Source organism: Cygnus olor, chromosome 10, assembly GCF_009769625.2.
Source record: "Cygnus olor isolate bCygOlo1 chromosome 10, bCygOlo1.pri.v2, whole genome shotgun sequence".
Lineage (NCBI taxonomy): Eukaryota > Metazoa > Chordata > Aves > Anseriformes > Anatidae > Cygnus > Cygnus olor.
Genome location: NC_049178.1, coordinates 20,506,756 through 20,567,703, shown reverse-complemented (window position 1 = coordinate 20,567,703; position 60,948 = coordinate 20,506,756). Strand labels below are relative to the sequence as shown.

General features: G+C 46.6%; 2 protein-coding genes across 8 annotated transcripts; one reads left to right on the top strand and one right to left on the bottom strand.

Annotated features, from left to right (window-relative positions):
* The first annotated feature begins 854 nt into the window (after positions 1–854).
* SUMF1 (sulfatase modifying factor 1) lies at positions 855–26,498 on the top strand. Of its 6 annotated transcripts, XM_040568648.1 has the most exons (10): positions 855–1,128; positions 2,786–2,959; positions 4,718–4,792; positions 14,784–14,866; positions 16,633–16,755; positions 17,451–17,565; positions 18,497–18,610; positions 22,905–22,950; positions 23,200–23,259; positions 25,712–26,498. In XM_040568648.1, exons 1-10 carry the CDS (start codon positions 886–888, stop codon positions 25,759–25,761), a joined length of 1,083 nt encoding a protein of 360 aa, XP_040424582.1. In that variant the 5' UTR covers positions 855–885; the 3' UTR covers positions 25,762–26,498. The 6 variants fall into 6 exon arrangements, with proteins under 6 accessions (XP_040424582.1, XP_040424585.1, XP_040424586.1 ...); XM_040568647.1 differs by lacking the exon at positions 22,905–22,950 and having other exon boundaries at positions 860–1,128; XM_040568653.1 differs by lacking the exons at positions 855–1,128; positions 22,905–22,950 and adding an exon at positions 2,027–2,092.
* Positions 26,499–29,812: 3,314 nt separating this feature from the next.
* On the bottom strand, positions 29,813–31,978 carry LOC121075421 (histone-lysine N-methyltransferase SETMAR). 2 transcript variants are annotated; one of them, XM_040568654.1, is made up of 2 exons: positions 31,898–31,978; positions 29,813–31,079 (listed from the first exon to the last, which is right to left on the bottom strand). In XM_040568654.1, exons 1-2 carry the CDS (start codon positions 31,970–31,972, stop codon positions 30,270–30,272), a joined length of 885 nt encoding a protein of 294 aa, XP_040424588.1. In that variant the 5' UTR covers positions 31,973–31,978; the 3' UTR covers positions 29,813–30,269. The 2 variants fall into 2 exon arrangements, 1 of the variants encoding a protein (XP_040424588.1); XR_005822957.1 differs by having other exon boundaries at positions 30,944–31,295; positions 31,898–31,974.
* Positions 31,979–60,948: the final 28,970 nt, after the last annotated feature.

The following is a 60,948-nucleotide window of genomic DNA, read 5'->3' as shown; positions in this document are numbered from 1 at the left end:
CTTAGCAGCACAGACGTGGTCGATAAATGACACCAAAGAAGGTTCTCAGGAGCCCTCAGGGTGACAAGCTGGAACTTGGATGCTGTTCAGAAGCGACCTGTCATTTTAATTGTTTCGTCTAGTCTCCTAAGACAACACAGGAACGTAAACCTTCCTGATGAAAGTACAGAAATGATGCAAAAAAGAATTCTAGGGAAGCAAGCAATGGGAACGAGTAGGCACGATACGCCAGCAGCCTGTCCCAGCGGGCTGGAAACGAGCTGGTTTTCCTGAGTGCCGTAACGGCACAGCCAGAACCTCATGGCTCTGATGGGGGCAGGTTATTATCAAGTTTGTGTCCGTTTGTTTTTTTGATTTTCTAAGGACATCACGGGGCAAAAGGGACTGCTGACAGCTACTGGGAACGCGCGCCTGCGAAGATGCCCGGCGCTGTGATTCCAGTACGTGCTACAGTGTCATACAGCCCATGTTGGGTAGTGTTGCTTTCCAGTGCTAGTGTAAAAGAAAACAAGACAGAAGTCTCCTTCACCCTGCCCGTACTTCTTTTAGCTGCCGTGTCCTAATCCGTACGGTTAAATGCAGGGATCTGGTGTCCCACGGCGCGAGTGAAAGTTTCTTCCAGCGTGGCGGGGACCCAGCGGGTCCATTCTGCGCAGACCTGAGCAGAAACCTCCCCACAACGAAAAGATTTACGTGGCGGAGCGCCAGAGTCTCCAAGAACCGCGGTGACCCCAGGAAGAAGCAAGGAGAAGCCGGGCGCCCCCACGCCCCGAGGCGGCCCCTGGCAGCCCCCAGGCGGGGCGGGGGGGGAGCACCGGGAGCCAGGCGCGGCCCCTTTAAGGCGCCGCCCCCACGTGACCGCGGCAGCACGTGACGCCGCCCAACATGGCTGCGCCCTGCGGCCCCGGGGCGCTGCCCCGCCTGCTGCCCCTCTTCCTGGCCCTGGCCCTGGCCCTGCTGCTGGCGGCGGGGACGGACCCGGACCCGGACCCGGATTCGAATCCGGATTCGGATCCGGCTCCCGGCGGGGCCTGCGGCTGCGGGGCCGGCCGCGGCGGCGGGCGGGAGGCGGCGGCGCGGCGCTACGCGGCGGCAGCGGGCGGCGGCGGCAGCGGCAGGAGCGGGCCGGTGAGCGGCGGGGGAGCGGGGAGCGGGGCCGGGGGCAGCCGGGGGCAGCCGGGGGCAGCCGGAGAGCCGGCCGCAGCTCGCCTGCACCGCGCTCACGGCGGCACCCGGCTGCGGTCAGCTGGAAGCGAGGGGAATCGGCCCCGGCCCCGGCCCCGGCCTCGGCAGCAGCCGGGTGCAGCGGTCCCGCCGCCTCCTCGGAGCCGCAAGGCCGATGTTAGCGGGGCTGCCCCGCATCGCTGCGGGCCCTGCTGCCGGAGCGGGCCTCTGAGCACACGGAGCTGCGCGCACGAGCCAAGTGCTGCTGCTGCTGAGCTGCAGGTGCTCGTCAGGAAGCCTCGGGACATTCCCAGCAGAATCCGCCCGGCCGGCTGTCGGGGTTCCTGCCTGGCAATGTCAGGATGTTTCAGGGTTTGGAAATGAACGCTAGGCTGCACAGCGAGAGTCAATGTTTCGTACGGTTTCAGACAGCGCTTCCCCAGTGAGTTTTCAGGCTTGCTTTGAGGACTGCTTCCAGGAGTTGTTTTAGCTACAGCGGATTGGAAAGAGGTTCTTCTTTTTGAGGGTCTTTTTTAGCCTTCTTTTTTTTTTTTGTCAGAACTGAAATGACGCTTGTGGAGTAGCGTTAGGACCATGCTACACTGGGAACTTTCCTTGTGGAGTAGTTCTGTTACGAGACCTGCATTTCTGACATACCAAACGTCAGGATCTCACACCACGTGCTGCCGTCCCTCAGAACGAGCAGTGCTCGCTTTGTTTTCCGTCACTGCCTCACCTGCTTGAATCCCTTGTAAGAGCAGCGTGTGGCACAGACGGGCACGCGCCCTGCCAGCGTGTGCTGGGGCATTGTGTGCGCTGGGTTTTTCTCCTAAGGGGTGCCTCTGTCAGTGCTGACAGGATTTCCTGGTGCTCACCCATGCACAGGCCTCTGATCTGCTGCCAACAGAGGGAGGTGGCTGAGTTCAGCGTGGGTTTGGGACTGAGGGTACTTTGGGAATACTGATAATGAAGCAGAGGGAGTTTTCTTCCCTACTGCATTCGTTGGCTGGTGAGGAGTCGGGTGGCTTCTCAGCGAGGTAGCTCTTGGGTGCTGTTAGCCCCTGAAACGTCACCTGCCATCTGGGAAGGTTTTAAGGAGCCTGAGCTGTCGTTTGTCCTTCCAGCACGGGCTCCTGAGCAGGGATCGTGGCAGCCCGTGGTTTTTTGAGAGAACAGCTGTTGGGTGAGGAATGGTTCGCTCAGTCTGCGCTCTTCAGCGGGGTCTCAGGAAGCGCACAGTGAGATATGACAAGACCTACGGGGCCTTCGTCTTCCCAGGAAGAACCCCCTAAGGCAGAGGGGAAACATGTTTTGGTTCCCTGGAAGTTGGCTGAAGCCTTAAAGGGAATACATCTTACTGAAACAGTTAAAGTGTAAGGTCATTTTAAGTTTAAGAAAGTTTTTGCTCTCGATTTAAGTTGTGCTTTGTGTTATTTTCTGGGCGGGTGGGGATCACGATGTCAATGTTGTTACCTTGCTGTGCTGTTTTCATCCGTTGGTTAATTGCTGCTGCAAGCCAAGAGCACCCTCAGAGATGAGGGAGCGGGGCAGTAAGACCGATAAGAGACTCGTCGGTCTTCAATTTTCGTAACCTGTTTGGTGTTGACTGCTTCCTCTGCAGATGGTGGCTATTCCGGGAGGAGAGTTCACGATGGGCACCGATGAGCCGGAGATCCGGCAGGATGGAGAGTGGCCTGCCAGGAGAGTGCGCGTTAACGGCTTCTACATGGACCAGCACGAGGTCAGCAACAAGGAGTTCGAGAGGTTCGTGAATGCTACCGGGTACCTCACGGAGGTAAGGCGGAGGGGTTTAGTCTTCTGTCATCTTTGTTGATGATGGCAAAATCCCCACTAAAACTTACCCTTTTTGTAGGCCCTCACAGTGTGGTATTTGATTGGAATTTGCATGCTAGAATGGTTTGGACGTAAGTAGTGGAGAGACCAAATTGTCTTGCCTTGTTGCCCAGGAGTCTGGAAGGGCATTAGGATAGATACTTTCTGTCACTTTTAGCAAGTGTCTTGATCTGTGAACTAAAAATCTTCCCTGCAGTGTGACTGAGGCAGCGTGGGTGAAGTTAACAGGAGGCTGAAGATGTCCACGCGGATTTATTTATTTCCTTGACCTTTGGGTCCTAGGACATCTTTGTATCAGTACAACAATGCCGTTAGGTTTTTTCCCTTGATTTAGAAGAGCAGGAGCGAAGGGATTTGAAAAATTTTGTGATAGTTGAGGATTCTGTAGTCTAGTTCAGAGCAGCTACTTGATGATAAGCTGAGCAATAGAAAGCCCTGCTGCCTAAAGAAGATGCAAGTATAACAACAGTGTTCTGCGAGTTTCTGGGAACAATGGACTAAGAAAGAATGTGCTAAGACTCTGTGAAGAAAGAAGCCACCTGTGCCTGAGGCTCTGATCTTTCCTGACAGTTAACTGTTCCTGTGCAGCTTTCAGAAAACCCTGACGAGCCTTTAGGCAAATAGAGGCATTGGAAACGATCAGGTCTCAAAGGAGACACTTTATGAATTCACTTGATAAACTGGTTCTCATTTGGAAGACAGGATCGTTCTGGATGGATGAAGGGCTTTTTTATCTATGGCAAGTTCTGTATTTTAAGTTCTTAGCTTAGTTATGGAAAAGGCTGCTTAACGATTTTGAGTTTGAACAGGACGGTGTTGCGTGCAGCTCCTGGAAGGAGCACGTGTGCAGAGGTATTTGAATGGAGCGCAGCCTCAGCTGGAAGTGCTTCATCTCGGCTGGTGTCGCTGCGTGCTCCTCTTGCCCTTTCTCCTTTCACCCCGTCACACGCTGCGTTTGAGAAAAATAAACTGAGTTAGGAAAAATCAGCACTGATTTTGCAGCTTTTCTTTTTGTAATGCACAGAAGCTGTTTTTTTTGTGCATTTAAATAATGTCCACGTTACCTGCATACTGAGAGTAGACAGCTAACCTACTTCTTGGTTTTCTTTAATAGAAGTCTAGACCGAGCTACAATGGCAAATGAAATGTGGAAGTAAACAGCTGAAGAAAAAAAATCCTCAGATGTGCAGATATCTTGTTGAACCAGAAGTATTTTCTTTTTTAAATCTTGTTAAGGGTGTGGGGAGCAAAGCTCTTGATGGTGGCTCTCTGTCAGACTGAAAGCTTAGGTCCTTCAGGTGATAAACCTGTTTGGCTCTTTTACGTTGGGCAAGAGGAAGAAGACTTATTTTTTTTTTTCTCTTAAATTTATAAAAATCAAATGTGTAAAGATTAGTCAGATGCTAAAACTTCTTGCAATTTGATGAATGGGATCCTTCTTTTCAAAATGTGCTTGCTTCTTGAACAGTTTGCAGGTATTTGCAGAAGCTCTGTGAGCTGTCATCTGTCCAGTGGCTGTTAAGAACGATGACATCCTGAGATAAATGCCCTCTCTGCGATTCCAAATCAGCTTCTTTAAAAGCAAACTCAAAATTACTGTTAGGATTTCCTTATTCTTGGTAGAATAAAGCTGTGAATGTGACTGGCATTTTAAGGATGTTCCTTTGATAATGCGATCAATTTTTTGTTCTTTCTCTAGGCAGAGAAATTTGGCGATTCCTTTGTGTTTGAGGGAATGCTGAGTGAAGAAGTGAAGTCTGAAATCCATCAGGCAGTGAGTAACGTGGCAGGGTAAAACTTGCTTGGAAGTCACTGGGTAGACGTGTTAGCGATAATGGCCGTAATATCTAAATTGCATGATCTTTTCCAAAGCCATTGACAAAAATGCGGAGGAGCGTTTGGCCTAAAGTACTCGATTTCCTCAGGTATGGGGGATCAGCAGCCTGGTCTCTGGTGTTCCTCTTATCTCTAGATATGCAAAGAGAGAGGTGGGACAGTTTGAGAATAAATTATTTCTTCGTTAGGTTTTACTTATGCACACTGTTTGATCCAAGGTACGAGTTGAAGAGTTTGGGGGGTGTTAGTATTATTCAGACAAACAACTGGGAATGCCTGGGTTTTGGTAGTTCGTCATTTTCACCAAAATGACAGAATTTTCCTTGCAAGTGCATGGTGCAGTAACTTTGAGTAATGAATGTTCATAGTTCTCTATAAATGATGTTCTTTTTGTGGAGGGGGGGAAACTTTAGAGTTTAATTTTACGTTAGGTAAGAGGGACAGTCTGATACGATTTCTTGAAACCTCCATGTGAGTATGTGCAGTAGATGACTGGCAAAAATGTGGGGTTTGGTTTCCTACTGCAAGGAAAGAAAGGTTACGAGAACAGTTTGTATCTTCTAATTCAAAATAAGCATTTGCGTGTTGCGAGGTCTAAGAAGACTAAAATGGACTTGCCAAATACTGGCATAACTGATGTTGAAGGAAGTATAAATGTAGCTGGGATCATCCCATCTTCACCGCAGAAAATCCAGCTGTCAGTATTAGAGGCATTCTTTCTTCTGCCTTAGTTCTGTGAGGCAGAAATCTCTGAAGTAGGCTATTTCTTATTTGAACGGAGTTCTAGCATAAGTTCAGTCTTGGCTACTTGTATAAACAAATACAGTGCTGGGAGCCACTTTCCTGGGTGTGTCAGCCAACACTTTAAAATTTGGCTGTAATGCTCACAGAAGAAGCATTATGCCAGAAGGCTGGAATGGAGCCCAAATTGGTCTCTTTGGCTGCTTTTATTTACAAACCTTTTCTGTATTTGTTAAATGTGAACTTAGAGTGACTGTCCTTTTGCTCTGTTTTTCCATATTTCTTATTAGGTCATTTTGGGAGGTACTGGCATAAAGAGCGTCTTTGGGATAGACCTGGAGAAAGACCGTACTGATGGTTTGGTTAGGTGCTCTGAGAACACTGCCTGCCTTCTAGTTTGGCACTTTGTGCTGTCCCTGGGGTCAAACTTACGTTCTGTAACGTTGTAATATTGTGAGAAGGTGAAGAAGTAAGTCCGGCACCTCTGTTACAGGGAGAAGGGGTCGGAGGGCAGGTAGCTGTGGAGCTGGCGGCAGACCTCTGATGTCTGAACACCCGGCTTAGCACTTTGTACGGGCTCCTGCCTGTCACAGCTGTGTCGTCTTGTTCTAGGATGTGTTTTCTGTGAGAGATTATAATTTGAGAGTACTGTGCAGACCTTAGCTCTGAGGTGCACTGTTAGAATGTGATGCAGTCGGCTTCTCAAACACCCAAATTCTGTGGAGGCAGAATTGGTAGCTTTCTGTAGGTTGTGCTTTCAAGAAACAAGTTGCTACAGACAACTTGCAAGAAACTTCTTACTGATAAAATGCGGAAGCTTTCCAACTATAGTGGGGGGTTTTTAAGGGTTCTGTGAAAGCAAATCCTTCCTGGGGTCTGCAAGTTTAAAAAAACAAACAAACAAACAAACAAAAAAAAACAGCCAAACGCCAAACTGGTAATTTCTAGCTTGTTAGATTACCTGAAATGTTTAAATCTTACTAGCCCCTGCTGCAGGAAAAATGGTGGAAGAAATCTAACACTATTCAAATATTTACAAAAAAAAAAAGTGAACGTATTTTAAAACTTGGCTGCTGCAGCGTAGCTGTTAAAATGTAATTAGTGAAAGTATAAATAGCGTGAAGTTGGTCTGCATCAACAGATCGTGATGATCAGTAACAGAGAAGAGTAAGGCTCGTTTGTCAGTGTGTACCTTAGTCAACTGATACGTTAGCTTGTGGTATGTACCTTCCTGAATCGTAGCTATCTCCAGGAGAAATAAGATACAAATATTTGTGTGTTACTGGTACTGAAACATACCCGCACCGAGCTGATGGGGGAAATGACTGTGCTGTTTGTGCTCATAACCTAGATGTGGTTGGAGGCTTTTCTCCAGTGGAAGCACAGTGGGGCTAAGTGCAGATGGACACGGGAAGAGCAATAGGAATGCGTTTTGCAAATCTTATTTCATACACAGCGAAGAACTGAGAAAAGATGGAAGTGAAGGTACTGACCCAACTGGTGTACAGCAGCTCCTATAAAGAGTGAGGCACGTGTGGTGGTGGGGGGGTGTCCGGGAGTTTTGTTCTCTCTGGCAGCTTTGGCTTCTCCAACTCTTAAGCTGGACAAATTTGTCACAGGCCCTGAAAGGAAGCAGACAGCTAAACTAGAACAGAGGTGGGGCTGGTGAAAGCTAGTGCAGGAGCAAACAGCTTAGCACATAGAATAATTGTTGGAGCTCTGGGTGTGTGTTTCCCGGAGGTGAGGTGGTCTCCCAGATATCTGCTGCTGCCGGAATGTAGGTGGGACCTAATCCTCCTCTGGAAGGAAGCAGTAAAAAGGGGTGTAGCAGCCAAAAACGGAATTGTTCTAGATTTCTGGAGACTTGAGTTTTCATTTTGGCCTCTGCGTTTGCTGTGTTAACGTGGCAGAGAATGGGAATTTAGCACTGTAGCGGATGAAGGGGATGCTGGTGGAACTGGCGAGGACTTCTTCAAACTTTTAAAAAAAAAAAAAAAAAAAAGACTTCCTAGGGGTTTGGGGGAAGGTTCTTCAGAACTGAAGCTTCTTGTGTGGGCCTACTGGTTTTGATAGCTTAACATTAAAATCTGTTCTTAGACTTGCAGGTTAAAAGCAGCTGTTAATTACTTGTGGCCTTTCTAGGATGCTTGGCTCTCATGTCATAGATATAACAGGCTAGAATTGCTGATGCGTTGGCAGTCAGAGGGTTTTTTTCCTTTCCTTCTTTTTGGGAGGGGGTTGGGAAGATGGGTGGAAAACACCCTCAGCACTTAGAGGTTTTGCTGTTCTTATTTTGTGATGAGACTCTTTGCCTGACCGCTTATTTCCCTGACTGAGTCGAGGAGGAAGCAGAGAGGGGAAATGCATGGCCGATGCTATTATTCCACTTGTATGCCATTTTAACATATCCTAGAGCAGAAAGCATGCAGGCTGTGTCTGTGAAATGAGGAGGCACTGAGGTGTACTTGCCAATGAGGGGTTTAAGAGCTCTTACAAATAACTGCAAGAGTTTTTGCTTGCTGTGCGGCCACCATGAAAAAGGCAAACAGAACAGCACTTACAGAGGCTGGTGTTTAGCATAAGTCAAATTTGCTCACTGGAGAGTTGTGGGAACGTTTTTATCCTTGGCTTGTGGAAGACAGCAAAATTAATTTTTGCTTCTAGGCCAGACAGACTTTGCAATGAAGAGACCGGGAGCATGCAAACTTGCAGCCATAATTTATTTTTGGGAGGTATTCAATTTTAATCCCGGAATGCAGTGAAGTCAGTTGACTGGCAGACTTGAGCAAGCGCTATTAAACTGGAGTTCGGGTCAGTCCAGAGCTACTGGGTGCTGGGTTCATCCTCGTTTGTACGGAAACCTCTTCAGTAGTCCTGAGCTGTACAAATGTACTTACTTAGAGCAATTCCTCTAGCTTGTAGCTCAAAGGTCCTGAGTCCCATTCTGAAAATGGTGAAAGCGTTGTGCATTTCACATCGGTCGTCTCACTAATTTGGAATGCTCCTGCTTGCAGGATAGGGGTCTTAGCATTTGCAACAGTTGCTGTGAAAAATGTACCTTCTGTCAGCATGTAACAACTAGCTGATCTGTGGCTTGGGGGAGAGCAGGTGGGTTATTGGGTAGGTTATTGGTACTTTCTGGTACTGTTAAAATGTCGGCATATATTCTGCATAAGCAGAAGCTGACAAACACTTTGGTACCTTAAGAGCAAATTTTGCCTCTACCAGGCTTGGCTCTTGTTCTTTCAGAGGCCTTTCAGAGGAAACAAAATAAAGGAGGAGGAGGTGGGTGAGCCTGTTTCTTGCGGACCCCAGTGCTTCAAAAAATCTCCACGTGGAGCTGTGAAAGTAGGGCTGTTGAAATGTTGATCTCTGTTTTCTTATGCCATTCACTTCTGGGACTAAGAGATGTGCAACAGGCAGCTCTCACTGGAAATTGCCGCTAATATTGGTCTGTATTTATTGGTGTAAACTACCCCTGTAAAGTGGGGCATTGCCTGTGCCTCAGGCTGCAGGTGTGTCCGTGCATGCCTCGTTCTTAAAGCTCATATTCATTTGGTTATTGGAAAAAATGACTAGCTTGAGTGCAGATTTAGATGTTGGCTGAAAAATAAACTTCCAAAGATGGAACTGACCAGGAATATCAGTTCCTTAAAAGAAGCTCCTCTGGATTCCAAAACTTGCACTTAATGAATCTTGCTGGATTTTAGTATCAAATAGTTCTGGCTATTTTTCTTGGAGGACTCACACAGCTGTGAAGTATAACCCTGTTTGAAGGAGATTCAATGACCTTTCCTCATGTGAAGGAAAGTGTCTCTTCATAAAAGTAAAGGGCTCATTTTGAATTAAATATGAAATCCTTTCTCCAACCCAAACTCTATTTATTCTAATTCTATAAAGCTGCCACATTTCATTTTTGCAGTACTGCAATCTCAAACTACTCACAAGTATTGGGACTTAAGGCAAGCAATATCTATAATATTAATAGTGATGTTAAACCAAAATATTATCTAATATTGAACAAAAACCCTTACTGCGTTCATTTCTGAGCTAATGAGGGGGGCCAGAAGTCAGAAAATAAGAGCGAAAACAGATTCTTCTGTAATTCTTCTGTAATTAGAGCTTTTGGGAGCAGGAACTTTTAACTGATGTGCTAAGTAGTACGAGACCTGCACCACTACAGGAGGTGGTAAGATCCAGCGTTAGTTACCGGGGGGTTACCTCAGCTCTCTGCTTCGCTGCTGTTTCAGCGTTCTTAATTACTGGTTTGGTGGAGAACTTGGCAATCACGTTGCAGTTCAGTTTACGTACGTAATTACGGAACGTTTGCTCTGTTGCAGAGTATTTTCGAGCACAAATACGAATTACAGCTGCGTGTGCGGATTGCAGTCCCCTCTGCAGCTGCCGTGGCGACCCTGATAACCAGCTCCAAGGGACCCCTTCTTCGCGCCGAGCCCCGGAGCCTGCTCGCGCTCCCACTATTTACATTGCGACGTCTCCCTGCCTCGGTTCCAGCTGTTCCAACTTAAACACAGGCCAGTTGCCATGGGGATGAGGAGCGCCACAGAAGTAGGTCACGCTCGTGCCCTTTGCAGCGCGCTGGTGGCAGGGAAAAGCAGCGCTGCGGGCGGAGGTGCGCAGGCGGCCTGCCGCTGCTGCAGGGCTTCTCCTTGCGCCTGGGAAAGGGCTGTGGCACCGAGGGGAGCTGCTGCACGGCTCCGGCTCGCTCAGAGCCGTCCCTTCTCGAGTGGCGTGTTCTCAATTTGACCACAAAGCTGAGTGGGCAGGGGGCTGTGCTTCGTGCCCCCCGCTGATTCCCCGCTGACCGTGGGCTTGAAGTAGGTGAGAGCAAGCAGCCAGCATGCCGCGGGGTCCGCGTCAGCCCCAGGAGTGGGGCTGTGCTAACTCAGCACCCCGAATATCTGCTGCTTGCTGGGTCTGGGATCGCTGAATCCTCGTCCCCGTGCTGGACTGAGCTGCTGTGCCCGCAGGCAGCTCTGCCGGCAGCTGTCAGTGCACGGCACAGCGCTCCTGGGCTGCCAGGGAAGGAGGCGCCACAATGCAGGAGGTGGCAGGAAGGTCTCTGCTCTGCTCTCAGCCGTGGAAGGCGCTTTTGGGAGACACGAGGAAGATACGCTAATACTATACAGAAGAATAAACATAAAGTTGCTTATGACCAGGACCCAGCCTAATACTATATCTGTGGTTTCTGAAGGGAAAATGCCAGTGGCTCATCTGCTGTGCAATATTTATTTTTATTTCTTAAACTCCTTGCCCTGCTGAAAATGTTAGATGTTCTATTTTTTCCTTCAGTAGTTCATGAATCAGCTGTTCAAGGTTTAGAATATGGCTTAGAGGAGGAAAAGTTGACAGAGATGTCTGTGTATCTGCCTTACGTGGATAAGATAAAACCTCATCCAAAAACGATATTCTTTACTAAAGAACTACTTTTATCTGACAGCAATGAGGGTGTCCATTGGGTGTATTTCCCAGAGATAATGCTTCAGAACTTACCTGCCTCCAGCCTATGCACACGTTGCTTTTGCAGCCAAGAGGATGTTTTGCAAATTAAAGACGTACAGTGATTAACACAGCCAGACTTAACTGCTCTCTGTTAATTCACCTTCTGAAACTGATGTGTGTCTTTTTATCAAGCCACCCTTTAATACGTGATTATTAAAGTGTTTTACAGACTTTTCTTCAATCAGAAAGTCACATTCAGTTGATTCCTGAATTGCTGACGTTGTCGCTGTGCAGTAACCGTTGGTTGTTCGGGTACACGTCTTGGCCTGGTGTATGCTGCTTAGGACTGTGAATGCAGGCCTTATCACGTGAAACTAATATTGTAATGCTGCAGCATATCAGAAAGGTTTGGTGCTGCATATCTGGACAAGAGCGTGAATTTCTCATGATCGTTTGGGCCTGGCTTCATGTTGAAAGCTGCAGCGTCACTATTTCAAGTGAGTGACTGAGTGTGAGCAGTGGAATTAGACCCCGAATTAGCTCCTCAGTTGAGTTTTTTTTTCTGTATTTATTTTTATTTTTTTTTATTTTAAGGGCATTTCCCTACTGCTTTTGCAGTGCCAGTAGCACAGTGTAATGCTGATGATGGAACTGACCTTCCTGATGTTTCCCTATTCTTTTTTTTTTTTTTCTGTGTGTGTTTAGGAAGGATTTTTCTTCAAGATAATTGCAAAGTAGTCTAAAAGTCTTAAAATCAGCAGTTAATGGAGCAATTAAAGTTAGGATATCCCAGCCTACCTTGATAAGAAAATTGAATACTTAAAACTTCTCGAATTTTATGCAAGCTGCTGGTGGGAGTAAAGGCTTCAGCTGTGCAAATTGCTTCATTTGAGCGGAAAACTCGTGGGTTGGAGTTAACTGTTGAGGTACCTTCACGGTGTGTAATCCTAGAGGCTCTCGCTTCTTCAGTGCTACGGGTCTGTGACAAGCAGAACAGGGAGTTCTTCAAGTTTAGTCCTGAAGCAGAGAGCTGGATAATCCCAAGTTTTCGGCTGGATCAGACCAAACCAAGCAGTGAGCTGCTCTGCCTCTGAAGCGTGGTTTGCTCCTGGAACTGCCTTTCCGTCTGTGTTGAGGCAGTTGTGTAACGTTTGCAGAGCTGCTCTGTTTAACCAATTCTCTCACAAGTGATAGGCTATGCAGTAAAGAGCTAGAAAAGGATCTCTGCTCCATTTTTTTCTAATTTAGCGTCTCTTCAGGATCTATTCAGCAGCATATGCTGCTGTTTGCACAAAGTGGCTCTGCTGCCAGTCTCCAGAACCTGTGTTTAGGAGTGAGGCGTGAGAACGCTCAGCGCTAGGGAAGTAACTAAGCTCATTAATGGCAAGGGAGGGCTTTGCTGTACTAAATGTGATGTTGTAATATCTGTGTCTAATTAGCTTTCCTGCTAATTAGATTTAGAGCAATTAAAAGCTTTAAAGACTTCTGAGAAGTTTTTGAAAGGACTGTACATCTCAGGTATGTGACTTCCTCTTTGGGAAGGAGCATCCTGGCACGCACTCAGCGCTGTTGGTGGCTGACTTAAATTAGTTCCCAATTAATTATTGCAGTCTGTATGTAGTCTGTCACTGCTGTCGGTGTCCTAGTACTACGTGTGTAACTTCTCTAAAGATCTGGGTGTTCTGCAAAGACTGGCAGCCATTTGGCGTTCAGTTCATCGGAGCCAGAAACAGAAGATCTGCACGCGTAGTGCTCTCAAGCGGAGAGACTATATTTTCCTCGGTTTAAAATAAACCATTTTGATTGAAAGCATCTGCTTTTTCTTTGCATAATGAAAATGTTTTCCATAATTAGTCTTCTAAAGTGTAAGTCTTTGCAGTCTCTTGCAGAGATTTTTCCCCTAAACTAGAAGTGTAATTTGAAAAAAACAAAACAAAACAAAAAAAAAAACAAAACACCCCAAAACACAAAACTTGTGTTTAGTAACTATCAGGATAAAATTTTACTGCTGATATTTCATATTCAACATGAACATCTACCAAATAGTGCTGTGGCTCTCTTATTTTCCTTTAAGAGATGTCAGATTCTGGCTTCAGATTTCTGTCGTGTCTTGAGTGTAGATTAAACCTCAGAATATACAGGGAATTGGTTAAATCAGCCTAGTTCTAAGCCTATTAACTGCAGCATCTGTTTAGCAGCTTGGCCATTCTGAGGCTTTAGGATAGTGCTATGAGAGGATCTCAGCTGAGTGGAAATCCCATCTTTGGGTTAGAATGCTCAGTAACAAAGCTGTAGTTTCTAGTGAGAGCAAATACTTTAGTCCAGGATTGCCATTGATTGACAACAACCAGCCTTCAGGTAAGGTACCCAGGCATCTGCTGGGGGCAAATCATCCTGTGACGATAGGAGGAGGGGGAAAAGCTGCTGTGGGAGCTATTTTTAGTGTAGACTGGATTGCATGCTTGAAAAATAAGGTGCTGTGTGTATGTGTGTTAGTAGCACTTCTATTTCCTAGGCACTTCATATTTTTTTTCTGTTGAAACATTGAAGTGAGAGATCTGAGGTTTGGACGAGACTTTTCCTTAACTAATGTATGTCGGAGATGACTCCTGGTTCTCTGACACAAATAATTATGTTCAATGCTCTTCACTGTTGAAGAACGAAGCCTCCTCCTAGAATTCAAGAGTTAAATGTGCTGTGCAATGACCTTCTCAGCTTGGAAGTAAGCACAGTAGAAGAAATTCTCAACAAATACTTCCTTGGCTTTGCAAAACCAAATTTGAGACTTCTGGTTAGTGAAGCCCTCTATTTGCGTTGCTACACGATAATCTGTTTGCAAGGAGATCTTCAGCAAACAACTTTTTTTTTTTTTTACAAACTAAAAAAAAGTTTCACTTCTGTGTCACCTCTGTCTCCACCTTCTGGAAGCTGATAGCCAAGAATTCAGACTCAGCTTACTGAGTTAAAATAGCTGGAAAGCAAATGTGTCGCAAGACGCGTGTTCTGACCCTAGTTAAAGGATGTCATCAGAATTGTTTTAGTTATTCCAAAACACTGACTCCAGGGAGCAAATAATTGAGATGAAAACCCTCTCAAGGCCAAAGCTGTCTTCTATAATCTCTGCAGTATGTGCCAGACCAAAAGCAGCCAGGATGTTAAGTGGTTTAAATGCACGGTGCACGTAATGTTGTGAAAGGCCCAAGTACAACTGCAATGCTCTAGATGAACTCTTTCATCCACCACCACCTGAGATGTACTTGACGTAGGCTTTCAGATGTGAAGAATTACACTTGAATTTCTGAGAGGACAGTGTGGTCCACCACAGGTAGTGGGCTGAAGACCTTGCCTTCCAACGGAACAAGCCTTGGCTTGAGTCAGACCTGCAGGTGAGAAAATCTGGAAAGGAAGGAGAGGCAGCCAGAGGGCTGTACTTCAGGACAGTATGCTCAGCATTTGGTCTCCTTCTCCCTTGTTTTTGGGTGGTGTTTTCTTTGTGTTTTTCCATACCTTCGGCTATTTCCTGGCCAGTGTCACTGTAACATGGATCAAGTGATCAGCCTGGTTCATCAGGGATGATTCGGGATGTAGTGGGTCAGTTAGCTACAGGCAGAGCCTGGAGCTGTGAGTTAAAGCTTTGTGGCCAGCTGCCACGTCGTGTCGGTTTCAGAATAACCTGTAGCTGGGTATTCACATGGTCTTCCCTGGCCATTCTTGTCCCTTTTCAGGTTGCAGCTGCTCCCTGGTGGCTGCCTGTGAAGGGGGCCAACTGGAAGCACCCCGAGGGGCCTGACTCCAATATCTTCAGCAGGTAAGTTGTAAATGGCTGTTCAATTATAACATAAATATATAAATAATGCTTGTTGTAAATAAACCTGTACACATGCACCAAGAACCAAGATGCAACAAAGGGTTTTGATTAGTTACCTGCTTGCTGCTGCTCCTGTGGCGTAATTTTCAGTTCCTCCAGTGCGTTGTGTGCAGCGTTCAGTGGCTGTAGGGCTAATGTCCCAGCAGTATTTCAAGCATATCTGTAATTACTTTCCACCCCAGGGTAAAAGAGACCATACTGAAACGTGCTTCAGTGTGTGTGTTCCACTGCTGGTACATAAATGTTAGTAAGTTTGGAACATTCAGTGCAAATCTGGTTGTGGAGGTGAAGAGCAACTGCTAGCTGCGTGCGCACTTGAGCAGTGTGTGTAGCGTCTTCCATCTGGGATTCAGAGGCCTGTCTCTCTGGCAGCAGATGACTAAAGAGTTCTGTGTTTTTAATGTATTCTGACTTTCTGGGCTGATTATCATGGAAAATCAGTTGTTACTTTATCTGGAAGCTAAATGCTTTGGGAAAAATGTGCTCTGAGCAGCCTACAGTGAGTGCCGTGCCTTGCTAGTGTTAACTCAGAGACCTGCTGATCGGTATCTTTATACAATCGCTTCTGGTTAAGAAATAGAATGAATTCTATGCCTAGAAAATGAAAAGGCTCCAATTTTTCTCAGGTAGTTTAGGTAGACGCTGCAGAAGTAGCTCTGGGCTGCACATGTTAAGAGCCATTGCTGCAGTTGTGCACGTTACTGTGTGCTTGGATGTGACTGTCCTCGTTTGGGACCTCGTATGTATATTGCACGTCTTTCACTAGGCAGGTGACAATGAAGTTGACGCTAACTGCTTCCCTAGTTAAAGTTTCTAACCTGCTGCTGGAAATAGCCAGCCTCCCTAGCCTAGATCTAGTAGATACTGGCATGTTTCAGAGTCCCTTAAGGACAGGGTCGTGTTAGTCTAACATCATCTGCTGCCTGCACAGCTTGGTAACAAGTCCGTTGTCGTTTCTCCAAGGGCAATGAAAGACTTATCTGAGGCAAAAATAGAGATAGTATCAGGAGGCATTGTTAGGGGAGGTTGAGAAATTTAGGTCACAGTCAGCACATGAGATCTGGAAACCTGCCATGCAAATCTGGTGTTGTACAAACTTGGCCTGGTACAGCTGCTAGCGAGCTCGTCGTGTGGAAGCACTACAACGGCCGAGCAGGCCTAGACTGGCTCGTTAAATGAGGCAGAAAAAACAAGTTAATAGAAAGCCCTCTGAGGCTGTCTTCTGGGTCAGTACCCTCAGCTCTTGAAGTGACTTGGTGTGTTGGGGGCTTGGATGGGGAGGGTCCTCGTGACAAGGAGGACGAGGCGTTTGTTTAGGCTTTGTGGAAAGGGAAGCCAGGGTTCGAATGCAGTCCTAGGACCAAACCAAAGGAAAGAACAAAAAGGAAAAGAACAAAGGAAAGAAACAAAAGGAGCCTTTGTGTAAGCTGTGGGCTGCCTAAAACACCAAAAGAAAAAAGCTTTGTTTAACTTGTGCAGTTTGCTGTTTCGTGGGTTGGGAGCTGCAAAAGATGGTGTTGGTAGGAGTAAGGACGCTCATCTCACCTATCGTAACTTGTCCAGTCCTGACTGGAGTAGCGAGGCTGTGAGCTCCCTCACGGTGCTTTGTGGCCAGCTCTTCAGAATTTCATCGAGTGCCTGTGGTGTGTGGCTGTGAGGCTGCCCGGTTCTGCTGACGATCTTGTCCCGTTTGTTTTGTTTCCCAGAATGGATCATCCGGTTCTTCACGTTTCCTGGAATGATGCTGTGGCGTTTTGCACATGGGCAGGGAAGCGATTACCAACCGAGGCTGAATGGGAATACAGCTGTCGAGGGGGCCTTGAGAATAGGTAAATGCCACTGATCTGTCTCTGATAGTATGTAAAACTGATATTTACTAGATTGGGAAAAGCCTTGAGGTTTTTTTATTGCCCTGCATGTCTCTTGTACAGGATGCGTTTCTGTGGAAAATATAACACAGGCTTATTGTGAACACATTCCTTTAGGTAAATTGGTTTCCGTAAATACCTGAGGGGTATTTTGTCATCCAAGGTCTGTAACAGAGAAAGAATGCAAAGATCCCGAGCAGAGGAGATGTGACAATGCCAGGACACAGGACTGCTGGCATCGCACGCAAGAGATGGAAGATAAAAAAGGGGCTTAGTGCCAAGGCTGAAAGAGTTGCCAAAGAGCTGGAGAAGTAAATAAGTGTGTTGCTTCACAGCAGCTTTAGGGGCAGTGGATAGCCCTGTTAGGTGTCTGTGGGCTTAGAGAGAAGAGGAAGACAAGGTGAACAAGTTTGTGTATTCTCCTTCCTGTGTCCTGGACTGCATGCTGCACAGGGCAGCGCTAGCAAGTGCTGCCTTCCCTTCCTCTGTGTACACGTTGTCCTTGCAGAACCTCGTTAACTTTTAATTCTGGTAGATGCTGGTACACACTGAACTGGAATACAAACAGTTTCCCCAGAGTAAGGGTGGCTAAGGTGTTTTATTTTTATTGAAGAAAAAAAAATAAGTTTGACAACTGTTTTTCTGTCTTTTAACAGGCTTTTCCCTTGGGGCAACAAGCTTCAGCCAAAAGGCCAACACTATGCTAATATCTGGCAGGGAGTGTTCCCAAGCAACAACACTGCAGAAGATGGGTACAAAGGAACTGCACCAGTAAGTGTGTCTCAGCGTGAATTATCATACGGAAACAAACTTCTTCCTAAAATTGAGGCCTGTGTTCAACACAGTGAACAGCAGACGTTTTCCATTACTGTACTCTTTCACCTTTAGATTTTCAAGTTCCAATATATTTCACTGCAGGCTTGAGTATTACCAAGGGACGCTTTTTAAAAGTTTAATTGAAAAGTAAAGATTACCTTCATTTTAACTTCTAGTTCCTCTTAAACTGACCTCTTTTCCCTATCTCCAGTAACTTTTGAGTAAGATGCTGAAATAGTTTCTGCCTCCACATTTGGCATAGCAAATTTCTTAGCTCTCATTTTTGGTTAGGTGTTCCCAAGCCTACAAAATTGTACAATAGTTTAAAAGAAATGAAACTTCCCTTTTTGGAAAGGCTGAGTCTGTCCGATATGGCAAACAATGGAGTGGAATTTTAAAGACAAGCTTGTGCATAAATTATGTGGCAGTCAAAATAAGTCTAGAGAGTTTAATCAGTGGAGAAATCTGTACGTGTGAGCTGACAGCTGCTCTTGCTTTTCTTAGGTGGGAAAGGGAATTGGAATCTGGAAGTTAGAGGCATGAGCACACAGTTTATAATACAAATGCTATGTGCAGGTCTGTGATCAAACAGTGCCCCTCTTTAGAGGATCAAAACCAATGAGAAGACGCCATGTGCCATCACAGAAACACGGTGCTGAGAACACAGAGGATGATACCAGTGCATTCTTTCATTCAGTTTTATTTAAATGGAGTATGTAAAAGTATTATAGTTCTGTACTACTAGCTTGTTTGTCTTTGAGATACGAAGGCAGGTGTTCCTGGCAGAGATGAACGTGCCTTCAGCAGACAGGTCTTCAGGTTTAAAAACCTTATTTAACATGGCGTGGTTTAAGGAACTTGCATTTGTGCTACATATCTTCTGCAGGTCACTGCATTTCCTCCCAATGGATATGGCTTGTACAACATCGTAGGAAACGCCTGGGAATGGACATCTGACTGGTGGGCTGTTCATCATTCAGCAGAGGAAGCTCATAACCCCGTAAGTATTTTATTGGCATCACGTGAGGTTTAGAACTCCCTCTTAGTACTCTGGTCTGGTTGCTGTTTAGAGTCATACTGTGCTTTGCTCCTCTCTGTGTGGGATGGGCTGTGTTCTGGTGAATCAGCAAGTATCACGCCACAAGTCATCAGCACTGCACTAGTAGTGTAGTAGTGCCATTTCATTTATTTTCTTGGACAAACCTCCACAATTGGTTAGCAGTTGAATCTTTCCAAGCTGACCAATAATTTGCCAATACAGTGGAATTACGTTTTAAAAAAATAAATAAAATGCGAGAGGGTTGTTTTGTTGCTACAAGCTGCGCTATTTATTTCGTTCTCCAGGTGGAGAACAAACCATTCTGAATTATTTTAATGCCTTCTACTAGCTCATTTAAAACTCGGCATGTAATAAAGCTGACGCTTATGGGTAGAAGTAGCTTACTGGGCTTTGATGGGGTTAATCTTTTGTTTTCTTTGTGGCAGCCGGAGAAAGAGGCCCAGCAGGGTAAGCTTTGTTTGTGGGGTTTCTCATGCGCTATCTCTCAGTAGATTCAAGCTCTAATGTTACATCCCCTTCTCTCTCACTTATCTAGGATGACTAAATCCGAGAAGTGAACTGCTCCATTCTCACAGAGCTTGTTTTGTTCAGACACAGTTATCTGTAATGAGAAAACGAGTTAAACCTCTCTGGGCAGGAGCTATCTGTTGCTGCAGGATTTGAGTATCCCCATGCTGTGGTCTCGTGTGATACGCTGGCTTTGTCTGGTATGCTGGACGTGATCACAGCCCTGTCTGAGAAGTCAGCAAATGGAAGCAGCTTGAGGAGCCTGTTAAACTTTTTCTGCTGGTCAGTACGTAGCAGAGGCTGACATCCTGCTCTTCCAGAAGGATGTTGCCAGCATGAGAAAATGGGCCCATCTTGGGGTCTAAATTGCCCTAGATCTGTACAAGCAGTTTCATCACCCTGGTGGAGAATCTGGAGACCTGATGTGTACCGATCACGTTTTCTATTCCTAGTATTGAAGCAAGTTTGGCAGTAGATAATTCCAGAACAAATAGAAAGTTGTGTTATGTTTAATCCCATACGGTGCATGATGAACATTATGCAGTGGCTGTGGCCAATTTCAAGTTATTGTATCCCAATAAGATCCTTCAGGTCTTTCTGGTGGCTTAAGCTATGTATCAGATGATTATATTTACACATCTCTTCCCAAATAACTGAAATGTTGGGAATGTAGTTTTTTTTGTTGTTTTTGCTCGATTTAAAAGAAATAGGATGGGCCATTCTTTACTTCTTGTTGGCAGGCAGTCATAGTAGTTCAACAATAGTTTAAAAAAAAAAGGCAGCAACACTCCTTTCCTTTGGAACCTTGGCTGTGTGGGATTGCCAGGTGCTATTTCTCGGTGTGTACAAATAAGTCAGATGATGCCATTTGAAAATTTCATGATCATTCAAATTTTCTGCCCATTTCTGTAATAATTCAGTAATAATGAAAAGCTGTATTGGATGAATTCTCTTGAATGTATAAATACACACCCGTCTCTTTCAAACACCAGCTCTTGCCTTGCATACGTTCTGTGTTGAATTAAGGTGCTGGTGACAAACGAGTTATTTCACTTCAGAATTTTGCTATGTTATGCAAACTCACAGTCTCTTACGTTTAGGTTTTTAAATTCAGCACAAACATTTGCCAAATGCTTCAGAAAGGATTTAGCAAGGAGGTGTCAATAAGGATGCTGTTAGTTTTTTTTCAATTGGGAAGCCAAGTGTCAGGATGTAAGGTCTGAGGCCAGGCCCTCCAAAGTGAATTCCAAAGAGTTCTTCTGATTAAATGGATAAAGAAACTGAATCTCATAATGTGAAAAGCTGTCCCAAAATAGCCAGGCTGCAGTATCTTCTGAGACATTAAAAATGATTAGCACCATATCTATCAGAGCCAATCTCTTAAGTCTCTCCAGAGTACAAGTCAATGTAACCTATATATAGGATACGTTCCTTCTGCCTAAAAGACTAGGAGTTCTTCTAGAGGGTCAGTTTGGTGAAAGGTTTTCTTATTTTTTTTAACACATTTAGTGTAACATCTGAAACCTTCCATCTTCTAGAACTGGAGAGATTTTGGCTATATTGTGGGTTGGTAACAAGGAATGTAACAAGGAATTTTACGCATGCTTTTTTCCTGTAATTCATTGGCTTGCATTCACAAATAATTACCAAGAGCAAAAAATAAACTGAGACATCTGAAAGTGTTTTGTAAATTGTTTGCTGTCTTCTCAAAGTATTAGATTTATATTGTTCTATAACAGTGGTTTAAAAAAACAACAACAGAACTTCTTTGCCAGGTATAGGGCCATATAGGACCTTTACTGTGTGCTCCAGCAGTTGTAGCTGTGTAGCTGGACAATGAACCTTCTTCTCACCCTAAATTAGCACACCCCTCTTCGTTCAGAGGAGCTGTTTCGGAGCTAACAGCAAAGATCGCTGCTCTGTGTTTGCATTGCAGTTTTTAATGGGAAATCCTGCTCAACAGCTCCATTGTTTTCTGGTTTGTCTTGTTCTCATGTGGCTTTTTTTAGGTCAGTTTTCTGATGCCTGGCTGTACCCTGGCTTCCCTTAAAATGAGATTAACAGGTTGTTTGAGTTGATTGTGCTTGTTCTTCGTGGCTTATCGTACAGCGGGGCTCAGTGCATCTGCAGGCAAGGTTTGGAAGTCAGTTCCCAGAGACCTTGGAAAAGGAGTGAGCCTGCCCTGCGGGGGAGCACCCAGGCGTGGAAATCAGAGGACACAGTACGTGGGTGTGTTTTTCCTCGCGTGTTTGTAGGATATTCAGTGCAGTAGGCCAAACTTTTTTTTTTCCTACCAGTTCTCATAAAAGCTTTTGCACTAAATGTGAGACTGCTGAAGGTGCAGAATGGGAAGGCTCTTAGAGCAGTCACATTCAGTGGGTGCAGCTGAGAGCTTCTGTAGCACCAGCATCAGCTTTCAGGGCTTTCTGGGAGTCCCCGTGGATCTTACTCAGTGTTATGAATGCTTGTCCAGGGTTGGTGTGTTTGGAACTTCCATGCTGGTAACGCAGGAGCAGGAAGGGGGACTGCTGTATGCCTCCACAGGGGTAGGACTGCAGTGACCAGGGGTAACCAAACTGGACAGCTGGCGTCCTCAGGGCGCTGCTTTTCTCTGTGCAATCCCCTCCCAAAGGACCTCTTTCCTAGAGGGGAACTAGTCCTGCATTCAGGAGGTGTTAGAGGTGAAAATTTCCTTCGGTGAGTGTAGTTTTATATTGGTCAAGGCCTTTTTCTTGAGGCATGTACAGAATAAAAATACATGTAAATGTTGAGAGGCTTCTTAGTGGCTGTACTACCTTTTAGGCTTTGCTTGCCACTTACCTGATAAAACACCGTTTATTTTCTTGATCTTGTTTGTCATGTTATAGGACGCTTTGGCTCCTTCCTAAAAGTAGTTTCTCAATGCACAGGGACTGTAGGCAGCATGTAAGAACGCTTGGTATCAATACTGGAAACCAAGTATCGCAGCAGTCTGATGTGAAGGACGATTGCAGTAGTAACTATTTCACAGCTAAAAGGACTGCAGTGGGAGAATTGCTCACCTGTGTAATAAGTGTGTCAAATCACAGAATCATCTAGCTAGCAGAAGAGTGTTATCAAGGAAGCCCAGCTTTCTCCTTGAACTAGTGGGCCATTATTTGGAGTTGGAATTGAAAAAGAATTGTGAAATAACCTTGTTAAAGCAATTCTAGGGCCAATTTCATAGGCAGTTTAAATAAATCACGTACATTACTCTGCAAACGTACCTGCAATTACAAAATTGTTGCTCGTAAGTGCAGTGCTTTCTGCAGACCTTTTTAGCTGTCACAGTCCCACATAACAACAAATTTAGTACCCAGTGACTGGGAGATGTTACAGAATGCCTCGCAGCGCAGTCTCTGACTTGTGTTGTGAGTCTGCACTGGGGACTGGGAAGAGAATAAACACCAAGCATTGGATATTGCAGCCCCTCGTCTCTAACTGGCCACAGATCAGCATAGCTGTGCTTAGAAAAACGGAGCTGCTCTGTGCTCTTAGAGGCTCACGGGTCCGCACGGCGATGAACGCAGGGCCTTGGATGTGTTTGTGTAGCCCCCTGCGGAGGTGGCACGGAGCAGTGGAGCTGACAAGTCAGCTTTCACTGAGCGTGCAGGCTGGTGTGTGAAGGTACGTAATCTGTCTGAGGCTACAAAATCAGAACTGTTTTCAGAGATGATTACTCTCATGATTGCCACTGTGCTTTTTACAGCCTATTACCAGGTGCTTTACAGAAACAGGCAACGCGCTCGTGGCAGGTAGGTTGCAACTGGAATGTGAAATTTTGCAGTAGCAGAGAGGGAGAACATCTACTCACCTGTCTGCAAAGCCTTCACCATCTAATCATTTCAAGCTGCCTTGTTCAGACACGGCTGAAGTTTGTTGTTCACTCTGAATATTCACGGGTGCTCCTTGTCCCTCTCCCTGTTCCTACAGCTTTGTACCCTTACCCTGTAACTGGCGATTGGTCTCCGAGTGGCTGCTAACCGGTGTTGTCTCCCCCACAGAAAGGGCCCGCCTCAGGGACCGACAAAGTGAAGAAGGGCGGATCCTACATGTGCCACAAGGTAAGGCGAGAAGGCCTGCACCAGAATCCATCCGTTCAGCCATTGGCTTGTTAGCAGTTTCTGCTTTCCAGCCATTTCCACTTATTTCTGATGTTATGAGACTAAACTGAACGTATCCAGGGCATCCAGTATGTGACAGCAGTTAGAGACAGGCCTCGCCAGCAAGCTGCAAGCGTTCTGCACAAAGCTATATAGGTGTTTGTTTTAGTGTGCTCACTAGATATTGCTAGTTTCCTTCTGGAAGGAGACAGATGTCTCTGTGGCAAGGAGGAAGTAAGCATAGATACTGTTGCCCAGGAAAGCTGAAGCTTATTCAGCTCTGACTTGCAGAGTTTTTGGTTGCATGGGAAACTGAAAGCAACTTGACCAAGATACTGCTTGTTCAGTAGATCCCAGTTCTAGATAAATGTTCCTTTGTATTATATGGAGCTAAATATAGAGCTCAGTGTAAAAGGCAACTGACCTTTTATCATCTGAAATTCAAAAACTTCAGTACTTTTTATCATGTCACCAGGCTTGGCAGGACAGCCTGGAAAACAGCACAAATATTGTTTGATGCAAATTTTAACTCAAACTGAAGCTTACAAAGCGGGGTCTGAACGCACGCCTGGTGTCTGGGAGAACAGCTAAGGTAGCGTGGCGAGTACCAGTACTTCTCACGTGGTTCTGAGTGTGCTGTAGGGGCTGCTCCATCCACTCTTAGGCTGTTCCTCCCTAGAAAATACTTTTTGATCGTGGAGGACCCCTAACTTATTTCCAGAATTTCCTTTGGAAAATAATATACATCCTTCTCCATAAATAATAAATTTGGAGAAGGATGCCTGGGAGTTAAATGTTTCAGCTTCCATGATAGCAGACTTGAAATCCTTTCTGGAGAGCCTGGGTACCACCACATGGAACAGCCTTTCATGTGTTTCTGGTTTAACTTCTACTGGAAAATACGGGATATGTTTTGCAAAGCTACTTTCATGAACATAAATCACGTTTCAAACTCCGTTCACACTGTACTGGAGAAAATGCTCACTGTACATCTCCTTTCTCATTAAAGCTGTTCTGTTCTTATTTTTTTTTCCCTTGCAAAGCCTGCTGCTGGCAAACAATCCTCATAATTAGATTAAATCTTCCTACAGTGAGGTCCCATTTTCTACACTGACTTCCTTCTTAGGTGAAATCAATGTCAGATGTTAATTAGCAGTTTTGATTAAATTAACACTCGAATAGACTCATCTTCAGTGCTGAATAATGCGACCCAGTTTAAAGGCTTGTGAAGATTCTAGTCTGTCCTAGAGTTTTTTGTAGGTGATGAAACTAGGCTGTATACCAAGGCAAAAAAAAAATCACCAAGTACTATTAGTGTAAGGGCTCTTCATTAGCTGCCTAAAAATCTGTTTAGACTCATGGCTGTCCTACCCCTTGGAGCTGACGAAGTTTGTACCTTCTTACACATACATGTAGCACATACTTTTATTTTCAAAATAGTTCAGCTTCTGCATCCTAATAGCGTGCTGTTGAAGTTTAGGGGCAGACCTCTGCCGCGTGCGACAGCAGCAACATGCCCCCTTCTTGGTTAGGGCAGCTGCTGCTCTCCGGCTTTGTGTCGGTAGCAGGGCGAGCGAGGAACTGGTGTTGGAATGTCTCCTTAGATGGAGATACTTGTGGGGAGAAACATCAGTGACCTGCTGCCTCTGCAGGGACAGCGCGGTTCTCAGTGACGGTCGCCTGGCCACGAGCTGTCACTGCCCTCGTGACTGTGCAAGGACAATTGCTGGAGTAGCTACACCCGAATTCCTGAAGGGATTTTTATTTAAAGGGGTGGGGGAAACACGCACTACCCTCTGTTCTCCCCTAGCCCCCCAGAGTGGGGGGGGCGTCTGCTTTTTAACTCAACTGTTCCTGAAATGTGGTTCAGAGCCTGACCATATGCAGCTGAACCAGCCGGAAAGGAACAGCGGCATTTTTGTTGGAGGCCAGGAGCTTGCAGCTGGAGGAGAGGAACAAAAAGCCTCAGCCAGATATGGTGCAGTAACAGCAAAGCACTGGGCTGGCTGGCTGTAAGCTAACAGCGTTTCTCAAAGTGACTCGTACAGGCTTGGAGCTCTACGAGTGCAGTGGTCCTTATCGGAATTGTTTCAGGTGCCGTTTTTGATCTGACTGGTCCCTCGCAGGAGCACCAAGTTCTGCCAGCAGAATGAAAGCTCTGAGATTGTTCACCTACACACATCAGGGCGAGGACCAGTCCTGTCAGACAGCGTCGTTCCCTTGGCACGCACAGAGATGAAGTGGCAGTGGTTCCTCCCTTCGGTTTTGGAGGCAGCTGCGGCGTGATTGCAGCCCGTTCTGGGAGAGGGCTGTTCATAGCTTTTAGCAGGAATATCTGGAAAGCAATTGCGTCATTCTATCAGTGGCTTCATTATTAACACTTAAAATTTCCGTTTCCCCTTTTTCTCTCCAGTCCTACTGCTACCGGTACCGTTGTGCAGCCCGCAGTCAGAACACGCCTGACAGCTCCGCTTCAAATCTGGGCTTCCGCTGCGCAGCAGACGCCTTGCCAGACCTGCAGTGACAAAGGGGCTCTCACACTGGGACTGAGCGGCTGCGCTGCACCCAAGGACGAAAAGACGCATGGAGTGTCACCTGCTGCTGAGGCGGAAGGGAGAAACTCTTCACGTTCCTGTGGGGCAGGGAATCCAGCACTAGCCGCCATCGCTGGAAGCTTCCTGTATTTATCTTTGGGGAACCTGGCCTGGATTTCTATCCTGACCGACCCTTTTATTGCTGTTGGTTTCAGTGGGAGTGTCCTGGAGCTACGCTGGCACAAAACTGACCCAAACCATGCTGATTGTATTTTAAAAGGTTAAGTTTAGTAGATCCTTTGGAAAAGATCTTTAAGAGAGAGTTTTATGTATGGTTTGAATTTCCACACTCAAATCCCATAAACAAGGACTTTTATAGATTTGAGAGCTTTAAAAGAAATTTGAAGCAGTTCCTGCCTCTGTGACCTTGCTGGAGGCACGGTCACCGGTTTGAGGAGAGGTGAAGACTGACGAAAGACAACTGTCCACAGGGGCAGTCAGCGCAGCTCTCACATTGCATCCTGGTTGCGCTGAAAATGAGATCCAGGAACGTGCTTTTTCTGGTGTGGTGTTTGCTCTTCTTTAGAAAGTGCCTTCTGCAAGTGAGGGGTGGTAATCCTCACGGTGATGATTAGAGATGTATATGGTTGAATAAAACATAAAGCATCTCTTCAGGTTTACCTCTTACTGATGGAAAAACACTGGCAACTTCCTTGGAATTTCTCTTGGACAGTGTAGGCTTATTTGGGGGACTTGCAAATTGCAAAAATGACATTAGAAACTGGGGCTAAAAAATGACTCTACCTGAAAACCAGATCATTAAAGTGAAAATAGGGTAAATGTAACTGAGCCCTAAGGCCTAAAAAGGTAAATTCAGAAACTGTTCTCTCTATTCAAAACAAACAAAAACTTCATTTAATAGAATAATTGCAGCAGGGAGAAGAGGAAGGGGGTGTTCTGACAGCTACCTCGTTTGGGGATCTGAATGTATTTCAGACCTTTTGCAAAGTGTTTTGCACTCTCTCTCACTCTGACCACGGCAGCCGGAGGCACTGCTATGCCAGGGCAGGGCTTGTGCTAACCGGAGCCTCGCTTGGCCCCGCAGTAAGCCCGTCCCAGAGGGGCTGTCCTGTCAGACCTGCCGCGATGTCAGGCGGGTGGCCGACCTCTGCCAGGCCTCTGAGCTGCCTGTGTGTAGAAGGGATCGACCTTGGCCGTCTTGTCAGATGCCTCGAGAGGCAACAGTGAAAATGTGGAGGTGTAACACAATTTTTGCATTAACGCCACCCCTTCCCAGCACTGTTTTCTTGTAGTAAACTCAGTGGGGGTCACTACGCATCCATGGCTTGCCAGGTCCTTCTCCACTTCTGTGTTTCACGTGGAAAGACGAGTACTGGAGAGCATCCGGGGCGCCTTCCAGGAGCATCAGCCTCTGGAGGGGATGGACACTACACGTCACTCTGGCAGCAGAAAGAAAGGATTCGGGAACACGCCACCAAGTTGAAAGCTATGTTAAATATTTTCTATTCTAAAGGCTATTTTACTACTACTAAATGTTTAATTAACGTCGCTGTATTAAAAATGTATTTCCCTGTTGCTCTTAATAGATTCTACTTTTCTAAAAGGCGTATTTCTGCTATAAGAAGGAATGAACACTATTAAAGATGTTGCCTAGAATCGGTGGCGTTTTTTATTCTGGAAAAAAATGCCTTGAGGGGAAAGAAAGAAAAAAACAAAAACCAACCATGTAATTCTGTATATTGGAAAGATCTTATCGCTATTTAAAACCAGCTTCATTGTGCCACAACGCTGGGAATGTGCCAAGGCTCGGAGATAAGTGGAGGGAAGCCTTCCTGCTCTTCCACTGAGATTGTCAAAAGTGTCCCATGTGTGCTCTTTTTTGGATTATGGTTCCTGTATTTTATTACAAGGTCATTCATTAAGCACCCTTAAATTAATCCGATCAGATTTCAGTGGAAAGGTAAATCTCCAAGTTTGACTAAGTGCTGTTAATATTTTTGTTTTACTTTTGAGACTGTTGGTCTCAGGTTCAAACACTTCTGTAAGGGAGGAGTATCCCATTTCTTTTCTTTGAATGCTATTATTCTAGTGCAACGAGTGGAAATTAATTAGCATGAACCACAAAAAGACAGCAGTGCTTTGAATACTGTTTCTAACCAAAAATCATCCCTGGCTATTTGTGAATCTTGAGTGTGTATATATATATATATATATATATATATATGTTGTTTATTTTCATATGATACTGATGCTTAGCAAAAATTGGAATTAAGCTTAAATTTGTGCTAATTGCCATGTAAGTGAGTCTCTTTCAGAGTGGAGAACCTGGCTGTTCCTTTCAAAGCATCTTCTAGTGGCTTTGTTTCGCAGGGACTTTGGTGCCCACTCAGGGCAGCGGTAGCGCCGAGGCTCTGCAAGGCGATACACGTCGTATGCAACTCGAGGCCCTTGCCAATTGCCCCGGTAGTTCACAGCTCAATGGCAACGCATCATTTCATGTTCTTGCTGGGCCTTTAATGCAACCGGCCGATTTTAACAGTGCCACAGCCTCTTTTTGCCCTGTGCCGTGGACATCTGCTCTCATCAGGTAATTGCTATTCGGTTCACTTGCTAGAAATAGCGCCAGCGTGCTGGGACGGAGAGGGTAGGAGTGCACAAAGGACCCTTGGCTCTGGTTTCTGATGTAAGGCTGGAGGTGCAAGGACTAGATAGCACTACTTTTTATTTTTGAATCCATACTTCCTTAACTACTGACCATCGTGCCAAGTACGTATTCATAACAGGAAACTAGCAAACAGTCGGGTCACCTTGAAAACCCATCTAATCTTGAGGAATAGGAGTACAGGAGGTTAAAAAAAAAATCCTGAAACTTTCTCCACAGGGAAAAAAGAAGTAGATTGGATCATCTACTCCCAGACCTCCAGTCAGGAAGGCTGAAAACGTCTGGGTGGCTGCCACAATGCTCCTGTGGAGAAGAAAATGAGATAAGCCTCTAAATGAGACGAGGTCTTGCATTCTGGTACGCGGTGAAGCACGCATTGTGGGTTAGGGAAAGTGTTGAATTTCTGTAGAAACAGGCTGCCTGAATCAGGCAAGGAGTAAAGTTAATGGCCGTGCTGTGTACGCAGGGCTTTACAAGCAGCTGAACTCCTTTGGAAGCATTCTGTACAGACAGAAGAGCCACTTAATGGTTCGCTTTAAGAAAATCACTTGCTAGTCTTCAGCTTAAACAAACCGTAGCCAGATGTAAATCTCAACTGCAGTTCTTCAGAATGGAAGCAAGAAGGTATTCATTAAAATAAAAATTTAAAGTTGATTGGCTCCGCAGATACGCCAGCTAGCTTGTGTGTGTGTGTGTGTGTTACATCCACAGTTACAAATACAGCTAAAGAGCAAACTGTACAGGGCAAACAAGCCGAGGGCTTGTGCTGCTGAGGGAGCACCGTGGCATCACCGTACAAAGCGGCATTGCCGTTTCTGTCCTCTATACCAACGTCGGAGGAACTTTAACATGAGGCTTTTCGAAATTTGTTGTTTTCAGACGTACTTTACCGTTTCCTACTTTAATCCATTTCAGAAGCCAGACTGGCAGCCTCGCGCTGTTTAGAATGCAGTCTGAATTTGCTTTTTGAGTGCAAAATTATAGTGCTGGAAAGTAACGTGGAAGTGATGCTTGCTATTATAGCAGAAATCATATTAGATGAGCCTTGCGAAAGATGTGGTTTAAAAAGATGGGATGATTGTACTCTAAGAGCCCGTGGTACTGCGCAGTTTACCCAGCTGCTAAGTGGTAATGAAACTGAACTATCCCCTTAAAAGCAAATTTTGGCAAGCAGTTAGATGTGACTGGAAAAGGGAGGAAGGAGCAGTTAAGTTAATCATTCCGGGGAAGTTTTTAACATCAGTAAGAATTATTTATGCTTTGTGGAACGACAAAAAAATACAGCAACTCATGTTAAATATTTATTTTAATGAAATTTAAGAAACCCAATGCCCTTTTTGCAAACATCAACATTCCTTTGTCTCACTTGCTTCTCTGTGTAATTTTCAGGGATGTTTGTCACTGTTATCACATATCCTTTCTCTGTTCCAGTGTTGAAGTACATTCTTTTTGAAAGCTTTAGTACAGATCAAGACAAGTGCTTTCACACACAGTAAGCTGTCAGAAACGAACAACAAAAAAGCACCAGTCCCGGCTCAGTAATTGATTTTGGAACATCTTGAAGCTCCAGTGCTTCCTCCTACCATCCACCTTGAAAACGGTCTCCGGGATATTGCATGCAGACAGTCTCAAAATCTTAATTTTTAAGCTTTTACTCCACACGTACTTCCTTGATATTGCTGGTGGAATCCACCATCAGAGTTTGGTTTAACTGCAATTTTCACTGCCGGAGACGATGATATCATTGTGTATGCTTAGGGACCAAAAAGCGATGAAGTGCTCTCTGAACATTCGTCTGGTGTGGAAAACAGGGAGCCATCCCAAGGTAGGAAGGAAGCACATGCGCGGGAACCACAGTAGCATGGCTTTCTCAGTCTGTTATCTTCTTCTGAAGTTTTCTGTTCTCTGTCGGTTAGCGGTGAATTACAGAATCTCCCAGAATAATCGTAAGAAAGTTCCTCTCCAGCAGCAATATCTGTGGCTGCAAAAAGTGCCAGTTTAGGCACCATTGAGTCAACTCGAACTGGCACCATAAATAAATTTGGTTCACAAGAATGATTCAGGAATCTGCCTACGTTACCAATGTATGTGGGGTCAACAAACGTCTCCATTACCTGACCGCTATGGAGGTGTTCCCGCACTGCTATGATATAGTTTGAATCCTGGGGTTTCTGGGCCTGAATTCTTCTACGTGCCTCACTGAAGCCTAAAACTTCACCAGCATATTCACAAACAAACCTTCCTTTAGCTATGAATTCCAACGTGCGGAGACCCCACCCCTTCTTAGCAGTCTTGAATACTTCAAGCCTGAATTGCAAACCCCTCTGAACAACCCTGTTCTGACAGGATTCACCACACTGGCACATGGCGTTGCATTCGAAGATCGGCCTGGCGTACTCCTCGTTGTCTGCAGGTCTGAGGCACAGGCTGTCGTAATTTTCACCTTGGCGAAGGCAGGAGCACACGTGAGCCGCACAGGAGCTGGTGAGACAGGAACATCCCGGGAAGGTGATCTCGGTGGGGTCGACGTCGCCGTCTGCTCCAGGCACGTTGTCTGGGCTATACTGCGAAGAGAACAAGAATCAAATTCTTGTCACGTCCGATGCTTCTTTCCGCAGAGACCATCAGGTTATTTCAGAAGGCAGCATGGGGCCACAACTGGGCTCGGAACGTGGGGAACTGAAATCACAACCACTTTGTTTTCCTGTAAACTTCTTCTAACTACAAGGGTCCCTTTTCTAAAAGTTTTTAGAGAATGCAAGTCAGATTCTCCACATGTACTGAAAAAAAAAACCAAAACAAGTCTATCTTGGTGACTGGTATTTCTCAAAATAATGTACTAGCCAGGAAAAAAAAAAAAATCAAACATTTGTAGCAGGTGACATTTCAGCTAATTTGACCTAGTTTACTAGACAAAATTTTTACTTATACCAAAATACGTTTAAACTAAATTTTTGCCCTGCAAAGCACTCAATAAACTCCTTATAACATTACAGTTATTTGAAAAGTCCTTTGGCTTCGCAGGACGCCAAATGCCCATTTTTGTTAAAATTACGGCACTTTCACTGTCCCTTTTCAAAACGCTGCATGGAAACTTTCTCCGTTAAACCCGTGACAAGGCGGGCACGGCACGGCACGGCACACCGCTTCGTGCCCAGAGCCAAGCCGAGCTGCCGGCTCTCCTGTCAGGGTGAGGGGTGCCCGGGGTGCGCCACCCGCCGGGCCGGGCCGGACCGGGTCCCCCGGCAAGTGAGCGGCCACAGCACCGCGAGGCGGCGCACGGAGGCCGGCGGACAGCTCGCTGCGCCTGTAAATCCCCACAGCAGCACCCGGCTGGGCGGCCCCGCACCGCCCGCAGCGGGCCGCCCCCGCTGCCCCTCACCTGAAATGGCGGCGGGGCCGCCCCCACAGCCACCGCCACCGCCACCGCCTCGCGCCCGCCGCTCGCGTCCGCCATGGCACCGCCCCGCCCCCGCCCCGCCCGGATTGGTCCCCCCTGGCCGCGGCAGCCCCGTGATTGGTCGGCGGGCCGGGCGGGCGGGCGGAGGCGCCGCGCGGGCGCTGTGGGCGCTTGAGGCTGTGCGCGGGGCGCCATCTTGTGGAGCAGCCGCCGTGGCGAGGCCCCGGGACGGGTGTGGAGTCCTGGGAGTTCAAACGTTAACCTCACTGCCCCGGGTTGTCAGTCATGTGTATAAATCCTTGCGTGTTCTGAAGGCACTAGAGGTGTTTTTTTTAATGTGCCCTGCCTCATGTACACCTCCCATTAAACACGTTTTTGAAATGAATTCCCCCGGTCCGTAACCCTGCCTGTCTCCTCATGCGGTGCGAGGCTGTGCCCAGCCCTCAGGAGGCTCAGGAGCTGTGGTGGCCAGGGGCTGGATGCACAAGATGTGGGTCCTGTTGCTAAAGGCCCTGATCAGCCCCTCAGCCGCTTCCTTGGTGCGTCGTTCAGCAAAGGGCGTTAATGGGCGAAGGGAGAGGGGCTGCGGAGAGCCACGCGCTCATGGGCTGGGGCACTGTGCTGCGTGTGGGAGATCTGCCAAAGCAGTTGTGGCAAAATGCCACTGTGGTGTGACTCTGAGCAGGAGCAGCACAGTCACGGCTCGCCTTGCTCCATCTATCTCAGTGAGGTCTGGGCAGGGAAGAAGGGTCAGGCTTTCAGATGCTTTGGATGGTGGCCGTTCTGCTCATGTTTGTTTCTTGGGTCAGCTTTTTGGGGCGAAAGGTTGAGGAAGCTCTCAGATAATCTTTCCATGCCCCTTTTCCTTTCACGGGAAGCATGTTTTTACCTTTTGAACAAATCAATTATCACAACTGCAAATAACTGTTTGGAGTGAGGACGCAGAAATGGTTCGCAGTTGCAAAACCGCAGAGCGCGCTCTGTGCTCCTCCAGCAGTGTGCTTCTTGTCTCTCCCTTCTGGCGGTGATTACCGGTGTGACATTCCTGTTCCCCCTTTTTGCAGCATCCTGGAAGCAGAAGGAGGCTTCACCTGTCCTGTGCCCTTCCTCCTGCCTGGGAAGAGGTGCTGAGCAACACCAGCAGAGGTACAGCTAAGACTGGGGAGTGAAGCCTTTGCTTATGGGTTGGACGGTTAGTGGGGATAGCAGAACAGGTAGAAAATGAAGAGATTTGTTTAGGATTTTGCTCAGTCTGTAAGAGGAGGGAAGGTATGAAAGAAGAACTTGGGAATGTCAGTGCCTCCTGGTGTCTGGACAGCGTAAATTTGGAGAGGTTTTGGTCAGTTTAAACCGTGGAGCAATGTGTACTGGTATGAATGTTCAGGAAACGTACCTGTAGCACCAGCGCTTCATAACTGAATGGAATGAAAACGGTGGAAGGCTTCAGATACGCACAGCTGGTCACTCTCAGTTTGTCAACTGAAGCCAGCCTAGAACTGCTTCCTGTGGGTGCCTCTGAGCCCTGCCTACCTGAGACTGGAGCTTTCATCCTGCAAGCTCTTCTCGTTGTGAGGAAGGCAATAGATCAGTTTTATGAGATAGACACTGAAATGTTGAGTGATTGCAGATATTAAAACACACTTTATTTTTCTAGTTTAGAGCTTTGTGTTATTACCAAATTGACCTTTAGATCAAGACACGCATAATTTGGCGGCTAATCTTTATTGCCAGATGGAATTCCTTTCCATTTTGAAATGACAGAAGTAATGAGTCATTACTCCGTAGTAAAAGAAACAGATTGCTTACATGTTGTGGAGATGCCATTTTAGAAATCATGAGAAGGTCATGGGAAAACAGTGTTTTTCTTCATGTCCCTCTTCCACCCTAAGCTTCTATCATCTTGAGCTATGAATGGGTTGAACTCTTGAGATGTTCAGGTTGGGTGAAAAATTGGTGAAAGCTCATTTTAATTTGTTACATAAAATTGTTGTTGAAAGAAAGCATAAAATGGAGATGAAAGTGAACTGTATGTGAACTTTACAATGCTGCACTACAGCACCTCATGCAGCTGGGAATTTCTCTTGCAACACGTTCTGCTGTCCCGAGGATGACACCATACGTATCATTTTTCATTGATACGTTGCATGCATTTAGCTGTTGTTTTTTCTCCCTATATAAATAATTGCTTTCTGCCTATTAATCATTTTTATGACTTCTCTGAGCCTTCTCAGATTTCTTAATATCCCAGTGATAATGAGAGGTTGGAAGGTTAACTGTGCATGGAACAGTGCGTTCATCTGAGAGCTGTCTTCGTCTCACTTCATCACGGAATTTTTGTGGTGGATGCTGTATCTTGTAACGAGGTGGTAGAGCTCAGGGGTACATATGAACCCATGACTCGTCAGACTGCAAATAAGGGAGCTTTGTTCAGCAAACTAGGCATGAACCTAGTGTAGAAGAAAGTAGTTATAAAGCTGCTTGTCTTCCTAATATCAGTGTGGTGAAAGCTGAGAAATCTCAAGTGATTAATGGCTGGTACAGTAATTTTATATATTCTTAGAACTGTCAGGGGGAATATTGATTAGAAGGGAGCTCGGGTGGTCTGGTCTAATTCTTTCATCAAGTGGGAGTGTTGCCAGTGCTCAGCCCGGTCAGCTGTGGCTTCTTGAGCTGACTTTTGGAAAACCCTGGAGGGCTGAGATTCCGCAGCCTCCGTGGGTCCCAGTGGGTGGTGTACCAGCCTCCCAGTGAGAGGTTTTTTCCAAATGTCACAGCCAGACTTCCCTAGCTACAGTTTGTTGCCTTTATGCCTTCCCATCTCTCGCTACTAAGAGTTTCACTGTCATCTTCGTCCATACTCCTCAGAGAGCAGTTGTAGCGCTCCTTTAGGTAGCCCCCATGGTGTCCAACTTGCTGGAATAAACAAGCTTGTCTCCCTCAGGCGTTCCCTACTGGTTATGTGCTTATATGGCCATATCCTCATCGTCGTGGTAATGCTGTGCTGGATCATCCCTGGTTTTTCCACATCTTTCGAACCGGAGGGCCCCAGACTGGCCACAGTTGGTGTTGCTACATCCGCATGCCAAGTGGAGAGCATTAATAACTCTGTTGGATCTGTGTTCCTCCTTGTGGAGCCTAGTGTGAGGTTTGCCTCATTTGTAGAGAGAGTATGCTGTTGGCTTATGTGCAGCTGGCATCCGTTGTAACCCCAGAGGTGGTTGTCAGTGGTGGTTTCCTGATCCCAGTCTGTACTGGTGTATGGGGATATTCTGCCCACAAATATCTTTCACTGGTCTTGCATTTGTCTGGACCGTTGGAGTATTTCCTGTCTCAAGCTTGCCTAAAGTCACACCAGCAAGTCAGTAGTCCATACAAGAGGCTCCTTGAATTCTGAGCACCATAGAATAAGTATTTTTTGCTGCCTGCACCAGAAAGGCATGAGCAGAAGAAGCTCTTCTGAAAGAGACTATTTGAAGACTCCCTTTGGCTTCCTACTTTCCTCCAGAACTGACATCTGGAAGAACAAGGTGTTCCTTTTAAGTACATTATTTTATATTGCACATGGTTTCTGTCTGCCTTTGTTCTGAATAGGCTATTCAGGTGGTTCTTGGATATTTAAATTTGATGTTTTACTTTAAAAGGATGCTTATCTCCTGTATAATTTATGGGAGATGTTTCCTGCAGGAGCCCTAAAATACCTCATAAATCACGTCATTGGGCTCTGCCAGTCGCAAGGAACGTCAGCCTGTCATTCCCATTCCCAGGCTGAGAGCTTGTTAGCTGCTATGTCCATGCTCTAGTCAGGTTGGGTTTTCTTCCTTCTCTAGCTAACTTTTTTTTTTTTTTTTTTACTCCCTTGCTGACATGCTCTTCTCTGCGTGCTGCTCTTCTTCTCAGGTCAGGTTTACGTTTTCCTTTGATTTGACCTTTGTTTCTGGATAATCATCTCCATCAGCTTTGTGGGCAGGTACTCTCTATCCTTCTGCCAGTCCGCTGTGTGTCTATTAGAATATTGATTTGCAGAGAGTGGAGTATAAAAAATCAATATCCCATTAAGTGGAGTAGAGTGACAATGTTCTATGGCCAGTGGAGTTCAGAGACGAGTGTCTAGACACTGAAGTTGTGAGTGTTTTGTTCACCGTATGGTCTTGGCTAGGCAAGTAGGATAAAACACATCCTGCTAGGAGTCGTTAAGATGTGTTCACAGAAGATTCACTGCAAACAACCAAATTTTAAAAAGTGCTGCTGATGTGAAAAGGTACTTTGATTTATGATGATATACTTGCAATTTACTGTTATTTAGCCACTGTAAACCTCCGAACAATACAATATAAATGTTCTGCAGGGAGTTTGGCTAGGATATGTAGACATCAGTAATCTGATACTGCATAGCAGTGCCTGTTCTTAAGTGCTCAGAGAATGGTGGGAGGAGGAGGTGTAAAGGTGATGCATTTTGTCAGTATGAGGTGCGTACCACGGACAGGTGATGAACGCACCTCTGCTGCTGCCCGCGTGCTCTCTGCACGCTAGTCTTCCATTTGAAGATGGGGAATCAAAACACGCATAATATTTTTCTATTTCCCACTTTTGAATCATTCTCCGTAAGACCAGTCCAGGGTTACTTTAAGATCTGCTTCTTGTACCGTGCTGTCATTTTCTTTAACGTAGATAAATAACATAAACGTGTTAATACTGCCTACTAATTGCTTAGCAAGGAAGCCGGTTTTTACCCATTTACAGTGCAATTTATTAATGTTTTATAGCTTGTAAAGTACATTAAAGTACTTTATGGGCCGAGCGCTTGAAATAATGAGAGCCCGCAGTCTTGGAGTGCCGTGGCGGTGTGCAGGGGAGCTGGCTGGCACGCCGCCTGCTCTTCGCCCGGCCGAGCTCATTAGCCGAGTCACACCTGGCTTCGAGCAGGGCTTGTGAGGGTCGCTCCCCAGCACGGGGCTCCTGCAGCTGCAGCCCTACCTGGCTGGCTGCTAATGAGCTGGTGAGGCTTCTCTAAGGACAGGGATGCTGGAAAGAAGTGTCTGGTAATCACATTTGTAAATCCAGAGAGGGAGAAGTTGAGGATCAGCTTGTTTATGCACGCCTTCGCCGTGCAGAGAAGACTGACCTTGGAAAACGCTGTGTTTAAATAACATAGTTTATCAAAATATCTCCGAGTGCTGTGCAGAGATAGAGGGACTTTGTTTTCGTTCTTTTACAGATAAGAAAACCGGTGCAGAAGCACATGAAATGAGCTGAGCAGTGGCTGAGCTATTGTTCTTGGTTATCACAGGGCTTGCCGTTTCATCTCGCCTCATAAGCGGCTGTTGCAGCATCACCTAGGTAATATGGACCATAACTCTCTTTGCCAGCACACACTCTCTTTCTCTCTCACAAAATCTTGACTTTAATATAAGTAAAAACATGTTTTATGACTTAATTGTGTCATGTCCTTAGATATAAGCAGAACACTTTTAAAACAATGGGAACAGTTCAGACCTCACCATGCAAATTGCTTCCTGACTAGTTATAACGTACAGCTCTCAGTTAGCCTCTGGATGTACTCCAGTTACATTTGTGTGTGAGGTGTGAAGGGATTGGAGCCAGTGTTTCCAAAAGACGCAGTAGTGCTATAGTGCTCTTAGCAAACTTCTCTGCACAGTTTAGTTCGTAGCTTTGTGTCGTCACGGGTTGCTGCTTGGTGTGCCTAGAGCAGTGGTGATAGATGTGCTCGTGGTTGTAAAGGCGCTGTGCCTGGTGTGAGGGGAGGGCTTTCTGCTGCTCAGAAACGCGCTGACGGCTTTGTGTAGCGGGGATTTCAGGGGTATTTCAAGTTTGTTCTGGGGATACACGTTTTCTTACCCCTTACTTCCCATTTGTATATAGAAAGCAATGCTGACTAAAATGTAGAATTTGGTCTTGGCAAATGCTGTAGTGACCCTCCAAGCTGTAAAAGAGGAGCACACAGAGGCGGTCATACTGAATGCGAAAGGGACTCGGTGCGTTCTGAGGCCGTAGTGTAAACCAGGTTTCATCGTGCCAGTTAGTATTTCCCAGGAGTGGTTGGAGTGAAAGTCAGCTAAAAACGCACGTAAGCTGAGGCTGATGAGAACTCCTGTGCTGTGAATAGAATAAAAGACTGAGTAAGAAGCGATCATTTTTATCTTCATGATGGATTGTGGAACAAATCCTTCCAGTTTTTGTCACATGTGGCATCTTAGTCTGCAGTGTTTCCTTTGTTACATGACTCGACAGTAAGAAAAACATGGTTTTTTTAAGTGATATTTCGCTGATATTTTACAAGGCCTCAAACTGTTGCTTCTATGCTATTTGTGCTTTCAAAAAGATGGTATTTTGTGGTAGTTTATTTGCATCATCAAGAAAGATGTGCTGCAAAAGAATAAAAATGTCTCTTATCTTATCTTCCTGCTCCAGAACTGTACTTGGGTATAAATGAAATCCATAATTTCCCCTTGTTGGTATGACAACAGAAAACGTAAAGGTGAAGTTAAAGTAAGAATATAGATGAATGTTAGCTGTATCTGCTGTAGCAGTTAAATCACTGAAATTTATGATTAAAGAGTAATAATTCAGTATGGCATGCAGTCAAAGAACACTTTTAAGAGGGAAGGACCTGTGTAAAGAAAGAATTATGTGAGTTTAATGTAGTATTTCACTGTGATAGTAAATCAATTCCCCTTGTCAAGGTATACGAACGAATTTATGAGTACGTACATGTCTAGGGCAATTAGTAAGCAATCTTGTGTAGGACTAAGACATCTAGTTTTGCATGGTAACCTTTATAAACAATTTTCTCAAAGACATAATGCCTAAAACTTTATAAATGTTCCTTCTATAGGAAAAAATGGAGAAGAAAAAGAGGGGAAGAAATAATTCCTTATTAAAAAGAAAACACAAAAGCACAGCAGCTTCTTTACGTAGCATTCCCCATGCTTAGAATTTAAATACGTTTCAACATTATTAACTTTGATGTGATCTCTCAACTTTTATCGTATTGATCCCCTCAACACTGTTTCTGTGTGTCTCGTGAAATGAAAATTTTCAACTACCTCATTTCTGAACGTTTCTGAACGCTTTGCCTTGGCGTGCAGCCCAAAAACGGGGAGTAGGGAGAAGCGGTCCGGCTGAGCGCCTCTAAGGGAGCAAGCTGCACGTCCGTTCCTCAGAGCCGGGACGTGGAGGTGTGCAGTGAGTCCTGCCCTCGCACGACGCCTGCAGGCTGCACAGCAGCAGTCAAGGGAGTGAAAAAGGCAGTTGTGACTGAGCTGCACCCGAGCGAGTAAAATAAGTCATGTACCGTACAGAGCTTTAACGATAATCTGCTTAGTCAACGTTTCTCTCTTGGTGGCTCCCTTTATAATATTGCTTTCCTTGTAATTTTTTTGTGTATTATAGGAAATGTAAGGCTGTAAGACTGAGGAACGGAATCTAAATAGTCTGTACCGTAACTTAGTCCTTCCTGAAACAGGTGACTGGGTTGACAGGGGGTTCAAAAATGAGACGAGTGGTGAGGGTCCAGCAAGAGAAAGAAGCGTATTCTTTCTGTGAAAATTCTCTGGGATATACACAGAGAAATGAATTGCTTTTTCTCTGAGGACCTGAAAGCGCCACCGTCACTGAATTTTTGAACGTCGCTACCTCTCCTCTGCTCTTCAGCGAGTCACTTGCCCTCTCCTCCGTCGGAGCAGCAGCTGCTGGTACGGGAGGGAAGAGGAGGAATTGATAAGGTCAGCACTGTTGGGCTGAGCCACCCGCAGCGCTCGGTGAAAAGGACATTTTTGGAATATGTTTCCAGATCATCTCCGGCCTGCTGTCATCCTTGTTTATTGTAACACTGACTTCGAAGTCCTTATCCACGCCGGGCGAGCTGACCAGGGCAGGGCTGTGCGCAGTGCTGGCCGGTTGCAGGCGCTGGGCGTGGGGCTGGGACCCTCCTGGGGTGCTTGGGGTGTCGGAGGGGCCCAGCACAGCGCCTCTCGCTCCTCTCTGCCAGGGGCTGGCTCCTCGGGGATGTGGCGGAGCTTTCCCGCTGCTCAGCGTAGAGAGAGGGCACCTGCCTTCTTGTCTCAGGGAAGTGCTCAGCTTAGCGCTGCTGCGTGGTCACAGAGTTCTTGTCCTCAGTCTTCAATACGAGCTTGAGCCTCTTCCCTGGAGAGAGCTTTACCAAGCGTAAGGAAGTGTCTGAAGAAATCTGTCAGGTTAGGTTAAAAGCACAAACAGCTCTTTGCATCCAGCCAGGCTGCAGCATCCTGTGCATTAACTGTTCCCCCCAGGTGTTCTCCAGCTCTGTTAAGGATCTCACAGCAGGCGTTTCCAGACATACGAATCAAATCTCCAACTATAACTGTGAGGATCCCACTGTTACACTGAGGAGTCTCCGTGTAGGAAGCTTTGTTTTCAGGAATCTTTCGGTGAGTGTCGTTAATCTTGCCTTTTGCGCTGCCCTTGGTGAAGCACACCCTTGGCGTACAGCCCACAGCACAAACTGCTGAGTAGGCAGAGGTGAAGGAGCGAACACGGTTCAAGTCTGAAACGCAGCTGAACCGCTATGGGAACAGTCTGCTCTGATTTTAGGTTAGCGTTCCTTGGGTGCAAAGGGAAAGTGACGTACTTAAGCTGCCTCGTGAGTGGCACAGGAGTCAGCATCGTCCTCAGGAGTATCATTTGAACTGGTGGCATTCTACAGTCTAGTAGCTGACAGCTTTGGGGTATTGCATTTAGAAACAGGATTTCCCTAATAAGACACTGCTTTCAGTTACGGCTTGTTTTCTCATCTTTCCTCCCAGCTTCCCAAAGTGCTTCTTGATTTTCGGTTATTTCTCTCTAGTTATGTGGCTGAAAATGCATTACAGTCACTTACCACAGAAGTCAAATAATGAGGAAAAGGTTGAAGACCTGCACTTACGAAAGCTGCAGGTAAGCTGCCTGCCTTCTCAGAAAAGGCAAACCGTGGACTCATTTGAACATGTTGGATCTAAAAGCTGTAATTTGTTTTCATGTCCACGTATTTTTTTTCTAACGAAGGAAATAAATCAGCTGCAACTAGCATTCCTCATGTCGTAGCCAGTAAGAACGGACAGTTGTGATAGAGATCACAATGTTTCTAAAACCGATTTAGGGAATCTGCACTAGCTGTCTTTGTCACTGTATTTTTTAATGTAGTCCTCCTTTTTGCTACCTTGTACTGTTTCATTTTTTGTCTGAGCTCAGTTTTGTAAACTCACGTTAGGAGAAGGGGAAGTGAAGACTGACTGTCCCGTCCAGCCTTTATGTAGATCACTGAGCACAGTAAGGTCTTCAGTTCCCCTGCTTGGTACCAGAGCAAGGCAGATTAGCAAGATAATTATTTATAGGAGCGTTCTTACTGATTCTGGCAGGCCTAATAAGATGGCGAAGTTGTGAAGGGAGAGTTAAAGTTCTTGGCCTGGCAGTTGTGCGGTGTTGCTGTTGTGGACTAGTCACCCTGATGACAGTATGTGAAATATGGAAAAAGTGAAAAGCAATCCCCCTTCCAGAGACTCGCTGGTGACCTTTAAATTAAGGCTGGGAGTCTCATCATAAACTGCAGCTGCAGAATACATGACTTACTTCCCTTTCCTTCTGCTCTGAAAGGTTGTTTTCAGAGAAATTACCACTTATTACAGAAAGGTCAGGTTCGTATAACCACATCTCAAGTTAAGTAGACAGTGACCTTGTTTATCTCAGCGCAGTGTTCGCGATGTCATAATTCTGTGCTTTTTTAAAGCCCACGCTGTTCTTATTCATTTAGAGCCTGTTGCAGATTGACACGTCGTATGGGCTAGACTCGGCTGGTGCAAATTGTTTCTGTTCACTCAAAAGGAACAATGGTAGGTTACGCTTAGAGCAAGGTTTGGTGCTTTGTAACGTTGTTCTTGAATTGGTCTTTGTCTGGTCTCCCTTGAAAATGATGCCTGGAGACTGTTTTCCCAGGGTTACGCTGCGGGTGCTGGTGGACCTGCCGAGGCTTTCGGTGTCGCCTGCTGCAGGGTGACTGAGGCCTGCGTTGGGCGTTTTAGTTGATAACTTGCACGTACTTTTGGAAATGAGGGGTAGCATTTACAAAAACCTGGAAGAGCCGCTGGATTTCAGTGTGACTGAACTCTCAAACTGTTTATTTGATCTCAGATTGGATGGCAGTAGGGACAGGATTTCCACCCGGGGCTGCTGGTGTGTCTTCATGCTTAATACAGAACTGAATCTTTAACTGGTAGCTGTCAAAAATTAAAATCCTGGTGATGCTTTCTGAGCTGCCACTTGAAATATTTCAGTGCTCTCTTAGGTCTCTAAGACCACGTAATACAGTGAGTGTAAACATCGTACGTCAGGAACCATTGGTAACTGTTTTTTCAGTGGTGTCAGGCCGTACTCCTGTCTTTGTAGGTCTTTGCTATATTCTTTAACGCACTTGAAAGGACCAAGAACTTTATCCATGTTTTCTTCCCACAACTGACGTTCAGGTCCTGTTTGGATGAAATCTTGAATGCAAGGCAGTGGTAATGTGCTACTCATCCAGGACAGCCCTAAGAATTAGTTGGTGGAAAACTAAAAAAAATATAGATTTTAGACCATATTTAAACTCTTAACGTTTTTTTTTTTAAGATCTGTGTCTAACATTAAATACTAACCTTGAGAGTCAGGGAAATTTGGATGCAGCCTAGACTGGTCAAGTAGAACTTCAGTCTGTTTTTATTTGGCTAGTAAAAGAAGCATATCTCTATATACGGTCTTTTCTTTTAACGTCTTTTTAATGTCAACTTATTCCTGTACTTCACAGGTCTTAAATTGTTATCTAGACATCTGCCAAGAGATGGCAGTGAAGTGCTGTTCAACGTGCCCGATGAGATCGTGGGGAAATCTAGGAGCTCTGACAATACGCAGCGCTCTTCCCTGAGGTTTCTGGTGGCCTCTCCTAGAACAGCCCGGCGCTGATCGGCTTGTTTCCTAAACGCCGTGGGCTGAGGAAAATGTGCAGGAGTTTACATGATTGCCTGCTTTGCAGTGCTCTTCATTCATCTCTGGGAAGTGTTACGCTTCCATGCTGCCTGCAGAGTAGATTTCCAAACTGTGCCTGGGCTTCTCTGTCTCTCTAAGAAAAATCCAGAAGCAGTTCTTACGCTGGGCATCTCTTCCAGCTGGTGTAGATCCACGGACAGTAGTGATGCGACGCTGCTGTTCTGTTTAGGATGGTGTACTAAAAATAAAAAATCCATAACTCTCCAATATGAGTCACCTTGTATCGCTGCTAGGTGCTGTATATATTCAAGTGTGGCACGGCTTGTAGGCTGAGGTAAGCCCTTCTGTTTGTCAGAGTTACAAGAACAAACATGCTTTAGGATATGAAAGCTCTTCTTCGAGTCTGTTGTACACCCAGTCATTCTGGGCACGCCGGAACACAGAGCTCTTAATAGCGGAAAATCTTATTTTTTGCTCTCTGAATAACAGTGTTTTATGGAAAAGCTGGGTAGAAGGTTAGAGGGAAGCAGAAGATGCTCCATTTCATTGTCAATATCTAACGCTGAGACCACAAAGGAGGCTGCTTTGTTCTGCTGTGGTGGTTGTGCCTGCACCTGACAGGTAGGTGGGAGGTCTGCAGTAATTTGTCGGTGCTGGTACTTTCCTGTACCTCCGCAGTACTTCGGTGCTGGTACTTTCCTGGTACCTTTGAAGAAAGATGCAATAAGAATTTTTTTTTTTTTACCCGACTAACACTCACATTGGCAGCAGTGTTCCTTAGCTTTTCTGCTTAAGGACGCCGTTCTGACCCAAGGCGTTTCTCATGCCTGTTACTCCCGTGCCGACGTAGCAGTTCAAGCTCTGGGACCCCAGCACCACGTTCAGGGATTGCTGCCTCCTCCCCGGCTGTGGCCAGGGCTGGAGCGTGCTGCTTTGCGTCGGGGGACGGCAGGGGAGCGCCAGGGGCTGAGGGTGCGAGGCGAGGAGCAGTTCTGTCACTGCCTGGAGACCTGTGCTCCTCCAGGGCACCGCGGCTGTCTCCAGATGCCCCAGTGGGGTCAGGAGAGCCATGGAGCTGAAAGTGTCTCGGGCGATTACAGCCCCTCTGAAAGAGTTTTCCACTGGTCCGCGTGGATGCCCTGAAAGCCACCAGTAATGAGCGTGGGGCAGAAGAATCTGGTAAGGGATAATAAATATTCGTTGTAAAGACACTTTCCATTGAAGAAGCCGGAGTAACCTTTGTGATGAGTGAACACAATTTATAACTATTTGAATAATAAATCTAAACCCAGCTGTTCTTCGTGGTGCTGCCGTTGCTCTTACTGTTACCAAGTCCTGCTTGCAGCCGCGATCTCGGCCAGCGCGTCTCAGGTCCCGCTGCAGGGGGGTGCCTACAGCAGAGGCCACAAGTTGGCTCTTGACCAAGGTGCAAAAGGACAAAAGTCGAGAGAGGACTGGGCCTTGGTCAGCGTCAGGAGAGGTCAGGGGGGCTTCAAAGCGAGGTGATTTTTGTTCTAATAACCAAACCAGGAGATTTTTTTTCTAATTTTTGTTCTAATAACCACACCAGGAGATCCTGAAGCCCTTCACAGAAGAGGCGAGCTAAGGGCTGCAGGAGCGAGGGCCCTAGAACAGGCTCACCGGAGCTCGCCCAGCAGGACACGGTGTGGGACTCGGGTCTTCCGAGTCTGTCCCAGTCTTCTGGCCAAATCACCGCAGCTAGAGCCGAGTTCTCCAGCCTGCTGCTGTTCCCCTTACCCTGGGGCTCCGAAGCAATCCTATTTTTTCCTCTGTGTCTGAGCCAACAACCAGCGAAGGCAGTGGGAATCCTTCCATTGACATCAACAGGCTTTGGTTCAGCCTCTTTTTGCAGAGGAGGGAACATAACCGTCAGCTCTAAGCGTCTTTGTAATTCATGTGGTGTTCGGGGGGTTTAGATCAAATATTGACTAAATTCTTCTTTCTTCTTAGAAATGAAGAACTGCGTCTTGTGCCAAAAAGCGTGCTGAAGCTGTTGTGTGTTATCACATGGAAACTCGTGTACAATGGCCAATCTGTGTTCCCACTTAGTCAAAATAAATGGTTGCTTAGCATCCAGAATCATCCCTGCTCAGGATTATCTCCCCATATGCCAGTGTTGCAGCGCTGAATGATTGGGATGTGCAGCGTGGAACAGAGAGAGCCTTTTCTTGGTGGTGGCTGCGCAGCACTAGCTGAAAGGGTTTGGATTTTTTTAGTAGTTGCCTAGAGTTTCTAGACTTACCTGAATACCACGTTAATTTGCTCCAGAGTTTTTAGTTTGCGTGTTCACACACCTGTGGTCGTGGGATGCTAACAAGTGAAGTGGATTACTGTCAGCATCGCAAGTTTGCTTCGATAGCAGAGTATAGAGAAACTTCTAAGATTAAGGAAAAATCATTCCTGTCGATAAGAAGACTGAATGCAATCACCATGGCTTTTTGCTGTCTGTCAACATTGCATGTAAATTATTTTCTTCAACCTCTGGTTGTTCCGAGAAGTGCTTTGTGTTTTGTACCCATCCCTATGTTCTCATGTGGTGCGCCAGGCTGGACCTGGGTTAAATTTTATTACACACAGTGCACGTTGCCTACATCAGTGGAATTAACTGTGTCTCTGCTACGATTCCTTGTTGAAAGGGCTTCCAACACGAGTGTCTCTCTGTCTTTGTTTTCCACACATGCCCAGAATATTTTCTTGAGCGTCTTTGGCTTTGGTCGCCTTACTTCAGGAATCATTGCGGCAGGCTGCGGGCAGGGGGTAAAGACTTGCTTGGCCTCGTTAGGGCACTAAAACCTGCGAAACGTTCACTGGTGGAGACTCTTTGCTGAATTCCCTGCTTTGATTCCTGATTGCCTTTGTCTTTCCATCTGTTCCTCTCCTCTGCAGCATTTCCACCCAAGCCTGCTCCGAAGCTGGTGGTTACTGCTCCGGTTCGCTGTACGCCAGCCGGGTTTGGGGCCGGCTGCCGACGTGCTCCTGGGCACCGCTCTGCTTTTGTTCCCCCGCCTCGGGGCTGGTTCGTTCTGTTTCTTTCTCTGACACAGGCACTTTCCTTGCAATGGAAGTACTGGCAGGGTTTTTAGGGAAAGTAGTAAAACCAGCATCCTGTCTTTTTGCCTAGAATCTACTTTATCATGCGGCCTCTTACCTGCATTTTGTGCTTGTATTCCACCTCTACCACGTCATTTCAAAACGTTGTGCTTGCCGTGGTTCTGTCATCTGGTCTTACTGAGTTGGGGTTTCTTCCCTTACGGCTGGTACACCTTTTCTTTCCTCACTGTGAAGAATTAGCTGAGCAGTCCTTCCTGAGCTGTGTTGTAAATACCTTCATTCTTTTTTCCTCAGGTTCCTCCCCTGCCCTTTTAGGGGGAGACAAGTGAATTTCATGCTAGTAGAAATGCCCAGCAACTGGTCTGGTTTCTGTCGGGTCACGCTGGATTACCTGGTGTAAGCGAGATCAGAATCTGACTGCTGGCTTCTCTTCAGTAAATTCATCCCAACCTCTAGCACCAGGTATGCTCGTATTGATTAGAGGCGTCTGCCCCTCAGTTGTGTTCTCGCAGCGCTTTGTAAGGTGGGGTTTTGAACGAAGATGCTGGCATCCCAGGGCTGGCCTCCTCTGAGGAGGTATTTTTGAAGTGACTCCAGGATCTAAACAAATACACACGCCTGCGATCGTGAAATGCATTTGAGTTTGTTCCTTGTGGCTTGAATTTTCTTTCTAGCGCCTGAGAAGGATGTGTATGTTGTTAAAGGGATTGGATTAAGTAGTTCTTGTCTGAGGTTCAGATGGTTCCTTTAAGGTACGAATTGGAGAAGAGCTTCCAACTTAATATTATGAAGATGTTTCCCTTCCTCCTCTCGCACACCCACTTTCCACAGTTTTCCCAGCGGCTTTGGAAACTTAATTAAATCTCAATAAATTTCTATATCGAGCTTGGCACACGGTGCTATTGACAGTATAAACAGGGCAGACAAATTGTTTAATGCACAGGAAAAGAGATGGCAGAAAGGATAAAAATACAAGACGGCGACAAGCTCCTTTTCTGCAAAGTAGCTAACAGCAGGGTTCTGCCAGCCTCTGGGGCTCACAGATCAGCACTGCGAGGTGCGTGCCTGGTGTCCATCGGTTGGATGTTGGGTGACTTGGGTAAGCTGGTCCAGGCCGTGCTGTTCCCTCCCCCCGTGCTGTGTAAGTCCTTGGTGGCTCGTTAGGGCCGTGCTCGGCAGTACAAGCTGCGAAGTGCTTCTAAGCAGTTAAACAAAATAGAAATTGAATTACAGACACTGAGCTTCAAAAAAGCGATCGCTGTGTGCGAGGTGTCTGCTCCTCCGCGAAGATGTTCTGAATTCCTGCTTACTCTGCGTGTGTGGTGGGGTAGAATGGTTGTAAGCATCCTGATTCGGAAATGTGGCAGCTCCTGCCGGCACGGCAGAGCACAACGGTATTTCCTATGGCAGGATCTGCAGCCCGAAACCCCTTCTGTGTCGTGAGGCGGGGATGAGCTGTGTGTCTGTCAGTACTGAGTGCTGTTAACCTCTGGACTCCGTAGCAAAACGAGCTCTTTGCAAGGCCCGAGTGCACATTTCAGCTCGCTCCACCTGGGGTAGGTTCCACGCGGCCCTCGGTCCGATGGACTTCGGTCCGCCCGTCTCCCGGCAGGCAGCCAGGTGCTTCTTGGTGGCGTTACACGGAGCTCAAGGCGGTGGCACCCCCAGTCCCTACCTTGTATCAGGGTGCCGTGGGGCTGGATCATATCGGGGTGCCACCGGGCCTGTGGCTCGCAGCTGCGTCCCCCGGCGCTGGCGGAGCTGTGCTGGGCGTGCTGCCCGCTGCAGGGCCCCGGAGCGGGTGCCCGTGAAGCTGCAGCTGGTGAAGACGACTTCAGCAGAGCCGCCTGTAGTGGTCAGCTGCTGGTAGGATGTTTCATTCTTTTTTATGCCTCCGTAGGGAAGGAAGATCGCTTCTGTCTCTCTGTTCTGCTGGTCCACGTGCAGCACTGCTTTTGTGCCTGTGCACAGCCCTTCCTGTAAGGTTTTCCTCCCCTCTGCCTTTAAGAGCAGAGGGAGAATGGGAAGCTGAAAACCTGCTGAGCAGAGCATTCTCTAAATTGCAATTCCAGTGGCTCTAAAGGAAAAAAAGACCCTGAGGTGACCTATCGTTGTTTGCTCCCTACTTGTACAACTTATTGGTGCTGTCAGTTTTATTGTATGGCCTTTGCGTACCAGTAACAGCAGCAGCCCCTGCTTTCCGTGGAAAAGGGAACGAGAGAGAAGGAACACGGAAGAACAAGAGAGTGAGTAATTAACAGTAAAGTCAAGTCTCTCAAAATGTGACCTAGGCCATCCGTAATGCTTGTAAAAATAAAAAATGTAGTGGACTTGAATTCTAAAGACGTTTCCTGACAAGCTGTAACAGTCCGTTGCAGAGCAGAGGTGTTTGTGTAGGTGTAAGTTACTAAACTGATTGTAAAGAAAACTGTTCAAAGCAAGCTTTAAAGTTTGAGGGATACTTTAAAAATAAACCTAGACTTGAGGGAGAAAAGTATAACCATAGCATTGACTTTCTTTGAGATAAGGTCTATGAGATTTTTCCTCAAATAATTAGTAGGATATAAATACATCAGTTCAAAGAAATGTGTAAATCTCTTCTGACAAACATTATTATCGGGAGGCATTCTTTCTGTCTGCAGGCATTGTTTCTTCTGCATCCATGGTTACTTATTCTCCCAGAAGGGTAAAAAAAACCTGTCTGTTACTAGGTATCATATTCTACCTCTGGCTAAAAGCGTGATGGGTGAAATAGTTTTTCTGCATAATCTATCCTGGGACATGGTCAATAACTAACCTAGAGTAAAAGTTAATTACCAACCGGTTGGCAATGCCGTTAGGAGCATACCCAGAGGTAAGAAGAGGCACATGAGATATGAAGGAGGTAAGAAGAGAGCACTTTTCGGTAGGGTTGTGCGCGAACAGGAAAATAATACTTTCATCTTCTCTTACTTTATGTAGAAAAAGATTGTAACTCAGTAATTAAATCTGATATGCTGAAGTCTTGTTTAGCATTAAAACGTTATTTCAGATAAGTTGTTGTTTGCAAAAATTGTGAGGTGAGAATGAGGAAGGAATACCCTGCATGATGGTGCCCTGGGTATATTCACTTCTGGGATGGTGTTACCTACCTGCCTCATCAAAAAGCACTGCCTGGAATGAAGTGTCAGGAGGGCTCTGAGAGCCCCTCTGACCCCCTTATGGCCAGCTTAAATTTCATCGAGTAGATATGTTTGGGCTTTAATAAAAGTCCGTGTCCTGCACCTCGGTCTGTGGCCACCTGAGACCAAATAGTCAGGGGGGTTAAAAAATAAATAAAAAAAATCACAGACCAGCATTTCCTCCTCCTCTGTGCTGTTTGACTCGGGAGAAGTGCTATCACATGGCTATGACAGCAGGCTTCTCACTGATCAGATGTTTCAGCCCGATTTCCCCGTGATTATACTGGGTCTGCGTTTTCTGCTCAGAGCTGTGGTGGATTCGATGCGTGCTGCTGCGGGGAGCAGACCTGCAGCGTGCCCCGCTGCTGTGGCAGCCGGAAGCAAAGCACTGTGGCATCAGAAATCCATGGCATTCGCATTTTACAAGGCCAGAAGAGATTCACAGAAAGGATCTTGAATAAAAAGCTATCTGTGCAGGCTGCGAGTATATTGCTTTGCCAAGGACCACAGTACTAAGCAGATAACTTGTCAATGCAGCTTTATCACTGCAGTTCTTGTGTGCAGCTCTTATCAGTCTGCTGATATCTGATGGTGGGCAGGCTGAACACACGTATTTGCTCTCGCTTCTTATATTCATATCTGGTTTACTGCAGAAGGCCAAGATCGTGTACTATTGATGTCAACATATTCCAGGCAATGTCTTTTTCTAAGAACAGCAGCTTCATCTTGCTGGAAGAGTTGGCTTGTCTGGGCTGTCAGTGACCGCCCTGTGTTTGTCCACGTGCACTCTGGACAAGAGGCGGAGTGGATTTATTAATTAGTGTGCGACGAGTTGTTAACTTTTTCAAGCAGTGGTGGTGGTCCACACAAAGGTGCCATACACCAAGCAGCACGGTTGGTATTCTTCCTGAACAACAGCTAGGAGTGCCTGGGGAAATCCTGGCTCCTACCGAAGTGCTTTCCCCAGTTCCCTTGGCCAGGAAGCAGCGCAGCACAGCACGGCAGCATCGCCTGTTCTTTAGGAGGTGGGTGCCTGCGGTGGGGACGTACCCGAGCGGGCTTTTGGCCGCCCTGTGCAGGCACTGCGGAGTGGCCGTGGTAGCAGGGCTCAGCACGTCAACCTGCTTCCCGGCTAGCATCGAGCGTCAGCTCTGAAGCTGGGACAGCCAGGCCAGCTGCTTGAAAACCAGCACAGTATAGACAGGGTCTAGATAATCGTGATCAAAGGCTGCATGCTGAAATGCCCGCTGCGATCCTGTGGAAAGCTTTGTGCTTTGTGAGGCTCAGATGATTTCACTTCCTTTGTGTAGCGTCCTGGTGGCTTCATGGTGGCTCTTGGCATTTTCAGCCTTACCACGTACAGCAGCAGAAAGGCAAAAGCTGGTCTGAGGTACTCGCTTGGTGTAGGTTACTTCCTAATGTGCTTTTCAGTAGCAGTTTGATTTAACTGCTTGAGAAAGATGCTGGATGTTTCTCAGCCCAGGTAAACACAGCCCCATTCTGTCAGGTGCTCTGCATTTAATGAGCCTTGCGCTAAGAGCGCCATAGCAGAGGTGACCTAAGAGACCGGTGGGTAATAGTTCATCTTCCGTAATAATGAGTTTCCCTAACCCTCTTTGCTGTTTTCCATCTGCCTTAGGTTTTCGCTAGGTAAAAATTAAGGATGCTACTGATCTGAATTCCAATTCTGCTCCTTGTCATAAGGGACGACCGCACGCTGCACGATGAGCAGAAGAGGAGCCGTCAGGGTGGAGGTGTGCGTGCTGCTGCTGCAGGGAATTCCCTTTGCAGGGAATGCCAGGGACCTGAGGCCCTTCTGCACTTGAGCAAGAGCCCAGAGCTTAATGTTAACGCGTAGGTGGGTCCTCGCTCAGGCACCGGGCTCCGGAGCTGACTGCAGCCTCAGCTCCACGTGCACTGACAGCCTGCCTGAACTGGCAGACGTCTCACTGCCGTGCTCCCTGAGCTCTCGTTTAAAGGCTGAGCTCTGCCAGGGATGAGGGCTGAGTGGGAGACTGGAGCTGTGCTGTGCTCGGGTAAGGGCTTGCAGGAGACCTGCAAAGCGAGGACACGTTAGCAAAGGCTGCAGAGAAGCAGCAGATGCCTGACCTGTGGAGCAGCAACGTGGTACTTCAGGGACTAACGGGGAGAACTCATTTCAACGTCTGCGTGAACGCCGGCACGGTTGTTTACTCTTAGTACTATTTGGTTCATGTAAAGAGTTTTCTAAGCGTCCCGTTTATATCGGTTGGTTTATAATTTGGACCCTCGCTTTCCAGATATGACAGAAAGAAAAATGGGATATGAAAGGCAGTGGGAGTTTTACAGTAAAGGATGTTTCTCTGAAATGGTTGGAGTGAAGCAAGACACATGGCATTAGGAAGCATACCTCAATTTGTAGCTGTCAATAAAGCAGTCTTTCATCCATCCCACTTGTCTAATAACAATTATTTGTTGTCAGAAGTCATTTTAGTTGCAAGAGGCTAATTAAACTTTCCAATATGAACAGTAATATGCAACACGGACAAGTAAATGAGGATATTAGGGTAGCGAGTAACTACATTTACCAAAGAGAGCTTCACGTCCTTTTCTGACTACAAAAAGAGGAGAATAACTGATAGCTGATGCAGAGCCCTGTAATAGGAGGCTGTCAACTGGAATATGTCACTTGCTTGGACGTTCTTTCATTCCGTGTTGCAAGCAGTGTCTCAAAACTGATAATGAACTAAGTGAAAGACAAGGTTTGAGATAAGGTCTATATATAAATTATTTTTAAGTAACTCAGCAGGGATAAGAATAAACCAGCAGCTCTGGGGCACGTAGGTCAGGTGCCAGGTGTGCCTTCAGGGCTGGGGTACTTCAGAGTTTGTATGCTAATCCCCAGTTCTGTCAGCTGATCTTATTAAAAGATAGTTCTGACATTCAGAGGCCATAGCGGAGGTGAGATTTGTAGCAAAAGGTTATAATATCAGTTCTACAGAACGTGGAATTTATTAAAACTTTTTTCATCTGTTTGCGTTTGCTGCAAGCTGCACTGCACGATTGGAGCCGTGGGTTTTGTTGCAGCAGTACACGATTGTGTCGAGGCGGTCTGCTGGGACTAAGGCTCTGTTTCTTGTTGAGATCCATCGCTGCGTATCAGCGCTTGAGTTGAAAAACCTCTTCAAAGTTGTAGCCGGCTTCATCTTCCAAATCGGAGTAGAGCTGCGGTAGCTGTTGAAGCGGTGCAGGGGGCGAACCTGCGAGCTGGGGTCCAGCCGCCCTGTCAGCAGGTCCTGGGGAGGACGTTTTGATGCATATGATACGCTATTTACTTTGATGTTCTTACGGCAAACACAAAACCAGATGCTGTGTTTCAAACAACAGAGTTCTGAGCTCCTTGTGTGTAGCAACGTCTGCTTGAGTACGAGTCCGCAAATTCGTTACTGAGACAGCCTTACCTTTTTTTATGCCCATGGCAATGGCTAGGTCCTGGTTTGTGTTTTAGAAGCCAAAGTGTGTAACCTCAGAAGTCCTCCCAATGTTCTTTTAGGGGTTACAGCGTCCCTTTCTATGTTTTCTAAAAGACTTGGCAAGGCCGGCACACGGGTACCTGCGGTCTGAGCTTTGGACGAGGTTTCCTCCTCTGTTCCCAGGGGAGGCAGAGCACAAGGGCTGACTGAGTGCTCTGCTCCAGGCTTTGTTTCCCGGTCCTCAGGTTTCTGTCTTGTGTGGAAACTTGGGTGGTAGAATATGTAATAAAACCAGATGAAACCCAGGCTTTTTTCTGGCTCTGAAATCTCTGTTAAGGAAAGAATTATTCTTGATTATTTTTCTATGGCTTGTGTTTATGAAGGAGCACATTTTTCGAGGCTCCGTTAAAACAGTGTTTAGATACCCGTGGAATTTTCTGTGACTCCTCATAGGTTAGATTCCCATTAGCTGCTTTTCAAAACCTGTTCTCACGCAGTTAGCAGAAGAGGCTAGTTTACAGCCACGTTTCTGTAACGTGAAGAAAGGCACGCGTTCAAGCTCCGGCACAGTTTTTCTCAGCTGGCGGTGAGAGGAGGTGCTTCTCTTTCCAGCTTCGCCGCGCCTCGTAGGGATAATGTATTCCTCCTTGAGAAAGGAAGCACAAAGGGAAGATCTTACCGATCAAATATAAAGATCGGTGTAAATTTCCTTTGACGTTATAACTAAGTAGCTGCTTTTTGCAGTGTGTTGACTAACAAGAAACACTCTTTTTCTTGGTACAATACTTGTTTGCAGAAACTTCACCCCACGTGTCCTGGGAGCCAAATACCTGAATTCCTTCCGTGTGAACAGGGAAAAATCAATTACCTTCTCCCTTCCTCACCCTGTAATAATATGTTGCTTTACATGGAGGTACGAAAAGGGTGACATAATCTGTGATTCCTTGCTCTTATCCATAGCAATTTCCTTCTATCTTCCTGTATCTGCCACCCACAGAAAAGGGCTTTTTCAGTGTGCTTGTCAGCATTAGCTCCGCTGTTTCCGAGCTTTCCTCCTCAACCCATTGCATCCTTCTCCCTCCTTCCTCCATCCCGCTTTTATTGTGGCGTCCTCCCCGAGCTAAGGAGCAATAAGCAGCCGTACTTTACGTGAGTTACAGACATACAACTTTCTTCCAATCCCTCGCTGTAATTAAGGGAGAACAGTCCGTTTCCTTGAAGAACGGGAAGCTCAAATCCATTTTTAACACCTGTTTTTTGTAATGCCCAATAACACGTTGTTTATGGGGCAGCATTAGGTTCTGGCTTGGGAGAGTTGCGGTAACCGAATACCAATTCCACTGCTCCCAAGGAGTTTTCTCCGTATGGCCGGACGGGCTGCTGCAGCCAGTTTCTCTGTCTCTAAAAAGATGATGCAGATTTGCACTTACAGAGTGCGGTACGGTGCTTTCAGCAAGCACTGCGTGCTGCACAGCAGCTTTACGATGATTAAAGAAGAAAGATGATAATCTTGAAAATATCCGGCTAGAAATATAATTGAAAATAAAACCTTAGTGTGTAGATTTAGAGAAGAGGATTTTTGCTTAGTCTAGTGGCTCCATTAGTTTAAAGACCATTTCCATGTACCCAGCAAAGATTATGCGCCCAGAGCAGATGTAGAGTTTGGAGTCCTGCTGAGGTGAATCATCTCTTCAGAGCTTGAGTTTGCTGGCAACAAAAAAAAGGAAACAGCTGGAGAAAGCTGAGAGAGGCTTTTGGGGGTAGGCTTCCTATAGATTATTCTCCTAATTGCTACAGCTGAGCACACAAGAAGAAAGGCAGAGCCAGGGGAGGTGTATTTATGAAAAGTATGTCCTTTCTGTTAGCTGATTGTCGGCGTTCTGATTAGCGTGCTGTTAGGGGTGAGGCTTTGCTTGAATTTTATCAAGCTCAGACGTTTAACACAAATAAAAACATTAATTCTTAATAGCAATCTCTCATCATACTGCTTTATTTTCGCAATGTATGCGCTGTTCTAATTGCTCTTAGGTGAGAAGTAGATCTGAAAATCAAGGCTCAGGCTCTGTGATTTACCAGTTTCCACCTCTCTGTGGGATGTGGCAGCAGTTGGTGGTGGTTTGTTTGTTTTTCAAATGGGCCACAGAGCCCTAACTTGGACTACTTTGTGCTTGGTGCCCGTAACTCTAGAAGGGAAGGCAGCTGGAGCAGATCTGGCTTGTTACCACCGAACGCTTCAGAAATAGTAAAAAGCTTGGACTGTCTAACCGTAGTTGCAAGGGGACTGAAAGCAGTGGGAAGCAGCACGTAACAGTAACTGTCCAGGTTGAAACCACTCTGATGGAGTACTGAGCACTGAGTCCTGATACAAGTTTTCTGCTCTAGGGCCAGCTCCGTTTTGTAGATCGTTGCTTCCTTGGTTTTAAAGCCCTCCTCCATTTAATCACATCCCAACCGGGTTAACTGGGGGAAAGTGCACTCATACTAGATGCAAGAAAGTGGCTCCCAGTGGAGTCCTGAGACCTGGGCACATGGCTAGGCTTACTTGTTGTGCTGGCAAGTAGTGGGGGACGCAAAGCACGCAGGTGATAGCAGCGTTTCCAGACTTTTCCAGACCAGCCTGTCTCAAAGGGAGCTCCTGAAGCTGCCACGTCCGAGCGGAGGGCCCGACCCCTGCAGCGTGGCGGGATGTGCCTGCGCCTTCCCGGGCGGCTCCGCCTGGGTCCGGACGCTTCAGCATCTCCCGGCTGCGTGTCGGGCTCGTTAGCCTTGTGTTAATTGCAGCCGGCTCGCTGAGGTGCTGCCAGCTGACTGCTGCGGGTTAGGAAGGTACCGGAGACAAAGCACTTGCACAGAATAACTGATGGCCGAACTTCCGTTTGGCGTTAGAAAATGGGTGCACATTTAGAGCGAGGATAAACACGAGTGGTTGTTGGCTTTGTTCTTTGAGATAGATGAACTAGTCCATGTGTTCCTCTAGCATTGCTTCAGTCCGCTGTCGCTAATAAATCCAGCCTCCTGAAGAGGCACTTCAGTGGAGCTTTAATACAGACTTCTGGAAATGGTTATTGCCCTCAGATGCAGTGAAAGTTAAGGGCTCTACCAAAAAAAGCAGTTATAAATCTAAGCACTTTTCTGTCTGCTTTTAAATCATGAGATCATGTAGATGACTTCAAGCTTTTTTTAGGGTTAGAGGCAACGTAAGGAACGAGTAGCACTTTGGGAATCTTTGAGCATTAGCTACTCCTCTTTCTACCGCTTACTAAGGCCGTAATGCTGGAAAGGCCTGAAGATCGTCGTCACCTACTTTCCCTTTCCATTAGAGCGGTTGTTGCGGTTTAAAACCCCGGTAGAGGCACGATGTAGTGTGGTTGTGAGGCTTCTTTAACGTTTTTGTTTCGGTGCTTGTTTTTAGCAGCTGCTGTAGCGTGTTCCCGGGGTTAAGTCCCGTTATATACCTGGGGCTGGAATTCGCTTGTGCGAGAGCTGCGGGTCTGTGCGCGTCCACAAGCACGATGCAGAAGTGCTGTTCGGCTGGCGATGGCTCACGGGGCAGGGAGAGCTCTCTGGCCCCGTCCTGGTATATCGGTGCCCGAGGCTTGTTAGCAGGGCTATGTGCTAACAAAAGCAAACTAATGTATTGTTAGGCTGAAAACACTTTGCCTGCCGTCTGGCACTGTAACTCTGTGCTGTCTGCCTCCTGATCAGCCGGCTGCTCTGCTCTGGGCCTCTCCAACGGGATGGAAGCTCGGCTCCTCGCTGCGGAGCAGCTACCCTGAGCAGGCTGCGATCAGCGTTTCAGGCTGGGATCCTGCTGAGGGCAAACTCTCCGGAGGTCTGAAAGCCCGTATAAAACTTGGTTGCATCTGTGCTCTGTTCCGTAAATGCCAGCTCACTGGTAGCTTCGGTGTGCCCGCAGACACGCTGCTACTGGCAGAGAATTGCTCTTATTTCCCCTGTGCCTCCTGCTGTTTTCATTAGGTTTGTAATGTCATTTTCTTCAGCTGGATGATTAGTGTCTGTTTTCTTTGTTAATGCTTGAGTTCAATTCATTTAAAAAACTGATAAGGAACCGTATTTCACTTCTTGAAATTGCGGAGGCACTTGGAGAGCCTTTTGTGTTCCTAGCAGCTGTAATATCCATATTGAGTTGGGAGAAGGCTTGAAAAACTGAGACCCTTAAAAATGCCTGCTGCATATGGCAACGTTAAATGGCTGGGCCGCTGCATGCCAGACAGGAGCACACTGAACAGGAAGCAAAGGAAGATGGCAAGAGTCGTTTGTTGCGAAAGCACACAGCACCCCACCGCTGTCAGACGCGGCATCTCCAGCGCTTGCGGCTGCGTCGCCAGGTGGGAAGCTTGGTGCTCCAAGGAGGACCTGGCAGCTTTCGGTGGGGCTGTGGGTCCAAGGGAGAGGCGAAAGACGGCAGGGGACACTTGCAGGCTGATCTGTACAGGGAGCCCATTTTTCTGAGGCACTGGTAGAGAAAAACTGTTTGATCCATCCCCGGAGATCTTTGAAACAGCGAAACACAGAAGTGCAGCAGGTTGGCTGGTGGGTGGCAGCACATCAGCGGTGACGGGCGCGCTGTTTGGGGACGTCCTGACGCTTGGTCCCCTGGGTTGTTCACTAACGTGCTGTTGGCCTGGAGGCACCTTGGGATATCATTCCTAGTTCTTAATCACTGGCTTCTGGGTTATTGAAAGGCGTTGAGGTAGCTGGTAGCGCCGACAGCAGCTTTAATTGCCCTCGGTGAACTAGGGAACTCCCCGAAAAGTCGGTGAGCATGGAGGGAGGTGGGTATTGGGCGTCCCTAAGCTGCACCCTGCAGCCAGTGCCCCACAACGTCCCTAAGCTTCACCCTGCAGCCAGGGGGGTGATCAGGTTTCCTGGAAAATCAGTTTTGGGGAGCAGGGCGTGCAGTGAGGCGGTGCTGTTCTTCCCTTTGTCCTTCTGTGGTAGCCATCCTGGGTACAAATCCCTCCTCTCACTCTTCATGGCACATTTGCTGTGTATCTTTGGGATTGCTTTGTACAAATAGTTTACTCAGTGCCAAGAGCCCTGAATACACATCATTAATTTCTTCTGCTATGGGATTTGTGCTCAATTCTTTATTTTCATATATATCCAATAAATATTCAAAGCACTGGGCTAAAGAGCATTCTACAGGACGAATCTCTCAATCTTTTCTGCCGAAGTTGTTCTACTTATTAGGAAAAACTTGGTCTTTGAGAGAGCAGTGATAGGGAAAAATGATTAGAGTCGATGGGGTAGAGGACTCCTGGGAGGGACAAAGTGAGACAAAGGTATCCTGGATTCTAATTCCGTCTCTCCTGAATATTTATTTATGCAAAAAAAGAACAGGTTCAGTAGGAAAAGCAGAACAAGGTCTTCCTGTGAAGTACTCTGGAGCTCTTCTTTGAAGCCGTGTCAGCTGAGGAGTTGCAAGTGGAAGCCAGCGGGCAGAAGCAGGGCTTGCAGCGCACTGCCAAACGGTCCGACCTCGTCGGCGTGCTGGGGGCTCCTCGCATCGCCGCGGCTCAGCGCCCTCGCTGTGCTGGTGGCTTGCACGGGGAGCCGGGTGCGTGGTTTTGTGTGGTTACAGGTGCCTCTGGACAAAGGGATTTGTTTCTTTTTTGGGGTGGTAGCGATTCCTGTTCAGTCACAACAAGAATTTCAACTGGACACGCTATTTTTTCTTACCTGCAGTTATTCATTTATAGTAGGTTTTAAAATTTTCAGGAAACCAAACTAACACTGTTCTGCGTGGGACCTCTGCTCAGCGGCTGGGGCCTTGGAGGAAGGGGGCACCGGAGTGTTTCTCTTGGCACGCCTCGTGTCCCCTTCCAGAGCCGTACAGCTGCTGCTGCCTCGCAGTGGCGTGGGGTGTGTTTGCATGAGCACGTGTACGTGTTTCTGTGCTGGTGGCAGCCTGGGGTAAAGCAGCAGCATGCTTTTTTGTTTCTTTTACATTTTGTTTTGTCTTGTAATTGGCCAAAAGTTGTCCGCGCACACCTAGGTTACCAATTCCCAACGGGGATGGGTCCCTGCTGCTGCTTGTGGAGTCGGCCTGGCTTGTTCCCTGCCACAGGCCAGGGGCTGCCTGGGGCCTGCCCCCAGCGGAGGCAGCAGGGCTCCTTCCTGGGCTGTGCCAGCTCCAGCCCGCCCTTGGCACAGCGGGTACGTTTGGGATGCAGCCTTCCTCATCCGCAGATACCAAGTGGCTTCCCAGTATCTGTAGCCCGCGTATTGCTTCATTTCTTCAAGGGAACTTGGTGTGAATTTAGCAATTGAATGCTTCTGGGCAAAAGGCTTGGCCAGTGTTTCGGTCCACGTGTGTGGCTGTAAAACAGGAGCAGATCTGCATCAGCGGAGCTGAGTTCTGTCGTCTCGCCTTCTGCCAGCACCTGAAGCTGCGGGAGTCGTGGGTTTGATGATCCAAGTTAATGCGATGAAGCCGGTCGTCAGGTTACTTAAATTTGATATCCCGGTAGAGGCAGCAAATCCAACACAGGAAAACATTTAACTTCTAAACCCACATCTGCTTAAAAGGCTGCTTACAAGGAATGTTAACGGAACAGCTGAGAGTACGATGCCTTCAGCAAAGCGACTTGGGAAGGACACCAAAAGCTAGCGTGACTGAAATGGGAAGTGAAAGAGACCCTTCAAAAGTGGGCTTCTTCACAGAGGGAGGGAAGTGCAAAGAACATCGAGAAACGGTCAGAATGTGTTCTGATTAATTGAAAAAGCACAAGATAAGCTAAAAAGATTTGGATGAATTGACAGTCATAATAAAATAACGCTCTGAAACTAAGTCTTTAACAATCTGGCATTCGTCCTGTTTTTGCATTTAATAGGTAATCAATAGTAAAATAATAAACAGTAATGCAAGTCCCATTCACATTTTATTTAAAACATAAAATGGATTAATAACATGCTAGTGTATAGGAAACAAAGAGTTAATAAGAGAGAGCTTTTTGTTTGAATGGAGGGAGGCTTCCACTGGTCAGACGGATTCATTCTTGGTCTTGTGCTGGTCAGTGCATTTGTAGCTGACCAGGGAAAGGAAGGAACAGTGAGGTGATAAAGTGTGATCATACATGGCTTAGTGCTCTGTAAAAAATATATGTATGTAAAGAAGGTTCTTCAGGAATGAGTATACAGCATTTCCCACAAAACACAGGGCTCCTTAGTGAAATTATTAGGTAGCAATTTAAAACAACCAAAAGGAAGCAGTCTTTCTGCCCACAGCATGTAATTACGTTATGGAGCTCATCACCACAGGATGTTGCAGAGATTTGAACTATAACTGTACTCAAAAAGGGATGCAATAGATTTTTTGGCTGGGTCCGCTGGTAAATATTAAATAAAACCGCCTCAGTTAACTCCTGGCTCAGAAGCTCCCCAGGCTGCCTCTGAGGGAGGTGTGCTTGAAGAGCGTCATGCTTTCCGTGTCACAAAAATCATAAAAATCAGCAATTGGCTGCTTGCAGACAGGGTGCTGTGCCAGAGGACCCTTTCCCTGACCCGCTGTATCAGTTCTCAGGTGTTCATTTTCAGACCTAGCAATGAAATTTGAAAAATGTCCACGGGCAAGAAGATATTAGTTTTGAAACATCTTCTCTCAGATTGAGTCAGTAACTTGAAGCTGTTTATAAATTATCTTTGTTCTGGTGCGTCTTCTTCAGGGGCTAACCCGCCTCCTACCACTTGGGGAAAATGAGCATCTCCGAACTGCCTTCGTGCGCCTCTTGGCCTGCTTTCAGCAGCTCTGCTTATTTGTGCTGTAGGCAGGTGCTGTCACTGCTCACCGGCTGTCATTTACCTGCAGGTACATCTCTAGAAAAGCTTTCTTATACGAGCAGGAAGAAAAGCAGAAGCAGCCGAACTACCCCCAGATGTTTTCATCTCTGTTGGAAGAACCGCAGAATTAGAGGTTGGCTCCAGTTAAAGGGCATCGGGCACTTTGCACGTGCAAGCCTTGTCGCGGCTTCGCCTTGTGCCTTCCCCTTCGCCTTGTGCCTTCTCCTTCACCTTGAAGTGACACGCAGCACCTTGTGCAGGGGCCTGGGGACAGCTCGGTGCCTCCCTGCCGCCAGCAGGCAGCTGCCCGTGGCTCTGGGGGCGCCGAGGGACACCCTGCCGGGTCTGCGTGCGGCAGGCTGCCCCGCCGGGAGGTGCGGCGGGCTCGGAGATGGTGCGCTCCGGCTGCCTGCTGCTGGCTTCTGGGCACCAACCCGTGTGCCCTGGGCACGGCTGACATCTCAGCTTATTTTCCAGCCTCTCCCAAATTTTGCACAGAAAGGGATGTTTTTGTTGACCAGCTGCGTGTACACTACTGGCAGGATGTAGGAGAGCT

Coding starts and splice junctions, on each gene's coding strand:
- LOC121075421 (XM_040568654.1), bottom strand. CDS start 31,972: ATGGCGGACGCGAGCGGCGGGCGCGAGGCGGTGGCGGTGGCGGTGGCT. Junction 31,080..31,897: donor CGGCCCCGCCGCCATTTCAG/GTGAGGGGCAGC, acceptor TTCTCTTCGCAG/TATAGCCCAGACAACGTGCC.
- SUMF1 (XM_040568647.1), top strand. CDS start 886: ATGGCTGCGCCCTGCGGCCCCGGGGCGCTGCCCCGCCTGCTGCCCCTC. Junction 2,960..4,717: donor CTACCGGGTACCTCACGGAG/GTAAGGCGGAGG, acceptor TTCTTTCTCTAG/GCAGAGAAATTTGGCGATTC. Junction 14,867..16,632: donor GACTCCAATATCTTCAGCAG/GTAAGTTGTAAA, acceptor TTTGTTTCCCAG/AATGGATCATCCGGTTCTTC.